This window comes from Henckelia pumila, chromosome 4 (genome assembly GCF_033568475.1).
Source record: "Henckelia pumila isolate YLH828 chromosome 4, ASM3356847v2, whole genome shotgun sequence".
NCBI classification, from domain to species: Eukaryota; Viridiplantae; Streptophyta; class Magnoliopsida; order Lamiales; family Gesneriaceae; genus Henckelia; species Henckelia pumila.
Window position 1 is genome coordinate 120,008 of NC_133123.1, and position 60,948 is coordinate 180,955.

At 31.7% G+C, this 60,948-nt stretch overlaps 7 protein-coding genes across 10 annotated transcripts in view; 2 read left to right on the forward strand and 5 right to left on the reverse strand.

Moving 5' to 3' along the window:
• LOC140864891 (protease Do-like 5, chloroplastic) overlaps positions 1-871 on the reverse strand; it is a 2,717-nt gene extending 1,846 nt beyond the window's left edge. Inside the window, exons 1-2 of the mRNA XM_073269300.1 lie at positions 647-871; positions 199-345 (exon numbers count right to left, since the gene is read on the reverse strand). Coding sequence (XP_073125401.1) covers positions 199-345; positions 647-859 — 360 coding nt within the window. The 5' untranslated portion in view covers positions 860-871. The remainder of the gene's footprint in view (positions 1-198; positions 346-646) is intronic.
• A 1,378-nt stretch (positions 872-2,249) lies between these two features.
• LOC140867483 (uncharacterized) lies at positions 2,250-3,078 on the reverse strand. Its single transcript, XM_073272553.1, has one exon. The coding sequence runs from the start codon at positions 3,075-3,077 to the stop codon at positions 2,250-2,252; it is 828 nt and encodes a 275-aa protein (XP_073128654.1). The 5' UTR covers position 3,078.
• Positions 3,079-7,845: 4,767 nt separating this feature from the next.
• LOC140867234 (uncharacterized) lies at positions 7,846-9,605 on the forward strand. The gene has a single exon (XM_073272309.1). It carries the CDS (start codon positions 8,121-8,123, stop codon positions 9,549-9,551), a length of 1,431 nt encoding a protein of 476 aa, XP_073128410.1. The 5' UTR covers positions 7,846-8,120; the 3' UTR covers positions 9,552-9,605.
• Positions 9,606-13,021: 3,416 nt separating this feature from the next.
• Positions 13,022-13,937, reverse strand: LOC140866967 (protein TIFY 5A-like). The gene is made up of 2 exons (XM_073272034.1): positions 13,662-13,937; positions 13,022-13,472 (listed from the first exon to the last, which is right to left on the reverse strand). The coding sequence occupies exons 1-2, from the start codon at positions 13,815-13,817 to the stop codon at positions 13,266-13,268; spliced, it is 363 nt and encodes a 120-aa protein (XP_073128135.1). The 5' UTR covers positions 13,818-13,937; the 3' UTR covers positions 13,022-13,265.
• Positions 13,938-34,637: 20,700 nt separating this feature from the next.
• LOC140865143 (9-cis-epoxycarotenoid dioxygenase NCED2, chloroplastic-like) lies at positions 34,638-36,613 on the reverse strand. The gene has a single exon (XM_073269672.1). It carries the CDS (start codon positions 36,568-36,570, stop codon positions 34,780-34,782), a length of 1,791 nt encoding a protein of 596 aa, XP_073125773.1. The 5' UTR covers positions 36,571-36,613; the 3' UTR covers positions 34,638-34,779.
• A 5,568-nt stretch (positions 36,614-42,181) lies between these two features.
• On the forward strand, positions 42,182-44,416 carry LOC140866225 (F-box/kelch-repeat protein At1g30090-like). 3 transcript variants are annotated; one of them, XM_073271161.1, is made up of 2 exons: positions 42,182-42,541; positions 43,043-44,416. In XM_073271161.1, the coding sequence occupies exon 2, from the start codon at positions 43,053-43,055 to the stop codon at positions 44,175-44,177; it is 1,125 nt and encodes a 374-aa protein (XP_073127262.1). In that variant the 5' UTR covers positions 42,182-42,541; positions 43,043-43,052; the 3' UTR covers positions 44,178-44,416. The 3 variants fall into 3 exon arrangements, with proteins under 3 accessions (XP_073127262.1, XP_073127263.1, XP_073127261.1); XM_073271162.1 differs by lacking the exon at positions 42,182-42,541 and adding an exon at positions 42,665-42,743; XM_073271160.1 differs by lacking the exon at positions 42,182-42,541 and having other exon boundaries at positions 42,750-44,416.
• Positions 44,417-45,465: 1,049 nt separating this feature from the next.
• On the reverse strand, positions 45,466-53,004 carry LOC140867555 (dammarenediol II synthase-like). Of its 2 annotated transcripts, none has more exons than XM_073272629.1 (19): positions 52,802-53,004; positions 49,432-49,649; positions 49,135-49,323; positions 48,948-49,037; positions 48,675-48,869; positions 48,495-48,579; positions 48,238-48,404; positions 47,969-48,157; positions 47,715-47,828; positions 47,491-47,610; positions 47,273-47,395; positions 47,094-47,192; positions 46,951-47,010; positions 46,768-46,814; positions 46,533-46,676; positions 46,251-46,428; positions 46,086-46,166; positions 45,880-45,963; positions 45,466-45,792 (listed from the first exon to the last, which is right to left on the reverse strand). In XM_073272629.1, exons 2-19 carry the CDS (start codon positions 49,630-49,632, stop codon positions 45,673-45,675), a joined length of 2,286 nt encoding a protein of 761 aa, XP_073128730.1. In that variant the 5' UTR covers positions 49,633-49,649; positions 52,802-53,004; the 3' UTR covers positions 45,466-45,672. The 2 variants fall into 2 exon arrangements, with proteins under 2 accessions (XP_073128730.1, XP_073128729.1); XM_073272628.1 differs by having other exon boundaries at positions 49,432-49,652; positions 52,802-53,003.
• Positions 53,005-60,948: the final 7,944 nt, after the last annotated feature.

Sequence of the window (60,948 nt, forward strand, 5' to 3'; positions counted from 1 at the left end):
ATATAGGGAAAATGATAAAATGCTAAAATTACATTACCTACTCATAAATTCATATATGACGAATCTTAACACATCAATCCAAAAAAAAAAACAATTTTGACAAGCAATTATTTATGCAGTTCATAAAAACAATGAGTTTGATGAGCAGATTTCAAAGAAAAGTAGTTCAGGCTAGGAAACAAAAGACCAGGAACCTACAATGTGACCAAACTTATCCCAGATAAAACCTGAACCCGTCCCTTCCACTTTGGCATTCTCATCCTCAGCTAGCAATTTATCTGAAGTACTCTTCGGGACTTTAGTTAACTCAAGGTCCTTGATAGAGACAACAGAAGAAGAAGTATCCTACATTTTAAACTAAGATGAAGTAAGCGGAGAATCAGTTAAAGAAACGAGAATCGATACAACATACTGAATCTTGAAACAACATATATAATACAAAGAACAATAGCACCACATCCAGATCCTCCACTGTCCATCAGTGAACCAGAATTAAAGTCTGTAATTGGACATTTTCTCCTATTCTTGGAATCAAGAAAAGCACAAATAACTGGAAAACGAGGTTCGATGCAGTCATCAAATGCATATATATACTTTCACAAGCAGCATTGTCAGAACATAATACAAAGCAAAAGATTAAAGATACCTGGAAGATTTGAACGACTCGATCCTCTTCCAGCTGAAGTAGTTCCAGTTGTGCGAGGGCAGAAGGTTGATGAAAGGGAAAGAAAGATGATAGCAAAGAAGAAGTGAGGATTAAAGATTTCCTTCTTGTAAAACAATGGAAGGAGGCTGAATCGGAGTGTCCAATGGCCGGAATCCGAGGCTGAATACAGTACAATGTACCCAGCGCCTCCATCCCTGATTCTGATTATTCCTTTGTTTTCTTTTTCTTTTTCTTTTTTTTTATACATACATACATAAGGATAGAATTTTTCAAGCCACTCATTTCATTTTTATTTTTATTTTTTGACGAAGCTCATTTAATTTTTAGGAATAAGAAAAACAACAAAATACAAAAAAATTAAAATAATAATAAGGTTTTTGTACCGAAATGCTGTTCAAACGTGTAGTAAAAATTAAGTCCAAACGAGGGGAGGAGGGAAAATTGAAAATGTTATGTTTCAAAATTTTGCTCCTCATATATAATTTCATTTTTTTTACCCTTTATTATAAATATTTTTAAAATTTATTTGTATACTTAGAGCAGTTGTGATTACTGGTAGAAAAATTTTCTTACCATTTATTTTATTGTTTAATGAATATTTGTGTAGATCCACTAAATACCATATATATTTATTATTCAAAACTAATGACACTGCTCTTTATAACAAGAACACTTGTGTACTGTTCTTGTGTACAAGAACTATAGAATATAAATTTTTTTAAAAAAAAATGGTACTTCACGTGGTAAGGGGATATTCGAGTTAGCAGAGTGAATGAGTGTTGAATTAATTCTAATTGTCAAAAGTTCCATTCATCCTACCAATGTCAAATTAAACAAATTTGACATATATATATTTACTAAGTGCAATTTACTTGACTAAAATAATTTGTATCAAATATGGATGCCTACAAGTTCCATAATTTAAAAACAAGAAATTACTTGAGTAAAATAATTTGTTTCGAATATCATATCAACACCTACAAATTTCGTAATTTTAAAATAAAAAATGTTATTTCAGAAACATGGGAAGAAAATATTAAATATATAGCAATCATTACGGCACAGTAATTTAGAACTTGAGTAAAATAATTTGTTTCGAATATCATATCAACACCTACAAGTTTCGTAATTTTAAAATAAAAAATGTTATTTCAGAAACATGGGAAGAAAATATTAAATATATAGCAATCATTACGGCACAGTAATTTAGAACTGCGTTGCAAATGAAACGTGTTGCGAAAATATATATTTTGTAATTAATTAATGATAAAAAGATCAAAGCGATGCGACAAACTTAAATTTATTGAGACGCACGAGATCTATCTATCACATCTTATGAAGAGGTGTTCTATCTCAACATGCGACGTACGTTTTAATTTGTACATTAATATTTTTTTTTATATCGCATAGTAATATTCAATTAAATGTAAATGATATATATATATATATTTGTTAAAACAAATTAATTGATAAAAAGTGATATAATTAACCAAATATTTATGATCGAACACTCATCATGAGCAAAATTATTATTAACATGCACTAGCTAAAAGCCTTTGATAATTGGGATGAATCTAATTAATTAAATTTGTGGGCTGTTGGATGCTTGAAGCCTAATTTGTCTGTTGAACCCGCGGATGAATTCTTCTACTCTTCTGTTAAGTTCTTCATCGGACATCCTCGAATATTCATCGTTTTCTTCACATCTCGGCGCCTCTTCGTGTCCCGCAGACAATGTTCTCTTGAAATTTACCATCTTGTGATCATCCATTTTTGGTATCATTTCTATCGCGGAGTTCCTTCGAAAACTTGCACCTTTCGACCTTTTCTTTAATGCTTCTTTTTTAACTTGTGGAATGCTAATTATTTCTTGCTCCTTCGTATCGAGATTTTCACCCATGTTTGCATTTTCTTCTTCGACGAAAGTGACATGGTGTTTATAATTTTCCTCAATGGGATCATCGTTTTTAGTAGTGGTAGTGCTAATCATGTTTATTATCTTTTCTTGGGGTTTTTGGTAATCTTCTTGTTGCTGAGCATTAATTGCCGTTGTGTTAACAACATTTTTCGGGTACTGTTGGGGCGCCTGGAAAGGAAAGGGAACGCGAATATCGGTGGCTTTCATGGCGTATTCTTGGTAAAAATGATCAGCTTCATTTGACGAAGAAAACGCGCCAAAATCAGCTGCAATTATGAAGATGATAGTGTTTGAAATGAAGAACCAGAATTTGGTGGTGCATACAAGGGTTGAAGTGGAGAGATTGAAAGCGTAGAAAACTGAAAAGTAAAGAAGAAGAGATAACAGGAAAGCCCAGAAGGATTTCAGATTTGAATTCTTGGGTTTGTTCTTTTGAAATTTTTTGAAATTCAGGGAATTAGTTTCCGTCGGGTTTATAAATATGGTGGCCATTGTTTTTGGAAGCTAGATATATAGAGGGGCTGAAACTGAAACTGTTTTGTGAGATTGGCTTTAGTGGATTTTCAAATGAAGAGAAAGGAGGAATTTATAGGGGTGTCTCATTTCTCAATGGAAAGGGACTCCACATTTCTTGATTGCACTTGCATGTTCGATTCTATGCTTATATCGGGTGAAATACATTCCTTTTGTATTTTTTTATTAAGATGTTTGCGCGAACATCTTGATGAAAAAAATCATGTGGACCCCGCCTGTACTTTTTTTGTCATTTAGCATGATATTTTTTGTCATTTAAGAAGATATTCGCGCAAACATCTCAAAAAAAATAGGGAGTGTTTCACCCGATGTAGCATAAAATTAGGAAGTGTTTCACCCGATGTAGCATAAAATCACTCTTCGGATCATGAAAGGTGGCTAATAATTGATTCATCAATGAAATTACACTTTGACCCCTATTATTTATTAAGATATGTTTCCTTACTTCCGCTGGCCAACATGCATAATCGCAGGAATTTCAGGTCCGATTGACTATTTCGTAATCTTGATCATCAATACATTGGGAATTAGTTCGATTACAGCTTTGAAATATATGGTTTTTTTTTTGGACCTATTACATGTCTGGCACTCTAGCTTCATAATAGGAGGTTCTTAAATTATTTCAAAATTGAATTTTTGTGACTAAAGATTTCACTTTTATCAATAATTTTTTTAAACAGAAAATTACCTACATTTTTAGTTATATAATATACATGTGTTTTTTTTTTTTACGATCCATATTATAAAATTGAAGTATTTTCATTTTTTTTTAGTTTTAGTCATTTTTTTACGTACCGCTGATGTGATATCAATGCGTTCAAAATTGTTTGATCCTGTTAATTTATTTTTCTTAGAAAGAGGTGATGTTGGAATTTGATGATTAGATGACCAAAACTACAAACAACTAATATCTATATATATAGGTATTAAAAAAATCACTATTTTAGGGAAAAGATAACGTGTAGTTCTTGAAATTTTTGTTCCGAAATTTAATAAGCCGTTCACATTCATAAAAAAAATTCTATTGATTAGCTGGTCCTAGGAATAGGAATGATTGAATTCAAATACGATGCATGATTAAGTGTGTGCGGTTCTCCTTCACCTCAATGATAGATAGTATTACAACTATTCAGTAATATATATACTATATAGTATTTTTCCCAACATATTATTTTGTATGTACATACGTACATATATATATATAAGTTGAAACCACCTATTGTGATAATTTTCTTTTTTCTTTTAATTTTATTTTTTTTTACAACACAGGGGAGGAATTTACTAAGTAATGACGGATAATATTTTTTAATAAAATCAATGATAACATGTACAGTCATATCATCCATGCATATATGCATGATGAGTCAGAGAGAATTTAACATCAAATACACCACGTCATATTAATTTTTACATTCACCGTGCCAAAGAATGTTTGCACTAATTAATTAGTTCATTAATTAATTAATGATGCTGATTATGCTCAATTTGGTTAACATACTGCATATATGAGTGAGTCTGCAAATTAATGACCATGAGGTATTTAACGATTGAATAATGAGCTGTATTTCTCTCTTTCAAAGGGATTTCTCTGTATTATATTACATAGAATATTTCTTTTCTTATGATATGATGTTACGTTTGGATGAAATAATTTCAAATTCATGGATTTTTATTGTATATCATGGTTAATAATGGACCAATAAATCAAATTTTAAATCTCATACACTACTTATTTAGCATTCATCGTTATATAAAGTATAATGGATTTTCAATACCATAATTATTAAGGTGCAACTTAAAATCCATCATACTTAACATAAAATACTATATAAAACATGTTTGAATATATTTGAAATCATTTCATCCAAACACAACTTGAGAAAATTACAATCATTTGATCGTCAACAAATGACATTAATTTTCATTACAACATGATATTAAGATATGTATGAAGAATTACTGACAGACTAACTACGTACTTTCAAAGATCGATCACTTGATAGCTAAAAATTAAAATCCACATGCAAACAGGGTTTTTTTTATAATTATTTTTATTAACCCCAAAAATCTGCACAAGCATCCTGATCTTAAGCTAATAATTTTATGTGTGTGGACCAAGCTTTAATTATTTAATCTCCATGTCATACAAGTGTACACCCAAAATTTGATTTTGGTAGGTTGTGTATTAAGTAATTTCAATGATTTGGCATCCCAATCATACTCCAACCATGGCTCCAATTTTGCCATCTGTGAAGTTCATCGTGTTAAATTTGGAATATATGTATTGTTTGCTACCATTGAATTGGATCATCTCATCGTTTTTATTATATTCTTTTAAATTTCAATTATCCATTGATGTTTTAAGATATGAAATATTGCTTTGTGGATTTGATCTATATCTAGTCAAATGATTAAAATATTTATAATACAGTCTTAAATGGTATTAAACATTAATTAAATTTAGTTTATGTATATTTTACCTCCTCTGCTCCTCATCATCTGATTTATATGCTGTTATGATTAAATTAAATTTACTGAATTTGTATATATATATTTTTTAATTAAACGAGAAAATAATACGTACTTTTTTAATTAAAAAAATTGATAGAGATATTTTTTGTAAATTTTAATTGATATCACAAAATTGGTCCTCATGAAAATTTATAAATGGCCTGGAGAGGAAAAATTGATGCGGCACCAAACAACGCGAGTGTGTGGCATTGATCAACAATGACAAAAAATTAAAATAAAAATAAATAAGTTGACAAATCTTTCGACTCATTTGAAAAAAAGGTATACAAATTTACGGGCTTTCTTTGAGATTCTATGAATAATGCTATAGGTACGATCAATATATCGTACGACGATTTTACAACAATTATTTCGTGATATTTTGCTATTATCTCGTGAGATTTTGATATGATATCGTGAGATTTTGCATTCAATATATCGTAAGATTTGATAAATTAAAATTTTGTATTGAATTATTTGTGGTGTAAAAATTGTTGTACAAATTTAGTTGTACATGTAGCATTGCTAAAAAAAATAATAATGTAAGATATTAAAAATACTAGTTTTAAATTTTTTAAAAACATTATTTAAAAATAAGTGTTTTTATGTCCATAATAATAAAAAATTAATTTTTTTTATTTTTTTTAAAGACTGACGGGCCGGCCCGCTCCGCCCCCACCCGTGGCCCATTTTGGTTGTCCCGTTTAGGCTCGCCTCCAAACAGACCGGTAAAATCTTAACCCAACCCGTCAATTTTTCATGGCGGGACTGGCTGGCCCGAAAGGCATGACCCGTTTTGACGAAATAATTGTTGTAAATATCGTTGTACGATATATTGGTTGTACCTCTAGCATTATTCAAATTTTTTATAGTTAAATATCTATTTATATTATTCATATTATTTCAAAATGTGATTTTTTTTTATCAAAAATATAATAATTAACATCAAAATTTTATATGATTTGTTTGATTGTGACATTTATTATTTGTTGTTGTGTAACGTTGATATATTTTTTTTTCAATCCCAAATGCTAATGTTGTTTTTTGAATTATTTATTTTTTTAAAAAAATGGGTGGGTTGGCCCGCTTAGCCCGCAACCCACGGTGGAGCGGGCGAGGGGCGGGTTGGGGTTTTTATGACCCGTTTGGAGGCGGGCCTAAACGGACCAACCCAAACAAGCTGCGGGTCATGATGGGGCGGGATGAGTCGATCCGTCTGACAGTTTTAGTAAATAATACATTGTTTTCACATATATATATATATATATATATGTATATTAAAAAATTATACGAAAACTCCTATAGTCCTATGAAATCATCTCTTCATTCAATATTTTGAAACAAATCTTGGACTGGAACTCACTCAGAAAAAAATATTACTTTTTATTATAAATATGGGGTGAGTTAACACATTTCAAAAAATACCCTACTCATAAAATAGACAAAATTATATGAAGAAATTCATTTTCTGAATATATGGAATGTTAAATTGTTGTTTTACTTGGAGCAATGAGAAACACGTTTTTTCGGCCAAAATTGATATTCTATGCGCAACAGGACACAAGAGAAAGGGGTGCTACCTAGTATGAGGAAAACAAAGGCTTCTCGAAAATAAATTGGGCTCGGATAAAAAACTTGGTGGAAGCCCATAATTACAAACGAACCAACTACATTTAAAGGCCCTGGGGCCATCAATTTCAAGCTGGAAGCCCGTTTGACTTGATAGCAACCTTCTAGGAAAAGTTGTAAAAAAATTGGACCCAATTAAGATTTAAGATTGGTGAGTCATATGGATCAGTACATATACACAAATTACAAAAGCTGTTATGTTATGGCACATCAGAGAGACCTTGGCACCATAATCCATGTATCTATATATAATATATTTGAAGGTGATTATTATAAATTAGCAGTGGGAATGAATTATATTAAGGAAATGGTTATAGAGGGAGAGGGAGAGGGAGGAGGGGGGGGCCCGTGTACGGTGGTGGTGGAGCCTGTCAGTGAAATTTTGCTCCTCGGCATGTCTGTTTCATGAGAACAGAGGCATGTCCCATCATGTTACTACACTGTTTTTAAATACCCATTTTTAGTTTTGACTGTTCTGACATTTGTTTGCCATCTTTTTCATTATTTAGCAACTGTGATCCCTCATACCATCTCATCTATTTGCATGCTACTCTATCCTCTCACACTCAAACTTCCTAATCTGGCTAACATGTCGCCCATCTTAGGGTTTCAATAGCTTTTCCATGCTGCCTTATCACTGACATAAGGCTGAGTATATATGTATTTTAATGCATCCATGTCTGTATCTTTAATGTGAACTTGCCTGATCTCATTTGTTCTTACGCCCCATTAAATAAGTGTTCCACACTTTCATCTATATATGTATTTACGCGTGAGTTTTTTAGAGAAATTAAACAGTATTTGTGTGTGTGTGTGAAAGATTCTATTATAGAATATTTGATTCTCTTGATTCCCATTATCATGGCTTTTACGTCTCTTCTACTTGTTGGGCTTCTCGTGTTTCTACCATCCCATTACAATGAAGTGATGTGCGTGGATGGCGATGGCCTGGTGCTGGCGATGGAACAGGGGGAGTTATTCGGGATTTTTGAGGTGATGGGTTCGCTGTTGGAAGACCCGACTTGGGGTGAACTGCATCCTCTACCATGCACGGAGACTCCCTGGCCTGGTGTGGAGTGTGAGCTTCTTCAAGAAACTTCAACCTTTCATATCACCAAAATTCATGTCGGCCCCGATGATACCACGCCGCCGTGCAAAGATTCTGCTAGAATCTCCGAATCCCTCCTCAAATTGCCTTACCTGAAGACACTTTCTTTGATAAACTGTTTCACTAAAACACCTGTTTCTTTGAGCGAACCACTCTTTGGTGCATTGCCTTCTCTAGAGCATCTGGCGCTCGAGTCCAATCCAAGCCTTTCTGGGGAAATCCCTTCCACTTTATCAAACCTCACAAGCCTGAAAATCCTCTGCCTTTCTCAAAACAACATGACTGGTCAAATTCCTAAAGAAATAGGACGTCTGGTTAACTTGGAACAGCTCGATTTCAGTCACAACAGTTTGACTGGTTCGATCCCTGAAGAACTTGGGATGCTGAAAAGTTTAAGTATATGGGATCTGAGCTGGAATTCTCTACAGGGAATGGTGCCTAGTTCAGTAGGTGAGATGCAGGTTCTTGAAAAGATTGATTTGGGGACCAACAAACTTCAAGGAAGAGTGCCTCAGGAGTTGGGGAAATTGAAGAGCTTGGTTTTGCTGGATTTGAGTCATAACTCTTTGACAGGAGCGATGCCTGAAAATTTATTAGGTTTGCAGCAGCTGCAATACTTAATAATGGAGGGAAACCCAATAAATACAGGCATCCCTTCATTTATTGGGGCCCTGAATAAGCTCACAATGATAAGCTTCTCAGGGTGTGGACTCACAGGCTCCATTCCAACCATATTTTCCAACTTAACAAATTTAACCGCACTGTATCTGGATAACAACAGTTTAACTGGTACAGTTCCTCAAGAATTGGGGAGGCTACCGAACATGGATCTTCTAAATTTAAGCAGGAATCAGCTTACTGGGGAGCTGCTATTTCCCCAAGATTTCATAACCAGGCTCGGAAATAAGCTGGATATCAGAGATAACAATGGCTTGTGCACGAATCGAATGGGGCAAAATGACAAGAAAATCAGTTCAACATTGTTTCAAAACCCTTCTTGCTCGAGTTCATTATTTCCAGCAGACAGCAACAAAACCTGGGATGGAGAAAACCCGGAAAATTCTCAGGACATGAAGCCAACTTTGTACCGAGGTGATATGAGCTCACATTCTGGTGGGTCGGATAAAAAGTTTGTCTTTTTTACAAGTATCCTCCTGCTTCTGTTGTTTGATTTGCTGAATTAATGTATTCAATGGTTTTCTTGGAAAACGATGATTCATGTCAGCATTTAAAGTTAAAGAAAAGATGCATGTTAGAAATTGGTTGCGCAAATACGTGCAAAAGTTACTGGAGTGAAAGAAAGCCCATTGGCCTCACACCCATTTTTCTTATTGGATTTTATTTTTTCCTTTCCTTTTAAAATTTGGTTTTTGTTTCGATACTCTGCATCCATTATTGTTATTGTGTATGTATTTGAAAGCTGTTGGTTGATGCTTGAGTCCCATCAGGGTAGTTGCTATCGATGGCAGCCTTTTTTTTAAAAAAAATAATAATAATAATTTGGGTTTTTTCTTGGGTGGGTCGGGTCAGGACCCATTTCTTAAATGCAGTGACCATGTGGGGCTCATCCAACGGACGTTGATAGATTTGGCACCATGGATCGCCAAAGATTTTTGTCGTTAAATAACATATATTCTCCAGCTAATTGCATTTAAGTCCCCGAAAATTTCTTTTATTGCTATTAAATTATAAATCTGACAATGGTTCACCTTTTTCTTTTATTGGTTTTTGGCAGCATTATCCTTTGATATTCATTCGATCGGGACCCGACAGCACTATAGCTAATTGTGTGGAATTGGTCTTTTGATTCTGATTTTCAATGGCATTAATATATCTTAATCAGATCCAAATTAAAATAAATTATATTAATTTGTACAAAGTTCCTAATGTTTGCTGCGTACGAGCTCTAATATTAATTCGATCGTATAACAAAAACTTTAGTGTCGGTCAAGAATAATTTGTCGTCATCCAATATCAATGAATACTTAAAAGTTGATTCTTAGCTACGTACGAGATTCATTCGAACACAAATTTTTAATCATATTTTTTTTCATGAAATTTGACTTCACTAAAAAATTCTGGATTTTGGCTACACATAGATTAACGAGGAAATTATTATTTGTATAAAGATAAAAAGATGGGCCTGCTCTTTGCCTCTTTTTATTAATTTTATGATAATTGCTTAGTAATAAAATGTCGATAAAATTCTCTATTGATTTCCAGGCCCAAGTGCACCGTGATCTGTTCTGGAATTTATTGTGCTTCCATTTTTTTTTTAATATTATAATTTGAGTCAATCATATTTTGATGGTGACTTTGTAACTGCCCTCAGGCTTGGAATTTAATGGTACATCCGTCCTATTCTAAAATTTCAAAACACAATAATTTTATTATTTAAATAAAAATAGGTTTCATGCAAGACAAATTGATATTTCGACTCGATCCAAATACATAATGGATTTACTTTCCATTGATCCGATCGGCCTTAACTCTTATAAGTTAATTTTGCGTTTCCTTTTTTTAAAATTTTTTTTACAGAAAAGTCTGTTTGAGAATGATTATAAATTATAAATACCAGTACTCGGACGTAAGCGTTGTGTGTTGTTCATTTTTTTAATTAAAAAGAAAAATAACATAAAAATAATAAACTCTAAAATAAAAAAATAACATTATTATAAATAAATATTCATAAAAAGACAAAAAAAAATATAGTGAAATTGAAGTTAATAATTAGTTATCAATGGACAAATATAAAATGATATTTTGATAATTATATATATACTAAAGGGCAAACAAATAAAGAGGTTGATCATATCAACGTATCAACCCCTCAACTTTAATAAAATAGTATAGATGTGAATTTAGGGGTGCAAACGAACCGAGCCAGTTCGTGAGCTTTACGAGCCCGCTCGATAAATATTTGATTCGTATTTAAACTTATCGAACTCGATCCAAATTCGAACATGTTCGAACTTTTTTTCGAGCCAAGCTCGAGCCAAATTTATTCTGTTCGATAGTTCGCGAATAGTTCACGGTCCTTAATATTTAATTAATATAATATAATTATATAATAAATATATATACATTTCGAACATTTTTTAACATTTCGAGCTTTTCGAACCATAATATCCAAGCAATAATTCACGAATAAGTTTGAATGTTTCGAGTCGAACTTCATTTCGAGTCAAGCTCGAGACAAAATATTTGAAATTATCGAGCTTCAAATCGAGCTCGAACTCGAATATACTCTTATCGAGTCGACTTCGATCCTTAAAATTTTATCATTATTCGGCGCGATTCGATTCGTTTCTACTCACGTAGTATCACGTGAGGTAAATCTATATACTATATAGCGAAAATCTGAAAAATTCTAAGGATAATTGATGTTAATGGAGTGAATGTAAATTTTTTTAGTAATACCAACACATTATATATAGACTTGGCCATGTGCAGGGTCCGGTACGACAAAGGCCGACCCTTAATCGGCCTGTGGCCGCTTACGGCCCGGTTTGTGGAACAAGCGGTCTGGGTCCAGTTAATCACCAGGTCAGAGCCGACCCATTTTATTTAAAAATATATATTTTTAAAGAATAAAAAATGAATAAAAAATAAAATTTTGAACGATTAAATTTATAAAAATTCTATCAAATATTTCATTATTTCAATAAAAATCTAATACATTTATTTAATAAAAAATATATAACATTTCAACTTTTAACAATTTGAATAAAAAAGTTATTACATTTCATTATATTCAATCACATTTTCATTATATATTCAATATATATAGGAAAAACTGCAAATTTGGTCCTGTATTTTTGTCATTTTGCGATTTTGGTCATTTATGTTTTCATATTTCAGTTTTAGTACTGCATGTTTCGATTTTTGATAATTTCGGTCTTTTTTATTCGAAAATGCTTATGTGGCAATGTACACGTCAGCTCCACATCAGCACTGAATTGGTGCCATGTCAGCGCCACGTCCGAAAAAAGACTAGAATTGCCAAAAAAATAAAGGTAGCGGACTAAAACTAAAATCTGAAAATATAAAGAACTGAAATCGCAAAGTGACAAACATACGGGATCAAAAAAACAAAGTTTTCATATATATATATATATATATATATATATATATATATTTAAAAAAATGGCCGACCCTTTAGGAACCGGCCATTAGGCGATCTGGTGACGATTTACGGTTGCCAAACCCTTCGATCCGTCGGGTCTAACCCGTCCAATCCGTCGGGGTTCGACGAGTTTGGCATCCGTAAACTATAACCGAACCACCTAATGACCGGTCCAGTTATTATTCTAGTCAAAATCGTTGACCCGGTTAACCAGCCCACTGACCACGGGCAGGGTCCAGCCAGGTCTAATTGCATACATATATGCGAGATTTTGAGTTGAGTACCATAAATAATATTTAATAAATTAGTAGTACGTAGCTAGTTGAAAAAAAGGGTTTGGAACCCATTGTTTTGGGGCAAAAAACAGGAAGTTGAAGGAGCGAATTATTCTAGATAATCATACTATGATTATTTCCTAAAACAGATATCGATCGGGTGTATGTGTGACTGGATCTCGAGTATGCTATAATAATAAAACATACACCTAAATCTGGAAAATCAAAGGGTTGCATACTTTGCATCATTAAATATTATATATTATTACATGGTAACATGATGAAACAACAACAAATTAAATCTAGTTCTCAAAAAAATGATAATAATAAACATAACAATAACAAATCAAAGAAATCAAACAAAAGATACGTACACACCATGGTTTGGTCTCCTAATTTAAAACTCGGCAGATAGATAATTAATATATATATATATATATATATATATATTAATGATGAGGTAAAATGATTTGGATGTGATTGTGACGTAGAGTTGATTAAATATGATCTGGATGTCCAGAATTAAGTGGATAAGGAGACGTTTGTTGGGATGATCTAGTCTTTCTCTTCTGAAGAAACCTTTGCAGTGATCTCTTCATGTACAGCCCCGTCGTTGGGCTGCAAACAGGGGAGTTCAGGTTGGATCCCGCCGTCGACTTTTCTTCCATTATTTCACGACTTGCAAGCAGTATAATTGCTCGAGCCTGCAGCATCATGAATATATATATATATAATTTCATGATTAATTCTCATCTTTTTTAAGACCAAATTACATATATATATATATATGAGGTCGATCGATCGGTCTCCCTAGCTAGCTATCAAAACAATACATCCGTACGTTCTTGCAAAATTTGCAAACACGCGCGCCCTTAATTTAATTAATTACGTACCTGAAGTTCTGTGACATCGGACGCAGAAACCTCGCCTTTGTAGAAAATGGTGAGCTCCTTATGGATTGGATTTGGAGTCATCATGTGTCTTCCATTGGAGAAGAAGACAGGACGTGGCGGAACAAGCCTCAGCTCCAAATTGCAGTTCCTTTTCATCTCTCTTCTTGATGATCACAATATAAACGTACACCAGCAGACTATTAATCTCACACATATATATATGCATGTATTGATAATATTATTATTTGGAATTCGGCAGGAATATAGATAATAGTGAAGAGAACGAATATGTATATATAATATAGTCGTGATTGGGGGTTGGCGCATAATAATAATAATATTATTATTATTATTATTGTAGTAGTAACGCGACGAATACAATTCAATTCAATCACGAAAGTTAATTGGATATGGGAAAATGTGAATTAAGAATTTGCAAAATATGGTCACGTGTTTCACGCGGTTTCTATGTTTCGTGTGAGCCCCCCCCCCCCCCCCCCCAAGAATCGCCACTTTACTAGCTAGTGCCGTGCCTACAAATATAAATCCTTCCCACATGTTTTCTTTTCTTATTAAATTTACAGTACACCTAATTTCCATTCGCATTTCATCTCGCCTCGTAAACTTTTCGTTTCTTTACCGTACCTGTGGATTTAAGAGACTCAATTTCTAATTCGTTCCTTTGTTTCGATTGATACAAGAAAATATTCACTTTTAAGATGTAGTTTAATTATTTATCTCCCTCGTCATCCAATCTCTCTCCTCTTATGACCAAATTTATGAATAGTTCTCATGTTAAACGATATCATATGAAGAGACAAACCAACTAATTGCAGGTTCATAGCCGGATAAAAAAACAAAAATATTAGCATAAACGTTAATACTTTTTATTGGTCGAATCGGATAGGAGATTCGTCTCATAAGATTGATTCGTTAAACGTTTTTTGTGTTATTTTGTTTAAAAAAGAATCTGTGGGTCCAAGTAATTGCCCTAATATTTTTTCACATGTTTTAAATAAATATCATGACCAAAGTTTATTACTAACGATATTATTATTTTACTCATTTTCCTAATAATTATAATTATTACACACACATATATATATATATATGTAATAAAATTAATATTATTATTTTATTTATTATAAATATCGATCGGATCGACTCGTCTCACAAATATAGACTCGTAAGATCACACCACAAAACACCTACTCATTACTCTAATTTAAAACACTTATTAATTACTTAAGACTGCGCGCACGAGGGATGAAGATTATTTTGTACATTAATTTTTAACTAATTTTCGCTAGACGTAATTATATATTGACCCTTAATCAATTCTCCAACGTGCCAAATAGATATAGATAAATGCAGATTGCAGGCCAACAAGTTCCACCTAATCACAAATTTTCTGAATAAAAAATTTTCACTTATATTTATTTTATCTTGTTTGTATGGGGCACGTGAAATGAACTAGAGAAAAAAAAAATTGAGCTTAGATGAGCATCTCAGTTACCAAGGTTGATATTAGAATTATTTATAAAAAAATGACACCTACTTTGAAAGCTAGGATATTTTAATGTTCACGTTCTGTTTGGTACGATTATTATTAATCTTGGTATAACTTATCTTATTCAATCTCGCGTTTTTTTTGACTTATTATTTATCAATCTATTAATTATTTATCTTACATCAATCAAATCATATTTTATTTATTATTAAAAAGATAAAATTGTAATTTATCATTTTTATATAAAATTTAATCAATCAAATCAAATAAACTATAATGTATTAATCAAATCAAATACTAAATTAATTATTATTTCTTATTTATTTTTATTTACATTACATTACTGATATATATTATCTATCTTATCACTCAAAACAAACTGAGCATAAATGTATTATATAATAAAATGAATGATAAAAGAATTAAAAAGGTGGGATGTGAAACCTAAAACGTGGTTGTTGGAATTATTGCAACGATCAATTTGTGAACTCTCTAAAGCAAAAATGATACCGCAAATTTTCGAGAAGACAAACCATCAATCATTAAAGTGCCACAACGAATTGTCTGCCATACTATTATATCATTTACAATTTAAACGATTTTTCATGTGCAAAGTTCAGATATACTTTTAATTCGTAAAATATCATGTGCGCAGTATAAATTATAATGAAAAGTATTGGAAGTAAAATTATCTTATGAATAAAATTAGGACAAATGAATTTGAAATTAAAGATTTCAAAATCTATAATATTCATGGGCGGATCTATTAAGGGGCAGGGGGAAGATGCCCCTCCTTGAGTTTTGATATCAAAGCGCTAGTATGTCCTTAGATTTTAAAATTAAAATTAAGCACATAAAATTAAGTCATTTATCTAGAAGTCAAAGTTTACCACTTCGTGTGCCATTTAAAAATCGTCTTCGTAATTCAATGGAAGATTAATATCATAATGATAATTAAATTACGATTTATGTGTATTGAAAATGATATATTGAAGTGATGGTATTTTCCTATGTTTTATTGAGTTAATTTGTGATGATTAGGTGTATTTTTATTGGTTAAATTCATGTTATAGTTTTTAATCATTGTATGTGATTTGATATATAAAAAGAGAATAAATGGAGCTAAAGATGGAAGGAAAGAGCGAGATAAGAGAAGAATTACAAAGAAGCAAAGATCAAAAAATCATATTTAATTTTAAATTAGTGAAAATTCGATCTTCACCGTTCAGAATGAATTTCAAGATGTTTTAAAGCAGCTGTCCAAATTTCAGCTCAATCCGACGGCTAGATCTTTGGATATGAATTTTTCAAAATCGCTACTCGCTGAAAAAAAGTCGTGTTCGATCCTGCGAACTCGTGCGCCCTAGCGCACCTACAAGAAAGTGCAAGGCAGTAAGTTGGATTTTTTTTTTGCGCGCTCGATCCGCCCAACTCGTCAGATCGAGCGCGCGAGACGTGAATTTCAGGAATTAGAATTTAATTAGGAAACTTTCTTGGGAAGGACTCTATTCTTTAAATACATCATATAACTCAAAAATTACTATCTTTTGATCAATTCTGAAGATCTTTGGACGACAGAAAGCTTGAAGAACTCTCTTGGTGGCTAGGTTTTATCTTTTTTGTTCTTAGATTTAATTCTTTCTTAGTACTTGGTTAAGGAAGACGAAACCCTTGATTTTATTCACTTTGTGAGATTTTGATTTTCAATGTTTGATTTTTATCAAGTAACAAGAGTTGTTCTTATTTATTTCATGCTTGTGTGTTTGATTATTAGATTGATCACCTGATAATTTTTTCGTGCAATCTACCGCTAAATTAGAATTCAAATCCGTAATTTTTTGAAACATCTAATTTGTGAAGCAACTGTGTTTAATATTTTCTGCTGTTGAATTTGTTAAATCGTAGGAACAACAATTGACTAGCCTAAATACATCCGTTGGTGCATGTGTTGTCTAGATTCACCGGTTTCACTCATATGAATGCTACCTTAGATTTAAATCTAGATTGCTGGTATTTGGGTTGATTTATTGGTAAGGGTTAATCTAGAACGCTGGTGTCTAATTAACTAAGATTAAGGTAGAACAAGAATTAGATTTTTAATGGTGAATATTCAATGAAAATTAATTATTTTTAGGGAATCGATGATCGAGTGAATGATTTCAAGAGTGTAGTCGACCGATACCAAGTCTCGTTAATTTATTGATCTTCCTTATTTTAATTCTTGCATAGTAGTTTATAAAATCTAAAATCCCTTTATATTTATTTACAGTATTTTTAATAACACAAATAAATTTTACTGTTCTCGTGGGAACGATCCCTACTCTCGCTACTACATGTTTATTTAGTTAATCTGAGTTGGGTTAATTTGGGCGTGACACGACTAAGCGCTACCATATATTTCTTAGTTTGTTTTTGTCTCAATTATATAGGTCACATTTTTTTTTTCAAATATATAGGCTTATATATATATATATATATAATATATTTAGTAATCTTGTTTCTACTTTTTTACTAATATTCTCCTATTAAATAAGTTTTGAAAAAAGTATACCTATTTTTGAATGAATCAAGTAGGGATAAAATATGAATTTTGTATGTAAATTCATTTTTTCAATAATTTTTCTTAATTTGTGAGTTTAAAAAAGAAATCTATAATTGGAACAGATTGTTATAAATAAATTATTATTATAGGTGATTATCTTATTAAAGATATGTGATCAAGATAAATATGTAAAAATAATATTTGTACATATTTGTATCTTGTAATCTTTCCTTATAAATAGGGGTGATTGAGTTCAATGAAATTTGTACGTGAGTATTGACTTATAAGAATTCTCTATTCTCTCATGAATTCTCTCTACTCATCTCTCTATTTATATTATGATTTATAACACGTTATCAGCACGATGCTGTAACCAACTGAGAATGAAAATAATTCTCGTTTTATTGATGCTATTGGAATAGCACAACGTGTTGTCAATACTCAAATTTATGAGAGATATTCATTGGTGCTCTAGAAGTAGCACATAAAGAGATATTTATTGGTGATCCAGAAGTAGCACAATGAAATAATTGATATATTGGTGCCCATGAAATATCATGAATATGTTGATGGCTATAAAATTGCACAACATGATTTTATATTGAGAATTTGAATAAATTCATGATCATGATACAATATACTGAGAATTTTGAGAGATTTACGATTTCAATTTTGATATATCGAAAGATATTCATGAATTCATGATATAATATATTTAATATTGAGATATTCAAGATTAAGATCTGATATAAGATCAAATATATTGAGAATCTAAAGAGATTCCTAGTTATAATATAATACATTGAGAATCTTAATAGATTCACGATAAATATGTGATATATGATTTCGTATATTGAGAAAGTGAAGAAATCATGATTGATATCTGATATGATATCAAATATCTACAAATATCATTGAAGAAATTGATCTCATGTCAAAATATATCAATATTGACATATTGATAAAATGATGCAATATTGTATCAATATTGAAATATTGATAAAAAGATGAAAGATTTGATAATATTCATGAAAAATATTAATATAAGATCCAAGATTTTGAAATATTCTCGAAGAATATAATTTAATGTCATTTTGGTTGTTGAGAATCTTATGAATTGAGAAATTTAGTACAATTTCACAAAGAATATCGATATATGATCTAAAATTGTCAATATCCATAAGAAAAGATTATTAAAGATATATGTGAGATATATATCAAAAGATATTGACTTGATTTCGATTCAAATCATATATTTGTTCTTAATGCTCTAGAAGAAGCATGATTTATTATTTGTCACTATTATTATGAATAGCGACTTGATGTTCAATGATGAAGTGCATAGGTTATTGATTGACAATTACGAATGTGCGGTAGTAAGATTGCAATACTATCAACCGAAAAAGAAAAATAAATGTTAAACTCAATGAATTTGACCATCATCTATATTGAGCAACGATGATGATGGATTGATGGTAGTCTATGCATGATGATGTCAATGAGTTGATTTATGACTAACTTCAAGTCATTTTATTTATTTATTGAACTAATTTATTTTTTGTAAACTAAGTTTTTATTTTTGTTTAAACTAAATTTTGAAAAACTCTAGCATGTGTTTTTATTCACATAAATTATTTTGATGATATAAAATAAGATCTACAAAATTTGTGAATCTATTATATTGGTTAATAAATTGCATGAGATGTCACATTAATTGAATATGCAATTTGATGATAATTTTTTCTGATTTGAGAATTTTATATTTTAAGGATATATTGAGTTGTTACATCTTTATTCCATAAAATTTGATTATGAATTTTAAATTTTTCAATTTTTATTGTGAATATAAATTTTGAATTTTTTCAAAATCAATTGATTTATGCTATCATTTTTTAAATGAATGATAGAGTATTTTTATCACATGTTATTATCTTACATGTAGAAACATGAATTTAATGTAAAATAATATTCGTGATAGATTGAATATCATTATTGAAAGTAAAAGATCTACTTGGTGCGTACAAAAATTTGAAAAGGAATACAAATTCAATGTGAAATGATATTCATGATAGATCGAATATTACTGTTGAAGGTAAAAAATCTACTTGATGCATATAGATATTTGAAAAGGTACGTCCAATTTTTAAATTTCAATTATTTTATTATAATATATTATTTGTAATATTTTGTTCAAGAAAAGACAATTATGAAAGTTGTCTGATTAATGTGGTTCGTTCTTTTAATTGAATGTGACAGTGCCAATGAACACAGTTGATACACTGTAGTTTAATTCTTCAAGAAAGAATATGTCATCTCGTATGAAGCGAGATATGAATTATAAATTCGACGCAAAATATTGAGATATACGTCATAATCAAGTATTGTACTAAACGTACATCGGTATCTGTATCACTATCGTACTGAACTACGTAAAGAGATTTTATTGATATCTATCAAGCAAGATATAAAAGTTTGTGAAAATAGTTGATGTCTACAAAATCATATGTTTCATCGTATGTTTATTGAATGTTTAAAAGATCTAGAAGATCGTTTGAGTGACGATGAAAATAATGTTGTGCTTGATATTATAAAATAGTGATAAACATTGACGTATATGAATTTTTGAATATAGTAGATATTGATTTGGTTTAAATAGTATATTACAAATCAATATTTCTAGAAGAGCTAAAGAGCTTCAGAAGTATCATTGATACAAATACTTTCAAAGTTTGGCATAATGAATTGAATTGAACATTCAAATTATATATATAGTTGAAAAACTATTGATAGTGTACAAAGATGTTAATGAATAAGCCAAATGTTCCTGGATCAATAAATATGGATGTTTTTTGAATCAAAAATCCAGAAGATTTTATGAATTCTTATTGGCTTAACAAATTTGATATCACTATCATTAGCTCAAATTAGTAGAGAATCCTCATATTATCTGGAATAAATAAATAACGTGGGCCCACGAAGCGCAACATGATGTTTGCGAAAATACGTATTGAGAAAAACTTTCAGAATATATATTCAAGACAAGCTTGATCAAAAGAGGATATGCATATCAATTTTATGATTATAAATAAATTGGTGTAGTTGATTTATTTTGCCTCCAATCAACTATTAAACTATGTGAATAAATGCGTCATAGTTGTGGATATCTGAAATATATATTATGTCAAATGATTATGTATAGAAAGTTGATGTTTGTGCGAGAAATGCACTACATAAACTTCTTGAAGAGATTGTAAATATTTTAGAAATAAATTATATCTTATGATCAATTATTTTGATCAATGAGATTTTATGACGTGAAATTCTCATTTGTTATTCCTGGAAAACAATGTTTTCAACATTGAGGGAGAGGAAATAGAAGCTACAAGAATATTTGAGATCGATCTCAATGAAATATAAAGTGAACATAATGTTCAAAGTTTAAATCTAAAATACACTATTTGATCTTGTGTATAAGATCGTTTAGATCCATTTATGTTCAAATTGAACAATTTAAAATCCTTAGTGACAAAGAACCCTTTAAAGAAAATAAGTGAATATCTCAATGCGAAAAGAATAACGGAGGCTGGTCGTTATAAAAGAATCGATGTCCTATAGGACCATATCTTATACTACTTGCAAATAAATGAAAAAAAAACGCTAAAAGCGTGAACGATCAATTATTTCAATGAATCCAATTTAAATTATGTTATTAATGAAAAATAACAAGTATATTAAAATATGAGATTTCACAAATTATTTGGGATCGAAATGATATAATCATTCGTTGTTTTGCTATTATGCAAAATGATGATTATTTTGAACTACAATTTGTAGAGATTGTCAATAACAAATGATTGACAAGTGACATGTTGTAACACCCGGTATTTTAATACGTAAATTCGCATGCATAAATAGGAAATTTATTTATTTAAAATTTTAGATTATGGGTTAAATATTTATGTGAAATTATTTATGCATGTTTTAAGTTATTTTTAAGCATTTAACCCATAATTAGTGATTTTCATGATTTATGGAAATTTAATTATTTTACCGCGTAGACGGGACCGTGGACGGACGAGATGACAACTTTCTATCCAATTTATTTCATGAGCCTTTTAAGAGCCCAAAAATATTATTTTGAGTTTTATTTCCTCAAAATTATCAGCATTTAATTTTATATATTTTTAGGAGTCCGTTTTTATTCAAAATAAGCCAAAATAATGACTTTTTATTATCTTTAAAATTCCCTAAAATTATATATTTCGGGATTTTATTAAAGTTGAAACGCCCAACTACTAATAAATGCGGAAAAACTTTTTTTTTTATGCTATATACTATACATATACGCCCATACATATATGTATATAAAAATAACATACTTTTCTTAAGTAACCTAAAAAAAATATTAAATAAATAAATCCTTAAAAATGTTTCATGCATCAATTTAAAATAATAAACAATACTGCTGAAAAATCTCATACGCGGAAACAATAATAAAATAAATCATGTTTCAAAACTCAATGCAATAATCTAAATAACTGCGACGGTCACGGGGTCCACTGCCATGCTCGCTCATACGTCCTCGCCACCGGTAGGAGCTACATAGACATCATCATACTCACCTGCACCATATAAGCGTAGTGAGCCTAGAGGCTCAACATGTCTAATCCTTGATAACGAGGTTTAAAATAATGCATCACATAATCATACTAATACATATAACTTACGTGGACATGCATGCATGATCTTAAAATAAATGCATCATAAAAATTATTCATCATTAGTCGTACATACATCATAACTAATCATACATAACATAATTGAGCATGTCATAATCATAAAAACTGAGTATGGTCATATCCATGAATGTGACTAATAACCGTGCCGACTGATCAGTCTAGAAACCATCGTACGTGGCGGTGGATAAATCCACCTCTATGCTGGTAGTAAACTACCTCTGTGCCAGTGGTAAAACCACTTCTATGCCGGTAGTAAAACTACCTCTGTGTCAGTGGTAAAACCACTTCTATGCTGTCACATCACTTCAATTTCCATAAAAATATTTTTCATGTTCAATTCTTAATCATAAACACATCATAAAATATTTCATGTATGCATGCACTGAAAATTTGTCCGTAATATATATTTAATTAATTTTAATAATAAATATACTTTTACTTAAAATAGACTTCATGCATAAAAATAATTAAATATATATTCCGGACTTAATTTATTTTCATGGATTGGTCCAGACTGCTGATCACTCACTCTAAGCCCATTAAACTTAAATAAAATCCAATAATCATATTTTAGCCCAAATAACTTAATTAAACTTAACTTGACCTAAATAAAATATTTAAGCCCAATTACTTAACTTAAACCCAATAAAACTCTAGACTGGCCCAAAATCCACTGACTGGCCCAAAAATTCCTGTGGGCCTACGAGCCCATAAAAATCATTGGGCTAACTTAAAAATAATTTTGAAAGCCCAAATAAAATTATTTGGAAGCCCAAATAATTTTATTTCTAATTAAATGACCCAAAAACCCATTAAAACATTAAACATTTTAAAATTAAAATACTCGAGCCCGGCCCACCTAGCCCGGACCCGGACCTACCTGACCCGACCCTAGACCCTACTGACCCGACCCACTACCCTGACCCGACCCGGAACCACCCAGAACCCCCAACCCGATCCCCCCTCCTCTCCTTACCTTCGGCCGTGCGAGCAGCAGCTTTCCGGGGCTGCTGCCGCCGTGCTCCGGCCGTCCCCTGGCCGGATCACCACCACCTACCCCTAGCCCTCTTCAAGACGTTTCCAACAAGCTAAAAACCAGCCCAAACCGATCCCTAACGAAGGAGAACGAAGCAAAACCATCTATCCCTTAATCTGCTCGCGTCCTGCGCGCGACGCCGGACTTCCGACCGTTCGGCCGCCCAGCGCCGGCCACCACTGGCCGGAGCACAACTTGGATTACCTTCCCCTATGTCTTGTGGTTCTAACCCAACTGGAATCAGTCTAAAAAACGCCTTATGGACCGAGAACGACCCAATCTCCCAACATCGCTCAACCTGCGCACCCTAGGACCTGTTCTGAACCAGCTCCTCTCCTGGCCATGCATGGCTCGAACCACTGGACCCAGCTCGACCCTAGGCACCCTAGGACACCCCTTGACCGAGCCACAACCTCTGGACCGAACCATGTTGGTTAAAAAACGTGAGTATGACCATGTGTCCACCAAATTATGCAACAAGCAACCAAAACTCCCATAGAATTCGAAATATTCATGAATAATTTTAAAATAAAAATATCATGCATGAATAGTAGCTTATATGGTGGTCAAATAAAAGTTTTAGACATGCCTTTGATTTTTAAAACGAAGCTAGACCGCGTGAACGACTCCGGGACGACGGACCTACGAAGAACTCGAATTTTTCTTGAATAAATCGGCTATGGAGGCTGAAATCTGCTGTGGGGCGTGAAGAAGATGATGGAGAAAGGTTGGAGGCAGCTAAGGGAGTTGTCGGCTGATAAGGATTTGTGTAGGGTAGAAATTGATTTGTTTTGGTTTAAATAGAATAGATAATGATTTAAATAAATAATAAAAATCAACATAAAGATAATATACCAACAAAACTTTATTTAAAAGTCCTCATAATAATAATAATCTGATGTAAAAGCATAAATCCCGAAATTAAAATTAAGGGAATTTTTAAAAGTGATTAAAAGTCATTATCTTGGCTAATTTTGGATAAAAAGGACTCCTAAAATTATATAAAATCAAATACTAAAAATTTTGAGATAATAAAACTCAAAATAATATTTTAGGGCTCTAAAAAGGCTCATAAAATCATTTGGGTGGAAAGTTGTCATCTCGTCCGTCCACGATCCCGTCTACGCGATCAAATATTTAAAATACTAAAAATCATAAAAATCACTAATTATGGGTTAAATGCTTAAAAAAATAAATTAAATCATGCATATAAATCACATAATAACACATAAATTCATTTAACCCTTATTTTAAAAATTAATTTCTCCTAATTATGCATGCGAATTTACGTATTAAAATTCCGGGTGTTACAAAAGTTATCAGATTTCAATTATTATTTAGAGCTTTTAAGTTATATATTTCATATTTAAAATTTCTTATTAATATTTTTAATTATTCCAAAATTTTATTTTAATTAAAATTTCACCCTAATCTACCCAACCCTCAAGCCTCCAAGCATCAGCCGCCACCCCATTCCTTGTTCTTCATCTTCTTCATCGGCTAGCATCTTTAAGGACTCCATAGTCACGATTTTGAAGCTTCCAAGTTGTGTCATCGTCGCCCCGTCGTCCCGGAATCGTTATACACGTTTCTTTTCTCTTCAACTTCGGTGAAAGGCATGATTTTCTTTCCTATTTTTCGTACCTATCAGCTATTATAGTGTGTGTATTGTGTATGCATCGAAAACTTTAAAGATTTTCAGAAAAAGGTTTCGGCTTTCATGGAGTTTGTGACTTATCGTGTGTTTTTGATTGTCATGCTCACGTTTCTTAGCCATGGTTGCGCATGACTGCTGGTACGTGTTCAGAGGGTGTGTGTGAGTGGCCTGGACTCGAATGGCTCGAGTGGTTTGAGCCAAACGAGCCCAGGAAAGCCACAAAGTCGGACGGCCTCCCATGGATGCGCAGACTAGGGTTTGGGGAAGGGGGGTTCGGCTAAGGGCTCTAGGGTGCATGGGGCTGGGTCAAGGGCTAGGTTCGAACCGCCCAGACGTGGGCTACGTCTGGGCGGCGGCGCTCCAGCCAGGGGCGGCCGGAGCAGGCCGGCAGCAGCCAAGAAGCGACTGCTGCTCACGGCCGCAGCAGATTAGGGCTTAGGGTGCGATCGGGCTAGGGTTCCAGAGTTGGTCCGGGTCGAGTTATGGGTCCGGGTCGGGTCTGGAAGTAAGTGGGTTAAGTTAATTGGGTCCGGGTCCGGGATAAGTTAGTTGGGCTCGGAGATTTTATTTTTAAGTTAATTAATGAGTTTAAGTGTTTAATTGGGCTAATTAGTTTAATTAAATTAATCTGCTATATTTAATTTTTTTAGTGGGCTTAAATAATTAATTTAAGTTAGTCCACTAATTTTTTATGGGCTTTAGAGCCCATGAAAATTATTGGTCCAGTCTTTGGGCTTTTGGGCCCATTGGGCCAGAATAGAGTGTTAATGAGCCAGAATTTAAGAAATTTGGCTTGAGTGTTAGGGCCAGCAGTTCAGTACAACCCATGAAAAATTGCATGTGTCCTGAATATATATTTAATTATTTTTATGCATGGAAGTTATTTTTAATATTTATATGTTAGTATGAAATTAAATTAAATATATATGAAGGACACACATTTTATTTAAGTACATGCATTCATGAAATAATTTTTATGCATGATTTAATGTTTAAGGTTGAGCAAAAAGAAAATAATTTTTATGTTGGAAGTTGAAGTAGTGTGACAATTTAAGGGGGATTCGTCCCCATATGTGAACTATTGAAGGGCAGTTTACTGCCAATTTAAGAGGTGATTCGTCACCGTCACGTACGTTGGTTTACCACGCTGATCAACATTTAATGTATGCATGGTTATACTATGGATACGACCTTTCGATGTTAGAAAATACTTTGCTCAACAATGTTTATGTATTATTATGATATTCAAGATTAATTTAAGTTTATGTTATGCTCATGATATTTTTAAGCATGCTCATTCATGTATATGTTATGTATTAGTATTAAAGTGATTTAAATTATTTTAAACCCTTGTTATGTTAGCATGTTGGGCCTCTAGGCTCATTACACTGATATGGTGCAGGTGAGTACGTAGAGGAAGATGTAGTACCCACCGGCGGCGAGTACCTATGAGCGGACATGCAGTAACCCCGTGACCGTTGTCTGAGTCTACGTCATGTTTTGAATATTTTTATCATGTCATACATTTTATTTATTTTCAGTGGTGGATATTATTACTCATTTTATTTAAATATTTTCAGTGCATGCAAATTTTATTTATTTTGCTTATGTCAGTATTTTATTAAATGTTTGACTCAGATATTTAATTTATTAAAGGTTGCATTTTTATTCAAGTTATTTATTTTTAAATCTATTTATTCTGTGCATATATGTATGGGCATGAATGTACATATTTTTACTTAGTAAGTATATATAAAAAAAATTTCGCATATTTATTTACATTTAGAGAGTTAGGATCGTTTCACATGTTGCATATGAGCAAATATTAGCAAAATTTTTCAAAATATTTCAATTAGATTATGAGAAAATATTTTCACTTATAATGGATGCATTAATTTGATGGTGATATATTTAGAAATATACTCGAATGATTTGATGCTTAAAATATCGTTTTTGTCAACTTGAAGAAGAATAAAATATATTTGGTCTTGAAGTACCATATCTTTGACAAAATCAGCATCTGAATCAATTTTTTTTTTGGCAAATAAGTGCACAAGATTGGAATAAGATGAGTTAATAAATTCAAGTGATGCTTGCAAGAGAGGGAGCAATCAAAGTTGTACTCTTTTTTTCCTGTCTATGATTTTTTACACGTGATTTTTCATAATAAAGTTTTTAATGAGAAAATTAACAAGTATCAAGAGATGTCGTACTCTTTTTCCTTCATTAGGATTTTGTCCCACTGGGTTTTTCTTGATAAGGTTTTAACTCAGCGCATCCATCGTCGGAAAGATATCCAAAGAAAATATTTGTTGTTGTACTCTTTTTCCTTCGTTCAGATTTTTCCCACGGGGTTTCAAGGTTTTAACGAGGCAACACTTGAGTCCCGATGAATTTCCCAGACATACATCTTGCCAAATGAAGATTTTGACGAATCGATTGCTTGTGCAAATAATCATCTAAGTGAGAGTGTTATAAATATATTATTATTATAGATGATTATCTTATTAAAAATATGTGATAAGATAAATATGTAAAGATAATATTTATACAGATTTGTATCTCTAGTCTCTCATGAATTCTCTTTACTCATCTCTCTATTTCTATTATGATTTTTAACACAGATGAACTATTTTTTATCTTTGGTTTTTTGCCCTCCCTCGACAACATTCTTGAATCTGCCCCTGATAATATTATATATATATTGGTTTGTTTTGATGAACTCATTTTGACAGTAAATTTATATCACAGACTAATTATATTCCAATGCTCATTTTCGTGGATTTAAATCCACCTCAATATAAAAAATGAAGTATTTTCAAAATATTTTTAAAACTACTTTTAAAACATTTTATAAATAATTTTTAAAAAAATATTATATGAATATATTCAAACGAAATATAAATTCATTTTCAAAATACTCTGAAGAGAGTATATTTATTCTAGAATTTTGCGTAGTTTAAATAAATAGCATTCGCGATCAAATGCTAGTTCAAATAAATCAATAAAAAATCATAATAACAAACTACAAAATCCATTGAAGTATGTGGAAATTTTACAAGTCTATAAAAGTTATACAAAATAAATCTACAAAAAAATGTGAAAATATTTAAAACTCCATGAGATTTTTAAAAGTTAGATAAAAATCTATCAATTCCAAAAAAAATATCATTAAAAAAAAAAACAGAAAATCTCCGCAACAATTTCTCATAACATAATTGTGAGATCTGCGGGTGGTTCGTTTTACTTTTCAAACTTCATTTATACGTTAATTTATTATTTATATTTATTTTTAGAAATATTTTCCATTTTGGATATGCACAATTTTGAATCCGAAATTGGATGGAAAGTCGCACTTAATTGAATTAAATGCACTTGGCGAATTTGTAGGACAATGATTTAATGGATAGTAGAAAAATAAATTTAATATGGGGAAAATAAGTTTTTTGGTTCAATAACTTTACCCCATTTGGGTTTTAATTCATTAACTTTTTCGATGTGAATTTTTATACATTAAGTTTGCATTTATCGTGTTATTTGGTCCAATTACATACGTATCAGCTTCTGATTGGTCCACGTCATCATTTTGGACAAATCAGAAATTGACACGTATGCCGTTGGACCAAAAAATATTGAAAATACAAAATTAGTGTAACAAAACCTATATCGAAAAAGATAATAGACCAAAACCAAAACATGGATAATTTAATGGAACAAAAAATTTATTTTTCCTTTAATATATATTTGAGGTTCGCGTGTATCAAACGTTTGTCCAAATTATTTTTCTACATTTTTTTTCCAAGATGATTAAAAGTGTATCGATTAGTATTTCGTAATTAATTTAGTGACAATTTATATTCTTATCGCTAATTAACGACAAAATTGCGACACTTAAAATATTGAAATACATTAAATTAATTAATTTTTATTTTTGATATTTTAGGGACAGATTTTTATTTTCCATCATAAATTAGCGACAGAAATAATATTTTTGTCGCTAATTTAATGACAACTTTTAAAAATTTGTCGTTAATTGCGATAGATAATAATCTTCTGTCATTATTTTATATTTGTGACAAAACTTTTATTTTTGTCGTAAATTAGTGACAACATATTTAAATTTTATCGTTAATCTCAATTTTCTTGTGGTGTAGATTCTCGAATTATCGAAGTAACATAAAAATTATACTAATCGAGTAAATCTCACACAACAAACTATGTACAACATGTTCCTTGGAGAAAGTATTGGCAAATAAAAAAAATATGACTTTTTATATCAATGATCAAACACTCACTTACTTCGTCAATTGAACAATTTTATGAATCTGTCCTACGTTATTTTTGATATATAGTTTTTTTTTAACAAGAGATATCATAAACTATAATAAATATATCTCAACCGCTGGCCAAATTGGCCTCATGACTCAACTACTCCATAGCTACTTGTAAAGAAAGCAAACAAAAGCTCCCAAAAAGACACTTGTTGGAATTGCCTAACAATGCAATTTCAAATTAAAAACGTGCAATGGAGCTAATTATTTTGGCCTTTCTACGAAGATATTTTGCATTGTCCCTATTTTTTTTTCTTTCTTTTTCGTTTTTTATGATCGTTTTCCGTTTTTTTTTGCCTTTAATATAAGACGAGAGATATAGAGGAGTATTGGTTTTAAAGTTTTAATGATTTTGTGAAATTTTAAAATTTTAAAGTTATTCAATCTATATTTTTACATATTAATGGGCGAAGAATTTAGTGGGCTAGCCTTGCCAGAGAAGATATTTTGCATTTTCCCACCTAAATTTTCTTTTTCGTTTTTTACGATCGTTTTCCATTTTTATTTTTTATGTTTGCCTTTAATATAAGACAAGATATATTGATATATGTTCATTTGAAAGTTGGTGGGGATTAGTGTAGGGTGAAATAGGGTCGGGATCCGTTCCGTAACCTTCTTTCCCAATTCTCGTCCCGAAAAAAATCGAAAAACTTATTTTCTCTCAATCCCGTATCCGACACATTTTGGTACACTAATATTTGAGATCTCAAACATTTGGATCTCGTTGGGTAAGGAGAGAAAATCTCGAAAAAAAAAATTTATGTTCAAGACTTCGTTAAAAAACAATAAATAAATTTACTCTAAAAAAATAAATAAATAAACAATAAAAAAATGTGATTTTTATATTAAAAAATTATATTTCTAAAAAATAAATATTATAATTTTAAAATATTTCGATAATATTTCAAGGTTTCGTCAAGAGAAGAATGTCATACTATGTATCAGATAATTATTAATAAACTTTTTAGATACAAATTACTAGATAAATTTTTTAAATAAATTTTCAAATTGCATCTATTATTCTACATATTTGTTCTAATTATATGATTATAAATATGAATTAATTAAAATTTTAATTTAGTTTTAAAAAAATACAAAAAAATAAAATTTTATTTATTGATTTTACAATTCAATTGTTTCAACAATCAACAATTATTCGAATTAAGTCCTCAATTATTTGTTGTATGGGTTGAGACTCAATATTATTTAGTCCAATCTATTAATAGAATTATTAATAAAATATATTATAATATAATATTTCGGAACAGGTCGGGATTAGGTTTTATTTTCGATCTCTATCCGATATTAATCGGGACGAAAAAAATCTCAAAAATTTGTGTAGGAAAAATGTCGGGTTAAGATTTTTTCAAGACAAAAAATGAATAAAATTCGAGAAAAATCGGAATTTCAGGAATTTTACCACCCCTAATCCCTATTGGTCATTAATCCCCATATTGAAACAAGATGGATGTGCACGTGGAGGAGCCCAAGCTAGCCCACTAAATTTTTAATACTATAGTCTATATTGGTTAATTAAAAGGTTTTGTTTTAAACATTTAATAAAGTCCAACTTATTAGAATCAACAAATTATATATATCTTGACAATAATAATTGAGTTTGTTTTCAAGTTATTTCGATATTTTAAAAAGACTCCGGCCCATTACAAATCAAATAATAATATATTTGTCCATAAGTTCAGTCCATAGAAAAATAAAAATCCACTCGTTAATCTAAGTTTTTTAAAAATTATTTTCATGTTTTTGTGTTTTACTTGCGATTTCATTACTCAATTTTTATTTTTTATTTTTATAATGAAATATTGAAATTGTCTCAATAATCAAGTATTGATAATTTCTAATATTCTTAAAATCGAAAATTATTTTTCTTATCAAATATATTATGGAGTTAAATAAAATTATAATCAAAGAGTGATGAAATAGATTATTGAAATAGAATATTTAGAATGCAAATTTTGTTTTTTGTTTTTTTACTCGAATATTTTTAATATGAATATATATTTTTGTTTTTATAATTCTACGCATGTTTCTTATTTTTTTGACATGTTTATTTTTACACTTAATCGACATATTCTCTGTTATATATGTGTGTTTATTTGTGCACTTAATCGAGCATTTGTAGGGTTTATAAAAGTCTTGTGTTATGCAAACTTGATTTTAGAAACTCTACAAAATTCCAACTTGATGTAAATATATATATTTAATTGCTAGGAGCGAGATTGTATTATGTTTGCCATATATAGTCCAGTCCAATCAACTATATATGCATGTTCTTATGAAGAAAGATACGAAAATAATCAGTTGCGGTTTTAATTTTGTTCTCGATTCAGATAATGTATACAAATTTCTTAGGGATATGTAATACGCATGGATCAAATCAACCACGAAAATGGGCTAATTATGTGTCAACTAATTTAACAACATCAAATGATCAATTAGAATTATATTATACCCACCACAAGCCTGTAAGTACCATTGCCTACTCCTGGCCACTTACTGTTACTAGTCTAGCTATATACCGTACCACATACATGCACTCTTAAATATTCTTAATTACTCAATTCGTCACTATCAATAAAACAACATTATTATTATAAATCAAGGAAGAACATATATATATATATATATATATATATATATATATACATTCAGATACATCTCGCGTCTCTGCCTTTTTCCACCATGAATTAATTAAATTAACTTATAGTTGGTGCCACAAATTAAAACATTAAGGCTTATCTCAACCTCATCTTCACCAGTTTACTTTACTATTTATATGATAACGTCATTCCACTAATTCTCTTGATTATATATATGGAGGGATTCATGCCAATTTGGGCCCAGAAAAAGACTAAAGCAATTACTACAAAAAATTAAAATTAAAATAAAAAATCTGACTTTTTCGAGTTACTAACTAGCTAGTAGCGCCCATAGCTGAAGAAATACAAGGATAATGGAACAATGCTACGAAGTCGGTCGTGTTTAATTACCGCGGACCAAAAGTATTTTATGTAGATATATTTTTAAGTATAAATTAATGCAGTAGACGATCGAGTACAAAATTAAAGGGTATTAATTAATAATTAATATTATAGATTGAGTGGTTTGAATATTATATATATATAATATATGTTCATTTGAAAGTCGGTATGGACTATGGAGTGTGACGAGCGACTTTAATTTGATGCACTTTCTGAGTGCACTTATTTTAATTTACACACAACTAGTAATTAAATTATATAGATGATCATGTTAATTAATTATATTGGTATTTATTTAATCCCCAAAAAGAAACAAGATGGATGTGCACGTGTTGGAGCTGCTTAGTTCCAGGGATTTTGGCCATATATATTTAGATTACAATTTACATACATACACGTACCACACGCATATATATACTTGCGATCGAATGGCATGAAACTTAATTCACGTGACCTTCATGCTGCCCAGATATGGCTTTTGTCTTAAACCAACGTGGTTCATTTTGCTTGCGTAATTTAATTTCTGTGGCCTAAGTCCTCAAAGTCAGCGCTAATTTGTCTTTGAGGGTTGACCTGGTCTTTTGCATGTTTTGCTTACGAACCGTAGAACCAGCTTCAACTTTTTTCAAATAAACAGATTCAATTCAAAATATAAAAACAAGTGATTAATAAATAAATAATGTGGTATATATATTGAGAGTCGCTGGCTGGGTGGGTGGCTATATATTGTGTGTTGATGAACAAAAACATCTTTAAAAAAGTAATGGTTTGAATTGAATGTCCGGCAAATTAAATGAAAAAAAAAGTAAGTAAGATATATAGAGTGACGAGTCATTTTCGAGTAATCGACCGCCCCTCCTTGGCTTGGTTTAGGGCTAGGTGGGCTGTATGTGTTGCCGTTGAAAATCTATCAAAATTATTCATTAATTCTTGTCCTTTTGTCTTAATTTCCCTTCCTACAATAAATTTTGAAATTCCCAATTAGGATTATTTGCATTGGTGCCACATCAGCGCCACATTAAAAAAAAAAAAAACTAAAATTGTCAAAAAAACAAAGATAAATGACTAAAACTGAAATGTGAAAATATAGAGAACTGAAATCGCAAAATGACAAATATACAGTACCGAAAAAACAATTTTCCCTCAGTTTTTATCCAATATCTTTGTAATTTATCAATTTTAGTCATTTTTCTGACGTGATATTCACGTGGCCAGTGTCACATTATAGCTCTCAATGCAAAAAAAAAATAAAAAATATATTAAGATGAAAATTGTAATTTTCTGATTAGAAAATGAAGCATTATAATTTATATTTCTGGTTTAGTAATTACTGTAGAAATAATTCATTCTCACTCCTCCATCCAAAATTCCAAATGCAAATTCTTTTTATTTTTTTAAAAAAATGTTTAAAAATTCACGTGAAATAAAACACTATTAACTCTAACCCAAGTAATTTTGTATCCCTTGTAGCGTTTTAATTTTTCTTTCGTAAAAATGTTTAAAGATAGTAATCTAATTATCAAAAAAAAAAATAAAAAATTGATGTTCTGATGTTATATCCCAACGTGAGATGCACTTGTCTTTCCTCGTATGCAATATTTATATCGTCGCGCATGGTTTGGCATATAAAAAGCCTAGTAACCTTGTTGAAAATTAAAATAATAATAACTTATAATTTTTTTTTAAAAAAATACATTAACTATTTTTTTTTAAAATTTCGATCGTGCACTGTTTGCATATTCTTTTGTCATGGTTATGCCTATCTTTCCCGGAGAATGATTATCAAATGATTAGTTAATTTATAGAAAGATAAAGTGGTACTTAATTTACTTACATAAAAAATTGCCATCACTACTATTTTATAAGCATGTTATGATTACCCTTTTGATAGTTATCTTAGTTTTAAAAAAATATTATATCATGTTAGTGTTCTTTCTAACCACGATGTGGATATATTATAAAACTTTATTCAGTTGCATCTTTTAAATATTCAAAATACAAGATTATTGGAAAGTTTGTGTTTACGTTAAATTAAATGTGAAATGAGATAAAGAGTAAAACGAAAAGAAAATTACCGGAAAACAGAAACCAGCTGAACTTCATCAACTCTCTGTACTGTACTGTACACCCAAAGCTACAAGCTTATATAGCTCCTCAAAAAACAAATATAAAACTAAAATTTACACAGCGAAGTGTTAAAATCAGTTCAAAAGTGGAGAGTCCGGGGAAGTATATATACAAATCCCTCTGGCATCTCTTTCAATTCCTAGCTCAATTAGAATGTATATATATTATATTATCTAACTACGCTTGATTTTCCAAGTCCTTAGAGCTTATGAATGTACCGTGAAATCCGTATGGAACTCTCGACGGGAGCTTTATCGAAGCTTCCAGCTTTAGTGTCGCCGCGTTTATGATCTGTAGCTCTGATTTCCACTCATTTTCATCATGCACGAATGAAAGAATATACCCGTCATCTTCATCATCACTTTCTTTACTCGAATTTCTTGGCACAAAAAACGGCTCCCCGCCGTATCTTTGGTCTCCGTAGATGAATTTCTCCGTCTTCCCCGTTGAAAGATCGATTTTTGCGAACCCTGAGACCTTGGGCCATGGCTCGGCAATGGCAAGATAAGCGTACCTTGTTTTTCTGCCGAGTAGGTTCCCGTTCACCATTCCAGCCTCTAAATTTATTTGTTCCGTGGATTGGATTATGGGCTTCCTTTTTGATTCCCCGGTTTTAATATTCAGCCGGATTTCGGATAAAACGCTCGTCAGATTTTCATTGCATTCGTTGAAAATGGAGTCGGGAGGTGTCATGCATGAGCCGATCACCACCACTTGGTCCTTCTCCGGCTCCTCCCAAGCATTCCACAAGTGAAAGCAAAAGGTGTCCGGGCACTCTATCCATATAATGTCACGAGCATTTTGAGCAGTTTTTGATAAGATTCCGAATCTGGATTTCTTGTTCTTGTCATATACAACTGGGGAGCCTTTGTTGATCATTTCTTGAAGTTTGAACACCACTTGCTGGTCGGGAATCACGACAAAGTTTTCGGTTATGGCGAAATCGTGCATCATTGTGGGGACATGTAGCGGTATCTCTACGTCAGGTGATTTCTTTCCATCAGTTGAGAATTTGAAGTATTTGAGATATGGCTTCTGGACGACGTCGTAGCTCAAAGCGAAAAGCTCCCCAGAAACAGGATCAACTTTGGGGTGAGCTATCATCGTGTTCTGCAATTGCTCTGTAAAATCGTAACGCCCGATTGTTTCAAGATCGCCGGTGGGATGGATCCTCACTTGATAAGGAAGATCATCTTCTGACATGGCTAGAAGTCTCCGATTGAAATAAACCAATCCCGCGTTCGCCACCCCAATTCCATGGCTATGATCCAGCAACCCGAATAAGCCTCTGGCGTAGAATAGCAACAGCCGCGCGATACCCGAATGCCCGTGCAGCTCTCCAATGGCTTTCGGGAAAACGGGCCGACCCAACTCACGTTCTTGGACCAGCCTTCGAGTCTCGGTGAACCGGCAAGCGTAGCCAATGGAGTCTTTTCCGTCAATGGTGACGGCATGAATCATGCCGTCCCCGTCGAACAAGTGGTGGCCGGAAAGTGGTTCGTGTAAAGGGTTGGCACCGTTTCTTACATAAACGCCGCTAACACATTCTGGGATTGTTCCGGTGACGTGGAGGTCATTCCGGACTGGTTGTTCCGGCACCGGGGCGAAGTTCCCGGCGATTTGGACTCGTGGGTCGGACGTTTTAGGCAGTGGATGCTGGCGCTCTCGTGAAATCAACTCGGTTTCCACAAAGTCCAGAGCTTTAGCTGCAGCTTTTTGTAGAAAGTTCCATTGCTGCGGAAATGGTGTGGGCACCGATTGATCGGCATCCAGGTCCAATTCTGGCGTCTTGGGGAAAGGGAGTAGAGAAGTTGCGTGCAGAGCACAATGGATTTGAGCTCTTCTTGTGGGCTTTCTCATTGAAATAGAGTTGGAATTAAAGCGAAATTGAACATGAGATTGGGTTGAAATTCGTTGGGAAACATGGGGTGTAGCCCATGAATTTGTACTTGAGCTTGTTTGTGCCATCCAAGAGATGGAGAGAAAGATTAATTGAGAAAGGAGAAGTGATTTTAATTAGTTCATGGGGACTGAGGGGAAGTGGCATGGGGTTTAAATAAATAAAGAAACAAATGGGGAGAGGGTCTTCTATAAGAAGAGCACGTGATTGATTTTAGCGAAGGGTACCGGATTTATTTTGTTTTTTTTTTAAATGTGTTTATTTTCCTTGTATTACTTTAGATATGAATCGAAAGAGCATTGGATTAATGATATGTAACCAAATTCAAAGTTAGACTCAATAGCGCATGCGAAACGCCTAAGAATACCAGAATTATCTCCTACTTTTTTTCGCTTTGAATGGATCAACTCTTTGTGGTCAAAGATATAGACACATTTTGCATTTCATTGGAATATTTATGACCTTAACTTTTCTGAAAGTATGAACTATCGTGTTTTTTTACAAGAACTATCATGTTTAGTATACTAAATATGTATTTGTGATAATAATAAAAAATTAGAAAATATTGTCAGTGTGTTTGGATGCCTAAAAAATAAAATTTGGAATTGAATTTGGATTTGGAATTGAAATTCATCGAATTCAAATTTCATTTTGGTGTTTGAAAAAAAGTTAAAATACATATTGGAATTTGCTAGCATAAATTTTAAAAAATTAATTTTAAAAAAAATGTTTGGAAAACTTAAATTTATAACTAAAATTTATAAATTTATTATTAAAAATAATTTTATTATTTTTATAAACCAAAATCACATTAAATCCCATGAAATCCGAATCCGACCAATTTTGTAAGGATTTCAATTAGTTAAATGAAATCACATCAAATCTCATCAAATACCAATCTCATTTTAAAATTCCATTTTGCCAAATACCAAAACAATATTTACAAATGCAAATCCCACCAAATCCCCTCCAAATCTTGTCCACCAAACACATTGTACATGTACTCATTCAGTTATACATTATATTACACATTACACATGAAATTTCAAAATTATCCTTCCATTGAAAAAATTCTTTCCAAAATACATTAAGGATAATTATGTAATTTCAAGTGTAATGTGTAACCCAACGAGTAACTCTCAGTGTACATGTAGCATCACCCTAAAACATTTAACTCTAAACCACACAAAACTGAAAATTAGGGAGGATATTAAGTTGACGTATAACGGGTTTGGGTTAGGTACAAATAAGGGTTGATCATTCTATGTTATCAGATTTCTCTTTTGTCCGTTATCTTTTTTTTGTTTTTCAATTATAGTTTTTTTTGTCTAATGTAATGTTGAGTCGCTGATATGACATCAATGCAGCGTTATGTGAAATTGACGTATATCGTGTCCCATTAACATTCCTGATGATCATATGCGTGTTTTTATTCCGTTGTTAGTGTGTATCACAAGCATGCAATGCCATCATTTCCCACTGGATTTTTTACATCAAAATAAATGTAAACGTCGTGCCATATTGATCATATATATGGATGCGCTTCATCTAGCGATCATAGACCATAGTTGGTAATAATTGATTCCGATTTATTATCTTATAAATGATTTTAGATATCTTCAAGACATCAAAATTTGATTGAAAATTATCATGCATACATAAATGTAAGTATGTATCATGGAGCATCATTTTCTTATCCTGTATTATTTTTATTTTCATGTCTTGTCTACACCTTATAAAGTAGATTTTTGTCCGCCGCATTAAATATCTCACACCCATCAAAATCAATTCCATGACACCTTTATATGAACCAAATATAATTTCATTAAACTAAATCGGATATAAATTATTTATTTTTAGGAACGTATACAATTCCATGACACTTAATTCATACAGGCGTTATAATCTAATTATGTTACGGAAGGGTTAGGCAAATAATAAAGGAGACAATTCGATTGAATGAGAAACATAAAATATAATGTTTGTGCAAGAAATTAAGATCAAATGCAACTATAAAACATATGCATAATGATGATCTTATTCAATAATTTTATAGAGTTGAAGTTCGCGTGGTCCACGGAGGAACGGGCTACGTACATGCCGGCGATAATCAGGAACCTTCTTTATAAACACGAAAATGATGCATGTATATTTTTATGCACTTGTATCACGCAAGTGAGAGTCACGTGGTCCTATGTATACACACATAAAATATGCAATGTTTATCTAATTTTGGATATGCGTGAGTATAATTATATGATTTCTCACAATTGTGGTGGCAAAATTTGATGATTATAAGTTCATATCTATCTATATATATTTACATTAAAAAAATGATGCTTTTATTTTCCTATTAGGTTGTACTTGGATATAAAACTTTTAATCAATCAGTTTCAAATGTATTAAAATGCATTATATTGTTGTTTAAAGTATTGCAATAAACATCAAATTCGTCCCTTTCATGTTTATGTATGTCGTATTTCATGTATATTGTGAAGGATTTCAAGTTCACTCAATCATGATATCGTTTGAAATTTATTGTACTTTACGTAAACATGTGTATATAAGTAAGATATGAATTTAAAATTTGATCTATTGTTTCATTAAAAAAATAATAAAAAATAATAAAATTATAATGAAAATAAATAGATTTGAAATCTTTCAATTCAAGAGCAACCTTATTAAATCAGGATTGGTGATTAAGGATGCCAAAAATCAAAAAGTTAGAAGTTATAATTAGTGTTCTAAAAAACGCTAAATAAATTCTAATTAAACGCGAAGAGTGAGAAAAAAGTTTCGCATTGAAAAAAATATGAAAAATGGTTAAGAGTCTGATCCTAAAAACACTTATAATTAAATTTGTAATTTATGTAGTATATAATCTATTAATTGACTTTACACAATTAAAATTATAATAAAAACTAAATATATTTTTTACACTTAATCTCGTACTAAATCTATTTAAATTTGTAAATTTTGAAGCTTAATTGTGGCGTTTTATTATACTTCACGTTTGTTAGCAACTTGGTTAAAAGACTGATACCAAAAACAATCACAACAAAAAAATGAATAGTCAGTAATAAACTATATATATTTTTAATTAAGGTGCGGCTTTCACTGTCAGTTCAAGCAACGAAAAGTACTTTGAAAGTGATTAAAAATTTTCAACTCACATAATTACCACAAAACCTTAATTATTTTTGCTTATGATGACGTATGAGATGACGACTGAATGCGTGTCGTATATAAACTACACCCAAATTCATCAGTTTCTCTAATTAATTACCTTCCTGCTCCTTTCATTTCCCATTATTATGATTTTCATGATAATTTTTTACGTGAGGAGTGTTATGATCATTTTAAAAATTCAATCATAGATAAAGATAAGAAATTTTTTTGTCGACATGTGATAAATGTAAATGAGGTTCAGACTTATTAGAATAGGTTTTTATGATATATTTTTAATTAAGTAAAAAATAGAGTATTTTTGAAATATAAAGGTATTTTTGGTATATAAAATAAAAAACAACTTGGACTTAATTATTTTTGTTTATGAACTCCCTTAAGAAAAGCATGCATGAATGGAGAGACGTGGACAACGTTCTAATCAAGTTATAGTTAATCATGCATCAAGTTTTTTTCATTATTGTTTGTCGATATTGATAATGCACGACAACATGAATGATTTATTGTATGAAATATGAATTGCTATATCTAATTATTCTCGAAAAGTTAATCCCGAGGTTCAGTTGACAGTTGGTAAGATCACGAGGATCTTTGATTAGGTATTAATTGCAAATTAAGATGTTTACCAATTAATCATATCTAGTACTTTTGATTAACATAAATAAATAATAATTACATTATGGTTGAATTGAATATTCTTTCCTCAAAAAGTATTCATGGGACGGTCAAATACCTGAAAAATTTTAATAGAATAATTCATTTCAATGGCCAAAAAGTGTTTTAATGTTTATTTACATAAATATTAGGTATTTAGAGAAGAGTGTCCAACTTGAAAAGCAATTCTTTTAGTGTAGTCAAAAAGCAAGAGATCTGGAAGAATATTGGTGTGGTTGGAGTATTTCTTAATTCCTCTTATTTGTATCGCTAGAAATGCAGTGAGATCGTACCCGGCAAAAATCCACAATTCACTTCACTTTATTGAAAAAACATTTTTTTTAAATGACGTTATTTTTCGATGCACACTGGATAAATTCCAAAACTAACGAAATAGTTTGCAAATTACGCTAGTCAGCTAAACCACACGATAAGTTTTGTGTGACAGACTAGTTTAAGAAGTATTGATAAGAAAAACCAAACATATGATCATTTTTCAAATGCTAATCTACTCCAAGAACTTGAAACTCTTCAAATGTTAATCTACTCTACCAACTTGAGCAAGGGCAGAGCTATATTTGTAGCTACTTGGTTGTAGCCCGGGTAAGAAAATTTTTTTGCACTTTTTATGTATTAATTTTAGCCAAATTTGTTAATAGCCCGATTGTTCAATTAAAAAAATAAAAAGATTTCAGCTCAATCCATTAAACATAGTGGCCTAAAAAAATGATACATAAAAAAGTAGGTTATTTTTCGTTCAATATTGAGATTTGTAATTGTGTATATAGGGGGAAGAATGAGAAGGTGCGTGGAAGAGAGATTGTGTTTAAAATGAGAAGAAACATGTGTAGGAGAACGTTTCTATTTATTAGACATGGACTTCTGGTTTATTTAAAAATAACTAGGAAAGAGAATTTGTGTTGCATGCATGTGAAAAATTTATAATTGGAATTATATTTATTAATATCTAATACATAATAAAAAAGAAATATTTTATTGACAGTATTAATTAACACACTATATGATTAATTAATGATGGATAATAAAATAGAAAATGAAAAGTATAAAGTAAATTCACAATTCAAATTGATATATATATTTATATTTATATGTATTATATTATATAATATATTATATATAATATAATATAATATAATATAATATAATATAATATAATATAATATAATAATAATGATATATATATATATATATAAATATAAATATAATGTTTTTTAAGGTAAATATAAATATAATGTTAGATATTGAATGTTTTATTTTATACAACGCGCACTTTTAATTTTATTATTTTGATATGACATATACTGGAGTGACATATATTATGTGCTTTGAAAAACATTATATATAATTATATTTATAAATATATAATGTATTAATTTTTAATGATTCGTGTATATTATATTTTATTATTAATGTAGTTTATATATTTTTTCAAACTTCTGCTAATTTTTCAATTTATTTTAAAATTTTGATCATCGGTTGTAAATGAAATAATATCAAAACTGAAACGGTAGCCTTCATGACCCTTATAGCGAACCATGAGTTTGGTGGCCTAATTTTAAAAATAAAAATAGCTCAGTTTAACCCATAAAAAAGAAAAACGCATTACAAATGAGCAAACGACTAAAATCTGAAGAAAAAAACAAGTGCTAAATCGATCAAAGAGAGCATAAATTATAACCGGAGCTAAAATTCCGACGCCACCGTTGAACTTGACGGTGCCCACGGACAAAACAATTTTGTTCTTCCGTGGCCAACACAATACAATTTGCATTTTTATTTGACCAACACCCGCAGGGTAGTGCCATGCGGGTGATGTGGCGGTTCATAATTGGTTAAAATTAATGGGCCCTACGTGAGACCACTATTTTTTGATTAATCATGGGGTTACATGTCACCCGCAGAATAGTGCTCTGCGGGCGGCATGTACTAAACCGACCAATATATCGTCGAATACATATTAATTTTGCACGTGGGCCGAAAACATGGATTTTATGGGCCTTGGCCTAAAACCAGCCCGCATGGCGTGCCTCTTCGTCAAAACCAAATCCTTTTGCTTGGATACATCTGTACAGGGGCTGGACCTGATCGGTAAACAAAACACAACAAAATCAGCGATTAATTAGATTAATCCCTTTGCCCTCGTTTCGATTAAGCTGTTCAATCTTTCTTTTGTAACCTGTAAGCAATTGCTTCTCATTATTATTATTATCATTATTATTATTATTATTATTATTATTATTATTATTATTATTATTATTTTAAATAAAGTTGTTTCGTTTCCCTTTGTTTGTCGGTAATCTTGTCTTGTGATTTGGAGACGATCAACTAATATGATTATTATTGCGAAATAAATGCAGAATCGGACATGGAAAATTTAAAGGTCGGTTAGAAATTGTATCTTAAGAACTGAAGAGGATGTTTCATAAGTGGGTTAAATTTCAAGAGAGAAAAAGAATTGTTTTTAAAGCATATTTTTAGGTTAAAATCGGCACTATTTCGGTTTTAGGAACATCCGTTGTGCGTACTTATTGTTGATTCTGCGATTGTAATCTCTAATGAAATCTTGTTTCACATTTATTTGTTCTGAGGGTTTATTCAGTTATGATGTTTTTTTTGTAACTTCCAAGTTTTGATGCACAAACTGTCCCATTCTCAATTTACCTTGTCCCCAAATTTTAGGTTTCCTGTGATGCGATCCAATGTGCTAGATCCTGATGTGGAATTTGAACTATCGAATAGGGGATATTCTCTGATTCCGGGACTCCCTGATGATGTCGCTCTTCTGTGTCTTCTTCGAGTTCCAGTTGATAATCATGTAGCCTGCAAGGCTGCTTGCAAAAGATGGTATTCATTATTTGGCAGCAAGAAGCATTTCTTTACTTGGAGAAAAGAGCTTGGGTTTAATGAGCCATGGCTTTTTGTATTTGCGTATAATAAATGTACTGGAAAAATCGAGTGGAAGGTTCTTGACCTTACCCGCTTCTCATGGCATACAATCCCTGCCATGCCTTGTAAGGACAAGGTCTGTCCAAAAGGTTTTAGGTGTGTTGCCATCCCACACGAGGGTGTTCTCTTTGTTTGTGGTGGTATGATCTCAGACGTGGATTGCCCGCTTAATCTAGTTCTAAAATTTGAAGTGTATAAGAATCGATGGACTGTGATGAAAAAGATGGTCACCACAAGGTTATTTTTTGCTAGTGGGGTGATCAATGGGATGATATATATCGCTGGAGGAAACAGCTCAAACTTGTTTGGTCTTGGATCAGCTGAAGTCTTGGATCCAAAAAAAGGGATATGGAAGCCAGTTGCTAGCATGAGAACAAACATGGATGCATATGATGCCGCGGTTCTTAATGGAAAGCTTCTCGTGACCGAAGGTTGGTTTTGGCCTTTTTCTGTGGTACCTCGAGGTCAGATTTATGACCCACAAACAGATATATGGGAGCCTATGGCCACTGGACTTCTAGAAGGTTGGACAGGCTCAAGTGTGGTGATATACGGGCACTTGTTTGTCGTAACAGAGCATGAAAGAACAAAAGTAAAGGTTTACGATGCAGAGTGTGATTCTTGGGATGTAGTAGAAGGACCCCCTTTGCCGGAGCAAATTGCCAAGCCTTTCTGTGTCAACTGTTGGGAAAGCAAGATCTATGTGATTGGTGAGAATCTTCACGTTGCTGTGGGCCATATATCGAGGCTGAACTCAAGCGCCACAACTGATAAGAAACACGAATTTGCAGTTCAATGGCAAATCGTGGATGCACCTGGAACCCTTTTGGATCTAAGACCATCAAGTGCACAGCTTATATTTGCCTAAGGCTTGTTTCTTTGGTTCTATGCCGTGCTTGCTGCAACATAATGGCATGCGATCGATCATCAATGAGATGCAGTGTGGTGTTGTTACATGCGTGAAGTTTTTTCTGCATGTTTTGGTTAGTTGCATCGAGAATCAAGGAACACTAGAAAATAGTTGGCGTTAGTTGAGAATTTTGATAAGCCTTATCATTAACATAACACATTTTTTTCTGGTATAAGATCATATTATTGATATTTAGATTCCATTTTATTGGTGGTTCGGCTTCAGAATCTTGATACTGCAACTTGCGTTTAAATGTCCTACTTTTTAATACTTGAACAGTGATATTACTTTACCCTTGTGAATGTCATCACTTTAATTAGTAATGGACTACTTGTAACGAATAAAGGTAGGAAACCAAGACAAATGCCGTCTACTTGCCAACATTATTATGATATTTTGGATTCTTGGATTGCAACTTGTGGTTCCCAACGGGGAAAAAGGTAAGAAAAATACTTGTAATGAATCAATTTAATTCAAATCATGTTAAGGAACCAAACCATGGAAATTAGTGAGACAACAAGCCATACAAAATGCATGATAAGTTTGGAGCAATTAATATATATAGCAAGTGTAACATGAAATGATGCCTTCATCTGTTAAATTTGTCTTATAAATTAGGATTCGTGAGCTAAAGAAGACAAGGACGTGCACTTGGTGCTCCACCACCCGGAATTCAATATTAATTGATTGGACGTACATTTAACAGCCAAAACTGGCTCATATAAATACCTATCCTATAGCCCTTATTTGATACATTCATCTCCCTCCCATATATATGCATATAGAAGAAAGAGATCATATCATTTGTTAATTAACCGACTTGAATGGTTACTTGGGAGGGCCCGAGTTTACCATACCACATATGTTGTAAACTCAGTCCCTCTCAAGTCATCAATCAAGTTTGAGTTGATCAAATCGATCCTTACTCCATCGTATGTAAGTGATCAATTTCTGCATTTCCATAACGTAAAAAGTTATTAACTTTTTTCAAATATCTATCGTGACATCTGTTACTATATCTGGAGTATCCTTACCCTATATATATTGTGATTAGTCCAACAATTAACAAGAATTGTGCCCAATCACTCTAGCTTCTGCCAGGTTTTGATCATGAAGTGTAACGAAGGCGTATCCCATTCTTATATGACACCGATGACAACACAGATATTGACGGGGTGTAGTGTGAGTGTCACATAGACACTCCGAATAAGAAACACGAGGTTTTTCTCCAAATTAAATCGAGCGATGTACTCCTTGAATTCTCGTCCACGCCTCGGACTCATATTTTGTAACAACAGATATTTATTGGTACACATCCCAACAGATGTTTACACATGCTTACATTGCATCGTTGTGGATTATTTGTAGCACATGTACATCAGGTTCAATGGTGGGAACACCAATCAAGCACACCGAATATTACATAACAAATCTTGAATCCTGTTTAATTTATTTACAGGCTTTGGGATGGCCACACACGTCTACGATACTCTCCCAGTGCCCATAGTGGAAAAATGTTTCTGTATTGGGCGTAATGCAGCATACAATTCTTCATGTAAACTCCAGTGATTTCCTGTGTTTATGATGATCATATATAAACTTCACTCTTTTGTTTTGATTTTATAAAACCAGAAGTTGCAGAGATGTTCAAGTCAATTACCTGTTGAGGGAAATCTCCATCTTCCATCTGTGCGTTGATTAGTAACTTTGCTGCTTTGTGCAGAGGCGTGGGATCCCTCTCCGCCTGGTTTATTATAATAATCACCAGTCAATCATATGCATAATTTTTTGAAATTATTCTTGATTAAAAATAGCCCCCCGTTTCCCTTTGAATCGGGTGACATGAAGAAAAACAGGAGTCTGTACCTGTCCACCATACATTAGACCAAGCATTGCCCATGATGTCTGCACTAAATTTGTTCGATTTTCTTCTAATGGTGTGTATTTCTGTACAAAAAAGTTTTGGTTTATTCCCAGGAGAGAATAGGAAATGAGCACCAAAAATATGTGAAAGGGATCGTAGTAACTTACCATGCTTGGGCAGGACTCAAGGTTCTCACCCCATCCACCTTCTTCATTTTGTGTTGACAGGAAAAAGTTTACGCCATTACGAAGTGATTTGCTGTTTTCGTATGTCTTCCCCGCGGCAGCTAATCCTCCCAGCACAAAGAAAGTGCCATACAGAAAGCAAATTCCCCAGTAGCCGTACCTGTGATTAGTGATTGGGGTTAGATTTTTGACATCCCAAGACTAATATCTCATGTTTCTAAGCACAAATGTGGACATAAAATGAAAAGGTGGGGAAAGCCTCACCATGAGCCATCAGGCCACTGTTTTTCTTCAAGAAAGTGCAATGCCTTTGACACGGAGATCTCTATTTCTTTCTCCCGGTGGCCCGGATGCAGGCGCTTGAATGATACAAGAGCTTGGATTATGGAAGCAGTGCACTCCACATGCCTTCATTACAAGTGATCGTATAAATACCAAAAACAAGAAGGGAGGATGCAAAGAGTTAAAGAAAAGGCACAACAAAGGGATAAGCACTTACTCTTGCTCAACGACTATGTCCGCAAAGAGTTCCGAAGGATTCAAAACCTGAACAAAACCAAGAAAAAAAGAAGGTACCCTGTTACGCAATCGTAAATTTTGTCATTTCTACCAAGTCCTCCCTTTTGGAGGTCTTTTGATCTGCACCTGAATATCATGATTTTTTGTTGAAATGCTTGCTTACCTGCAAATATGGCTGTGGAACTGGGGGTTCCCAGATAGCAAATCCACCACTCAAAGGACTCTGGACAAATAAAAGAGCTCAGTTGCACTAATCACCAAGATTTAAGAGCACAAATTCATTCATGCATGACGAGAGATTCATACCTGCAAATAAAGAAGCACATTCACAGCTTCATACAGTCGCTCAACGTCGGGTTTTTCTCCTGAAATTTCTGTTGGCATTTGTGACAGCAAAAGCAGACACTACATAGAGTAAAAATATCAGATTCTGATCAGCTTTCATGTTCCTGATCTTGCTATACAAAAAGAATATGTGGACATACCTTTAGCGATTCTGCTGTGCAGTCGGATACAACCCATCCCTGATCTTGATCAGAGAAGGTCCATGAACCTTTAGTAAAATGCCGATACATGGCTGTAAAATCGCCTTTTGGATTTTCTTTCACCTGCATGATTCACAGATGAGATTAAATCCGGGACTTAAGATAAACTTTTAGACGATATTTTTATCACATTTCGTCTTTGATTTCTTGAGACGAACCTGGGACTCTTTAATGTAGAAGTGAGCCTTGCTGAGACAATCTCCATATTCCTCCACCATGCCAGTTGCAATTACAGCTTGAGTGGCTAGACTAGAGTCCCATACTTGACTTCCGAAACTCTAATAGAATCAACAAAATAAAAATCCTTCACTGTTATGTTTGTCCCTTTAATTTACTGTACAAGAAGCTTATTTGATAATATATTGGTATGTATTTTCCGTACTTGCATTTTCATGCCATCTTCTGCAAGCCACAGATAATCCGGAACCCTGGCTAAGTGATGCTTGAATTCATCGCAGTTGGGATCGTGCGCCCACCAGCACATCATTTGCAAACTCTGCATCAAAGCAACCCGCATTCATATAATATAAATAGCCACACACACATGTAATATACACCCTGTTCTTCCATGAAATCCATTGAATCTGTAAGGAGTAAACTAGGGAAAAGAATTTTCCAAGTGATCGAAATTATTACTTTTTCTACACATCCAATAGTAATATAACGGCTCTCCTCTGCTCCATATCTCATATATTTGATGGCTTTATCCAGAGCCTTTTGTCTAATCTTGTTCAATGGCCATCTCCTCATCACCGGCTCGGTAAAATAGTTCAGAGTGTCCCAAAGCAGATCTTGTATGAAGGAGTGAGGGTAGTAAATATCTTCCTGCATTGGAAAAGTATAAATTTTACAAGTCTTGAAGAAAATTTCAAAATTTTCATGGCTTAAGCAGTCTAGTCCCCCACCTTACAACAATCATGGCGTGCTTTGTTCCAGTTTATCTTATCGTATGGCTTAACATGAATCTCTTCCCTGATGGACATTACCAAGTCCGTGAGTGGTCCGTGGTACTTTCTACCATACAAATATGACATTGGCATATACGTCGTGCGACAATAACACCACATTTTTGCTGCATTTTTATTAAACAACACATGCTTGTTAGATCACAGATTTTTCCTATAAAATGACACATGAGATGAGAGTCCACTCTAGTATTTACCTGGATGATAAGGAAAAATCGAAGGGAAAAGCCAAAACTCAGCTGGAAGCGGGTTGCAGCCATCCCAGTCATAAACTCCAAGGACCTGATGCAATGAAAAAATACTTTGGATTATGATTCATGATCATCTTTTTTTTATTCCCTTCTCAAACTGTTGGCTTGCTATTAATTTCTATTTACCGAAAGATATGTCTTCCCCCAGGAAGGAATTCCAGTAGCACCACCATTATCGAGGATCCACTTACGAGCCCTCGCCACTGCACCATTGCCATCATCAGGTCCTTCTCCCAGCAGACGTAAAGCCACGTAGCTAAGAGCCGTTCCTATCATCGTGCTGTGTCCTTCTATGTAAAATCCCCATCCGCCATCCTCATTCTTTATGTACACAAGCAGCAAAAATTCAGTAAGCACATGCTATTAATAATCAGGATCTTTGATGTTAAAATCAATCACCTGATGGTTGTAGAGGTAGCGAATCAACTCCTTTCTGTGCTCTGATGTCAAGTGCGTGTTGATTGCTCCACTTATGTATAAAACAATAATCTAATTTCACCCAGAAGTGCATGTAAAAAAAATGTTAAGTTGAGTTCCCATTTAAAAATTCTTCAAGGGAATTAATTATTTGATGATGGGTGCTTACGAGTGGAGGAGTGAAGAACATAGGGCCCGCATTTTCGGCCGGCCAGTGGCCATCACTTGCTTGCACGGCCCGATTCAATCTCAGAGCTTTCTTCACAGCAATGGTTGCTTTTTCATACGAAATTTCTTCATTTTCACCAACTCGAACAGGTGGTATACTCATCAGGTCAATCCCACTTTCCTTTTTAAACTGTTGGATAAAATTCCATATAAATAATATTATTATTTCGTTTCTTTGGAAGTCAATAATTAATTTTATACATCCAACACATATATATATGTCTATACTATATAATACCTGCAGCCTCATGAACAAATCACCACATGAGTGATACCCCTTCTTTCTGTTCTCAGCGAATTGTTCGCGAGCTTTTTGAAATTCTTCGCGTTCTTCCGGAGTTCCCCCGTTAGGATCATACTCCCAGATTTGCCTGCCTACATAATTGTTGGTGCTATACAAATACGGGTCGTTGCCTTCAGCAATCTTGAGCCTCCACATTTTTCAATTTAATTACTCTTCTGTAATCAACATGATTATAATTATATACTTGTAAATGTAACAGACATGAAAATCCAATGAAAGGGTAATGTGATTATGGGAATGAATTAAATTGCAGCCAACATTGTTGAAACCTGTTTTTTGTGTTGATAATACAGTTCAGTAAACATTGAATCAGACTTATAATTACTATAATATTTCGAAATAACTCTATAAATGAATATTCCTTTGGTCGAAGACATTATGAACGGACCTTATGATAATTAAATCGTACTTATTTCCTGCCCATAAAAGGATAATAAAAGTGTAATAATTCAAATAAATAAAAAGATGATAAAAGTACTGAATGTGTTCGAAATAAATAAAATAAAAGTCATGAACTAAAAATTAAAAATAGAACTTCTTGTTATGTAAACAAAATCAGCTAAACAAAACCGAGCGGTACGCATTTGGATTCCTGTTTTATTTATTTCTTAAACTTTTAATTTGTTAATTAATTAAATTAATAATATAAATCATGATGATTACGTATTAGTAACAAAAATTTTTATGACTTTGAGAATTCCCATCCGTTATGTTTCGCGCACATTGGATATTTCACCAAATTAACTAGAGCCGTCAATTTGGGTTAGGCCCGTCGGATCGGCCTCTCTCGTCACACAATTTAAGTGGGTTGGATAGAAATTTTTTCAACTCAACTAAAGATGGGTCTAATTGGGCCAACCCGCGGCAGGTCTCGTTAATTAATATGTTTCTATTAATATTTATTTATAAAATAAAATTTATAATTAATTATAATAATTTTTATTTATAGTGACTCAACCTGCGGGCCTACACGTCTACCCGCAACCCACCTTGGGTTGGGTTAAATTGAAGATTTCCAACCCGCCAAAATGGTGGGCCGACCCGTCTTCGACTTACTAAATGGTGAGTTTTTGATGGGTCGACACATCCCATCATATATTGACCTATCTAACAGCTCTAGAACTAACACAATACTTTAAAACCATGATAATTAAATAAATCATACTAAACAGGGTCTATGCGACAAAGATGTCTCGCCTCCTTTCAGGTTGGTAGATAAAAAGAAAACTCTTGAACCACAATTTAATGACTCACTCAACCCATTAACTTGGAAGTTCCGTGAAAACTAAGTAACAAAGTATGTTGGTGTAGGTCTACGCAAAAGTCAAAGATGATGAATAAAGTGTAATTTTTATTAATAATAATAATAATAACAATAATAATAAAAGGACCCGTCGATGGCTGTGGAAAATAAATGTCCACTTCGAATGCGTCGACAAATGTGGTAATTATCATCAGGCAGAATTAGTCAAATCCTTATCCAGGCAGACATTTTCTAAATCCGATTATTCTTAGATCACAGAATCAATTAAATCAACAGTATATACTAAATTGAATTAAAACAAGATACTTTGGTCAAAGTGCGGCAGAGAGTATTAAATCCGGCACATCACATTTAAATTAATGAATACTATTCTAATCCGCTGAGAATAATTTATATATACTACATTAAAGTTAAACTCCTAATTATTAAAATTATGTATTTGATGTGTTTGTTGAACAATTTATAATTTTTTTTTATGATTTTTAAATTTTATCAATTTTCATTTTCCCTAATTTTTATCTTCAATCTCTTCGTATATTCAAATAACATTTTTTTATTTCAAATTAAATTAATCATATAATATTAAAACTTATAATAACAAAAAAATATTTTATTTATACTTATTACGTGCGTTTACATGATACATAGTCGTCTATGTTGAAAAATTAAGCTAAGTTGTCGCATTTGGAATTTATGTAGTCAATCCTTAACATTCGTCTCCCCAATTGGGCTCCTACCATTTGACTTATAGAGTCGAATTGGATTAATGAAGTTGGTGTACGATTTGATTTGACAAGAAATTTTAAGGATTTCGAATTTGTCATAATGAAAATTGATTGCATTTACATAAGTCATGGTAGAAATGGATTTGAAATCCATTCAAGTAATTAAAAGCGGATTTTAACTTCATTATTATGGTTTGAAACTTATAATTTTTTAAATGATAAATTATAATCCTAATTTAAATATAGTTATTTAATGGGAAGATACATATTAAAATATTTAATTATAATAATAAACGTGTGATATAAGTTAACTCAAAATGTTAAATAAATGTAATTTTTCCTGTTCTTTAACCTGTGCTTATAAGATACTGGAAAATCTTTACCGAGATGGAAATATTTGAAAGCAATTGATTTAAAAAAAATATTTGGGTGTTTGAATGAATTTTGCGAGGATTCCAAATCTCTCTTACTCATTCATGTAGATGCAATGATAATTATGATATATTTGAAAAACACTCGATATTTACATAACGCAATGTTTATGAAATTCAAGGTGAGTTTTTTCAAAAAAAAAAAAAAAAAAAAAAAGCGCAAGAAATTTTTAGAACTGGGATTATAAATATGAAATTATAATAAAAAAAGGTGCTAAAATTTACTCAACTTGAAATTTCAGTTTTTAAGATTTATAAACATTTTCTTTTTTAAAAAAAATTCTAATTTCACCCCATAGTTCGTATTTAGACGGTTTTATATTTGCACTTGAAACTTGAAAGCATATTGCTGATACATGGTTTATAATTAAGAATTATTAAAGAAAACATACTAAAAATCAGATGAGTGGCTATAAAATTAGAAAATTAAACCGATAATTGGATGTCGAACAAAGTTTAAATGTCATGGGTTTTAATTTAACTCATATGAATTATTATCATAAAAATATAAAATTTAGAGAAACGAAAAACTTATTATTTCGATCAACGTAAGCTTACAATGATAATCTGATGATTCCTCCACCGGTTCTTCATGAGGTCATGAATATCCATGAAATTAGTTAGAACATCGGAAATCAAGTGAGGAGTTAAAGATGTAATCAGCCGAGCTAGGTTCTTCTTGATTTTTCGAATGTCTAGATCATTCGAAAAATTATGACCACAAAATAATGATTCTCTTCGAATCGAATGTTTGGCTCAGTTTCCGTGGAGTTGTAATTAGTTTTCCAAATTTGAACTAAACTACATTTAAGTGAATCTTGTAAAAATGATATATGATAATGTAGTGTTAAATATAATAGTGGTGCAAGAAATAAGTGATTTACCTTTAAAAGATAATTGATGCCAATATGGAGAGAGTGGGGGGGCAAGCGAAATTTGTGGTGCCTCCGATGCCAAAATGAATATATGTGAGAAATTTGGTTTGGTGAGAGAGCTATTTATATTACATATTTGTTATTATGGGCTTCCCTGGATCGATACATTTATAGATGAAGAGTGACTTTTTCTCTCTCTCTTTCCTTTTGTTATTATTATTTTTATTTTTATTTTTGTGAAGAATTTCCGTATGCCAGGTTGTGACAAGACATATATATATATATGGTGTATATCACTAGTGGCCGGGACCTAGTTCACAATATTATACCTAACCTCATCAATGCGTTCAGCCTTTTGAATTCACACGTTTAATTTGTTTGTTTATTATATTATATTAGAAAAATGCTAGATGCAGTGTACACTTTGATTTACATCCTTACTTAAAATTTTCTTTATTTCCCTCATTAATTAAAAAATACTCATGATAAGAAATAAATATCTAGTTGATCAAGAAAAATTTTATAATTAATAAGAAAGAGTGTAAACGAAGGTGTACACCGAGGTATACATCTAGCATTACTCATTATATTATATTATATTATATTATATTGTAGGGTCCCAAATCGCTTGGACGGAGCTTCATGTATGGATTTGAACAATCAACCATTGAGTTAGTTTTTGTAATTGAGTTAAGTAGATCCACAATTTTTAACATATTATATATATATATATATATATAAAGATACAAATATATTTATATACTTGAAACGAGTTGACACGGGTCAATATTTAAAATAAAAAATTAATAATTTTGACATAAAAATAATATTTTTCACTCAAGTCGACATATATTACACAATACATCACACAAAAAAATGATTTGAACATGAATATTGATCTTTTCATGGGTCGAATCAGATATTCATGTCAAAATAACACACAAAAACTCCTATAAACTTTTATCACACGTTAAATTTGTGATACGACTCTCATATCCGACTCACTTATACATAAAAAATATATATAACTTTTTATATTAGAGATATAATTACTCTCTTAATCATAAATATAAATTAAATCAACTCATCTAACGTATATAAACCATAAGACAATCTCAGCTCACTGCATATCGACTCCATGAAAAAATATTATGTGTGAATGTGAGGTATAGTAGATTTGTCAAAAGATTGCTAGATTCCAATACATAGGATATATATTTTTATTATCATGTCACGGTCATGATAGTAATAGTGGGCACTAGATAGATTAGATGGGAATCGAACAGTAATGGTTTGGAGAGTAATAATATATAGTGATTTGTCAAAAGTTGGATTAAATATGACTTTCTACCTAACATTCTGAGACTGCACCATTCAAATAAGTGACTTGGTCTTGCATTGTGTCCTGAAATCTTACTCGACGCGTCAAACATTATATTGCCATTCTTCCTAGGGATTTCGATATTTACACTACTTTTTCTCCTTTTTTTTTCTTTAATTTTATTTATTTGACTTTACATCTATAAAATGAACATAAATATTTTTTTATTACTATGTTACATATTATATATGTAGGCTCGAGCATTTAGCATATTCTTATATTATATTCGTGTTTTTTTTCCCGTCGTTCTATTCCCAAGGCGTTGGTAATCGTCCATCATGTGCTAATTAAAAATCTGTATGGAGATCCCACGTGAATATGGAGGCTAAATTAAAAACAATGAACATAATTTTTTTTTAAAAAAAATTACGAGAAGCTAGGTAATCACTCTAGTAAATAATAATGGACCATGCACGTGGGGTGACACAAAATCCAATTTGGTGCCCTTTGATACTCTGCTTGACAAAAACTCATGCAGGTATCCAAGACAAATGCCCTCTACGATTTTTTGTATACTTTGTTTGCAACTAGTGGCTCCTATGGGAATGGGGAAAAGAAACGAAAAGGACCTCTAATTCACTAGGCACGTGAACCAATTATTAGTTATAACCCAATCAAACGTAAATATTTTAAACCATATATAGAGTAATTTTAGATATAATTAAGATTAATTGACCGTTTTTCGCATGGAACCATTGGATATATTTTAAATCAATTGATCGTTCGAAAACGTCGTACGTGCTCGAGTGTACACACATAGCATGGACAATTTTTTCACTATTTCAATCTTTTTTTCTAAGAAAATGTTAAAATGTCAAAGTTTATATTATTTATAATAATTAGTCCTCAGGGAATTGAAAACAAACCATGGGAGATTGATTTTTGTTGATAGGCCAAATAAATCATGTTGAAAAATGATCTGCCGTTCGTGAACACATTAAAGTCGAATTGAGCCAAATGGACTTTCGCCTCGCTTTCATTTTCACATCAAATATTTTATCTTCTTTTATTTATTTATTTTACTGTTTTCGGCGTTACAAATTTGAAAGTAGGTAGGTACCAACAAATTAAACATTTTTTAATAAAATATAGAAACGATAAAAAAAATTGAAGAAGAAAAACATGTGCGCACCAGCAGATATTACAATATTCCAAATTATTAATTAAAATATATATGAGAATTAATGCTCGAAACTACGTAGCTTATTATAATAATATATAGGATTATCAATTATATTTATGTTAATCAAATATCTAGGGGTGTGAGATTTGGGATGTGCATCGTACCGTAGTATCGAAAACCTTATATCACATATCGTGTTGAAAATCATGGTATGAGAAAATCTCATATCGATATCGAACTGAAACTTTCGGTATACCGAAAATTTCAGTCCATATAGCTAGCATGCTGATCATACCAAAATTTTATGATGTATCGATATTTCGATACAGTATAAATATACACCGTTTTATAAGGGAAAAAAGATTTTATACTTTTTAAAATTTATTTTTTAAAAAATATTATATGTTTTAAAAAAAAATTTATATATTATTCCAGTATTCCATGTATATATTAAAATTTTTAAATTTCTTATCATTATCATGCCAAAAAATCGATACCATTATGGTATCGTACCCTAGCAACATTTGCAATATGTCGAAGTTCTATTTTTAGGTACCATAACTTCGAAATACTAAAAAAATGGGTATCCTTTCTTACTCATAATCATTAATCTTATGACAGTCATCGGCCACAAATATGATATATTTTTGAAACAAATTAAATAAATATATATATATATATAAATTTGTGAATAGGTAATGTAGCTAGGTTGTTTGGCGTCGTTTCTCCGGCGCTATTGCTCTTTACTCTTAATTCATGTTGGATAAGTGACCGACGCATTAATTTTAAAAATTAATCTGTTGCTACGTTTAATTAATAATAATAAATCAACGGAAATCATGCAAGCCTCTTCTTTAAAATAAGTATATATATATATATATTATATATATATTATAATAATGAAAACTGAAAAGTGTAGTGATGATCAAATTTAATTCTACGTGTTCGGTGATAAATAAGCTTGGCTAAGATTGCATGATATTTGCGTTGGTGGTAGCTCTCATTTAAATACTCGGTGGTGGGTAGGTGGTGATCCTTTTGTCACATATCATCAATTATTTGTGCAAATAAAATTATTTCCAAAAAAAATAAAAATCAAAGGCGCACATGCCAAGCCTTTCATCAATTATTTGTGCAAATAAAATTAATTAAAAAAATCAATAAATGTGATATGTCGCTTCAGACAGGGAAAAATAATAATATAACGTACCAACAATAATTGACCAAAAATCATTGCAGTACTCAGTACTAGTGATGAATAATAAATAATTTCTCAAAATTTTTAACTGTTTACTGTTACCAAGTCGTTGAATTAATTTGATGGAGAATATTAATTTTTGTAAAACTCAAAGCTTGAAAATTCCATGGGGGAATGAATAATTAATTCAACCTTCAAGAATTAAGCTATTATTCATTTATATTAATAATATAAATAATTACATAAACGAGATTTTGAAAATTTGAGTTGGATTGTCCGAACCCAATCTATAAATAAGTCATCCGAATTTGACAAACATGAGGACTGAATTCTCTCGTTTCCAGATCATATTATAATGATTTTAAGTCATATTTTTTCCCAATTTAGTTACAAAGCACTTCCAAGAAAGAACACAAGACTTGTAGTGGGCGAAATAATTAATTTTCACCAAAGGGATAAAAAGACAAATTAACAAAGGTATTATGTTCTTTAATTTGAGTTATAGTAATTGGGAGTTGATTTTAACCATTTAAGTATGATCAGTCAGTATAACCCTTAAATGTTACTAGGCATTCACTTTCCCATTCCATATTAAGTTTTAATTTTTATGTGAAAAAACTTATTCAGTTTTGTAATTTTATTTACAACATGTAACCCAATTTATAATCATCATTATACATGTGGCATATTCCCAATAAACATAAAATCTAATGAAAAATAAATCCAAATGAGAAAATATTTTTGCTCCAATCAACTATCTTACACAAAACAAACGTTATCCATCGTGTAAAGGCTTTTAAGAGCATCGTGGCAAATAATTTACGTGAATTGCATAATTGATTGATAATTACTTCATATATATGTGAAGCTTCATCAATGGTTCAATAAGATATATGCATATCAAAATGATTGCAACAAATTAGTGAGTCATGACTCACGAGGCTTCAATAGCTGGCTAATAGGATTATGAACGGACATTACAGATGAGTCATTCATTTTAGTGAAGACAAATTAATTAAAGTAGCAATTTTTGGAGCGAATAACCATGTTCTGAGCCAGAATAACACTGCACAATAATAATAATAATAATAATAATAATAATAATAATAATAATAATATGTATGTGTGGGTTTGTGTGTATTAGAATAAATATTATTTTCAGTCTTTACGTGAAACTGTTTGAATAAAATATTAGACCACATGTTTAAAACATTGTCCATGGCTTCTGTAAAGTAATTAGGACCCTGAGGTCACTGGCTCGCTTGTCTCGGTTGGGATATCGAATCAAAATATCAAATTTTTGGGATATCGTACCAAAATATTTTCAATATATAGACATTTTTTTGGTATATCGAATTTTTTTTTCGTATCTCTACGGTATCAATATGAATTTTTTCCGTACCAAAATTTCGAAATTTCGAAATTGGGTTCCGATATAAATTTTTTTTATATCAATATTTTTTATACGGTATATCGAAAATCTACCCTTAATCTCAACTCAGATATAGGCTTGAATATAGGGTGTGATTTTTAAATGTAATTTATGTTAATTTCATCTATATCCACACCTCAAATACACGAATCCACAAAAAAAAAAAATTATAGCCAAACCACAAATATATATTGTAAAATGATAATGAATGGAGCATTTGAGACCATATACACTAATATATATATTATCATAAGGGCTATAAGATAAGCTTATACTTGGAAGCAGATTCTAATTCTTAGACACCTTTTCTCTTATTTTTTTAAAATTTTACATATTGAAAATTTTAAAATTAAATCAGGATATATAAGTTGACTAAATGCCCACCCGAATCTATTTTAAGTAAGGATCGGAGTTAATCTATCTCCAAGTTTTGTGAATATTAGAATATATACAATAAAAATGCTAGATGTACATCTTGTAGTGTACACCTTGGTTTACACCATTACTTAAAATTTTTCTAATTTCTCTCATTAATTTCAAAATATCAATGATAAGAAATAAATATCTAGTTGATCAGGAAAGTTTTATAATTAATAAGGAAGGGTGTAAATCAAAGTGTACACCGAGGTGTACATCTAGCATTACTCATACACAATAGTCAAGAATTCGATTTCCTTGCCAACACTTTATCGAACGAGTGTGAAGGTTGACACGGTATGATTTATCTGATTTACGTAATTTGTAAGTTACTGCCTCAATGTGCAATGAAAGGTACGTGACGAATTTCGGGTCTCATCTGTTGGTATTTTTGCACAACGGAACGATAAAGAGCTTCTGATCTTTGATATTTTTATATATTTTCTGATGATAATATGATTACAAGATAATCAAATTGACTAATAGACTTCATAATTTAATTCTAATTGCTGAATACAAGAACTTAATAAATATTACTTGACCATCTAGAACTTCTCTTTTAGACTATCATGACTCTTAGATTAACTTTAAAATATAAAATTACTTTTAACATCATTGTCTAAAAAAAAGGAGAAGGAATTTATTTCATTTACTTAGATGAATTATATTATATATTTTAAAAGTAAATCATGAAGAAAGAATAATGTTTAAGCCCAATAAATATCCATATGACATGTCGAGAAGGAATATGTGGTTGAGTCTAGATATATATTACGTGGAAGTACCCAAGCCCATTGTACAGTTGGATCATCTTTGGAAATTCAGGTATTACCCCAATTCTAATGGGACGAAGTGATTGTAAATATAACTTGGGCCATCAATTCTAATTGGACGAAGTGCTTGTAAATATAACTTGGGCCATTGGGTGCAGGTTTATTTTTGACGTGGTCGATGTTATTTTAGAAACCCAAATAAACAATTTTCTCATTATTTTTTAACATTAAGATACTACTAATATTCTTTACCAATAAAAATTTTCAAAAATTTTCAAACGTCGATGATATGTATCTAGTATAAAGTTTCAAATATAATATAAGTTCTCAAGTTCGATATCCAACTAAGAAATTTAGAAGAACTGAAAAACTTAGAAAGGAAAAAAAAGAAAAAAAAAAAAAAAGAATCGTTTAGCTGTGTTAACATAAAAAGTGAGTCATGAGGAAGGTGAATTAATACCTTGCATAATTTTGCAGTTTAAAAGAGTTGAAATAATTTGTTATTGAAATGTTTGAAAATGAATCGAACATCAAGAGATTTTATTAAATTGATCAGTTCTAAATTAAGCGGAAGACATTCAATATAACACTATAAAAACTGATTAATCATTTTAGAAATCATTTGAAAATAATTCAATTTAAGATAAAAACAGATTAATGGTCGTCGAAACATTTTGTCACATACTTTATATGCAAATTTTTGATATATTAAAGAATACATAGCATATATGCTTCGACAAGATGTACCATTAATTAATAATAGTAAATAATTAAATGCAATAAAGAAAGTAGGTAAAGATTTGTTTAATTACCTAAATTCGAAGGCCAAATTTTTGTACGTCTCTCTTTCTTCCTTTCTTCCGTGGCCGGAAAAATTCAATTAGAAGACTTTGTGTTGTGTAGACAAACCAATTATGATCACCTCACAAGATTATAATATTGCATCAAAATCATGAAGACACACAAGAATATATTAAATTAAGCAATCAACACTGCCATGTATAGTGGTTATCCTACATCCACGTACTTTGATTATGAGTCAATTTCACTATAACCAAAATGGAGAATTAATACATGAACCAAAAATAAAAAGAGTTTTTCAATACATGAGCACAACTATATATACGTACCTCAAGCTTATTCTGATTTGTGACACTCTGGAGAGAATCAGTAACCACTTCTGCACCCTCTTGGCTCTTGCACCCCTTTTTATATTTAATCCCTCAATATATATATATACATATGTGTGGATAGGAGTAGCTAATTAAGCCCAAGAGATTTCTGTTATGGTACTAATTACTCTTTGTCCACCAAAAGTCTTGATTAATTCCCCTGTGGTTGTGCTCTATTTCTTCACCATGCAGTACCAGATGGCTTATTATGTACCATGCTAGATGAAAACTCGTGAAAAGGTTTTGTACGATTATTCATGACATTGAAACAATTATATATATACGTGTTGTTAATCATTTTCCATGACTGAACTGATTTTATTAATTGTGCCGGTTTTACTCAACTAATTAGACGTGGCTGATTTGACTTTGTTGGTAGAGTACTCGTTAGTCATTTTTCTTAGTTATAATTTTCGAATTTTTTTATTTGAAAAAAATTTCGGATAATATGATGAATATGAAAGTTGCATCCATTTTTCTTAGCTTTACATATAACTAAGAATTATTCGAATTCGAGTTCATATAAAAGAGATATGCTCAAAATTCAAGACTATATGTAAGCTGGAACTTTCCATTAATGAGTGCAGAACCAACCATTTTTATGCGATTTTTTCGTCTTCTTAAGATCTTATACAGACTTTGACTTAAAAAAAGATAATT

What these genes read in the sequence shown, in the direction of transcription:
- LOC140867483 (XM_073272553.1), bottom strand. Translation starts at nt 3,077, where the DNA reads ATGGCCACCATATTTATAAACCCGACGGAAACTAATTCCCTGAATTTC.
- LOC140867234 (XM_073272309.1), top strand. Translation starts at nt 8,121, where the DNA reads ATGGCTTTTACGTCTCTTCTACTTGTTGGGCTTCTCGTGTTTCTACCA.
- LOC140866967 (XM_073272034.1), bottom strand. Translation starts at nt 13,817, where the DNA reads ATGAAAAGGAACTGCAATTTGGAGCTGAGGCTTGTTCCGCCACGTCCT. An exon ending in CCGATGTCACAGAACTTCAG is followed by an intron (nt 13,473 to 13,661) that starts GTACGTAATTAA and finishes ATGATGCTGCAG; the next exon opens with GCTCGAGCAATTATACTGCT.
- LOC140865143 (XM_073269672.1), bottom strand. Translation starts at nt 36,570, where the DNA reads ATGGCACAAACAAGCTCAAGTACAAATTCATGGGCTACACCCCATGTT.
- LOC140866225 (XM_073271160.1), top strand. Translation starts at nt 42,996, where the DNA reads ATGCACAAACTGTCCCATTCTCAATTTACCTTGTCCCCAAATTTTAGG.
- LOC140867555 (XM_073272629.1), bottom strand. Translation starts at nt 49,632, where the DNA reads ATGTGGAGGCTCAAGATTGCTGAAGGCAACGACCCGTATTTGTATAGC. An exon ending in TCTACATTAAAGAGTCCCAG is followed by an intron (nt 47,396 to 47,490) that starts GTTCGTCTCAAG and finishes TGAATCATGCAG; the next exon opens with GTGAAAGAAAATCCAAAAGG. An exon ending in GCACAGCAGAATCGCTAAAG is followed by an intron (nt 47,193 to 47,272) that starts GTATGTCCACAT and finishes TACTCTATGTAG; the next exon opens with TGTCTGCTTTTGCTGTCACA.